General features: G+C 42.5%; 2 protein-coding genes and 4 long non-coding RNA genes across 9 annotated transcripts; 3 read left to right on the top strand and 3 right to left on the bottom strand.

Moving 5' to 3' along the window:
• Window positions 1-34,228: 34,228 nt before the first annotated feature.
• Window positions 34,229-37,538, bottom strand: LOC131024379 (ABC transporter G family member 28-like). 4 transcript variants are annotated; one of them, XM_057953881.1, is made up of 8 exons: window positions 37,087-37,538; window positions 36,602-36,731; window positions 36,280-36,511; window positions 36,136-36,199; window positions 35,920-36,066; window positions 35,800-35,834; window positions 35,611-35,648; window positions 34,229-34,510 (listed from the first exon to the last, which is right to left on the bottom strand). In XM_057953881.1, exons 2-8 carry the CDS (start codon window positions 36,626-36,628, stop codon window positions 34,481-34,483), a joined length of 573 nt encoding a protein of 190 aa, XP_057809864.1. In that variant the 5' UTR covers window positions 36,629-36,731; window positions 37,087-37,538; the 3' UTR covers window positions 34,229-34,480. The 4 variants fall into 4 exon arrangements, 2 of the variants coding, with proteins under 2 accessions (XP_057809864.1, XP_057809863.1); XR_009101796.1 differs by having other exon boundaries at window positions 35,611-35,834; XM_057953880.1 differs by lacking the exon at window positions 34,229-34,510 and having other exon boundaries at window positions 35,179-35,648.
• Window positions 37,539-38,724: 1,186 nt separating this feature from the next.
• Window positions 38,725-41,589, top strand: LOC131024376 (uncharacterized). Its single transcript, XR_009101793.1, has 4 exons — window positions 38,725-38,957; window positions 39,043-39,098; window positions 40,680-40,744; window positions 41,330-41,589. It is a non-coding gene; the product is annotated as an uncharacterized LOC131024376 (long non-coding RNA).
• Window positions 39,100-40,671, bottom strand: LOC131024378 (uncharacterized). Its single transcript, XR_009101795.1, has 2 exons — window positions 39,533-40,671; window positions 39,100-39,429 (listed from the first exon to the last, which is right to left on the bottom strand). It is a non-coding gene; the product is annotated as an uncharacterized LOC131024378 (long non-coding RNA).
• A 2,370-nt stretch (window positions 41,590-43,959) lies between the features above and the next one.
• On the top strand, window positions 43,960-44,445 carry LOC131025911 (uncharacterized). The gene has a single exon (XM_057955690.1). The coding sequence runs from the start codon at window positions 43,960-43,962 to the stop codon at window positions 44,443-44,445; it is 486 nt and encodes a 161-aa protein (XP_057811673.1).
• A 3,653-nt stretch (window positions 44,446-48,098) lies between these two features.
• LOC131024377 (uncharacterized) lies at window positions 48,099-50,845 on the top strand. The gene is made up of 4 exons (XR_009101794.1): window positions 48,099-48,322; window positions 48,408-48,463; window positions 50,043-50,107; window positions 50,693-50,845. It is a non-coding gene; the product is annotated as an uncharacterized LOC131024377 (long non-coding RNA).
• On the bottom strand, window positions 48,517-50,107 carry LOC131024375 (uncharacterized). Its single transcript, XR_009101792.1, has 2 exons — window positions 48,897-50,107; window positions 48,517-48,793 (listed from the first exon to the last, which is right to left on the bottom strand). It is a non-coding gene; the product is annotated as an uncharacterized LOC131024375 (long non-coding RNA).
• Window positions 50,846-71,938: the final 21,093 nt, after the last annotated feature.

Raw genomic sequence — 71,938 nt, 5'->3', positions numbered from 1 at the left:
AAGGGACCGCAACATAACATTATCCAAAGGGGTACTCGAAGAGTTTGAAACATTGTTAAATAATACATATTGTTTGGAAAATGACACGATATCTTAGCAAATTCTGTGTTCCCAGCGGAAAAACTACAACTCGAGTATATGTATGAAGACATATGCTCCGCTCTGAGGTTCTCGTCCTAGATTGACAAAAGCTCCGCTTGTACACCACATCCCTGATCACAGCTCAACCTGCACATTTAGAAATACATGCAGGACTAAGTACGGGAGTACTTAGTGGACACTTGCCGAAATTTACATACATGCATAATATTTTATTGTCAAGCCTTTCAACAGTAGCAAGATACGAGGGTTTTCCTTTAAAGACTCGTATTTACCAAATATAATATCATTTCTTTTATAAATAACTTGCGCCGACATTTTAATATCATTAATCACCATATCAGTAACTCGTGCCGAGAGGGAGGCCTCCCTCTACGGTCACTATGATCGGCCAACCCGCTAGATGACTCACGATCACAAGGGTGTACACTAGCCCTGGCAGGATAGCTATCAACTGCTCAGGACCCTAATTCGATTAACATCAGATAGGTAATTAATAACAAAACATAAAGCATTTAGGCATTGACAATATCATTCGAAATCATAAGCATAAAGTTGTAACAATTCTATAATATGGTTTTAGTTTTCGTAAGAAAGCCCACCTGGTAGTGCACGACTAAGCCTTAAACTCTCGCGTTCAACCTTGATTCGGAAAGAAATAACGTAAGGTCTTAGTCCAAGGAAATTCTCAAATAATTGAGGATGCGTAATGCAATTATGCATGGCTCATATTCCTTTTAATTAAACAATTAACCCATCTAGGTTCCGTCCCATGAAGTCAAGTAATTAACTACATTGATTTGTTCTCATTAGGGTGTTCTAAACTGTCAGTAAAACCTAATAATCCCCCTTCGAGTAAGCAGGGAAAGAAAAATAATAAAGATTTGACACCCTATGTTCCCTTCTCTCTCTCACGGTCTGCTCTGCTTTTTCGCTTTCTGCTCTGGAGGTCAGCTCTGGCCTCCAAGTCAGCTCTGGCTGAGTTAGCTCTGTAGCGAAATGATTCCTCTGGCGAGGAAAGATTCCTCTGGTGAAGTGATTCCTCTAGCGAGGTGGTTCCTCTGGCGAGGTGATTCCTCTGGCGAGGTGATTCCTCCGGCGAGGTGATTCCTCTGGTGAAATGATTCCTCTGGCGGTGATTCCTTTGGCGAAGTGATTCCTCTGGCGAGGTGATTCCTCTGGCGAGGTGATTCCTCTGGCGAGGTGATTCCTCTGGCGTGGCGATTCCTCTGGCGGGGCGATTCCTCTGGCGAGGCGATTCCTCTGGCGAGGCGATTCCTCTAGTCATTCCTCTGCTCTGGGAAGAGCGACGGGGACTCCAGTTTCCAAAACCAGAATTCTCCGTCCTTATCTTGCCTCGATTCTCACTCGTATACAGACCTAAATCTCTACCTATGTGAGCATGCTGTGATTATTCATGTTCGTCTACGTTTAAAGCTAAGGTTCTCGCCGTTCATCAAGGTTTCAAGTCGAAGGTTCTACAAGGACGTGACTTAACATGCTTTTTGTTCATTCGTTTATAGCCCATAAAACATGATTCTGCGAGTGCGATGCATGCTGATTGGAGTAGCAACAAAGGTCGAAGGTTACCTTGATATATCGCGTGCTTTGGTCGGGTAAAGAACGATGGTTTTTCTCTCGCTTTTTCGAGCGTCGAGGTGCAAACTGAAAATGAATTGGCTGCTGTTCTTAGGCCGAAAATAGCTGGAAAGAAACATGGCGAAGGGAGGAAAGTTAAGCCGAGTTGTTACCTTGTTTAAGTCGGCAGCAAGAATCTCGCCCTACTTCCCTTCGTGCAAGGCGTCGAGAGGGATGAAACTTCTTACTGTTGCTGCTGAAAAATTCTAAGTGTTGAAAGGAGAAAGGGGTGGCCCAAGGATTGAAGGGTGAATTTATAGTTGGAGTTCGGCTGATGTGTACTTGAGTGCCGAAGGGAGGCATTGGTTGTGTACTACATGGCGGGGGATAGGGTCCAGCAGGTGAGGTGGCGTGAGGCCTTTCAGCTGCCTCGCCAATGGAGAGAGCTGCCGCTGCAGTCTTGACGTGAGGCCGTTCGGCTGCCCAGCCTATGGGCGGAGAGCTGTTGCTGCAGTTTGCGTGGGAGGCCTTTCGGCTGCCGCGCCAATGGGAGAAGCTGTCGCTGCAGCTCGAATCTTCCACCTTGTCTTTTCTCCCCTATTTCCTTCTTTTCCTTACTTGTGGCGTTGGCAGGTGGTGGATAGGGTGGCGTGGATGGTGATGTGACCTAAGTAAAATCCTTCAGTGTTGTTTTCTCTGTATTTGAAATACTGGTTTCGCGTTTCCTAAAGTCGATACATGCTAAATTAAATCCGTAGATTTAATTCGTTCGTCATCCTAATACTTAAATTAAATCCGTAGATTTAATTAGCTTCAAAGTCAGAAATAATTCACGACTTAAGTAACATCATGAAATAACTCCATCTTGATAAATAACACAACTTTGCTAAGATAAATAAATGCATACCGCTAGTGTAGTGACTCTGTCTCCAAAATAAGAAATTCAGAAACATAGTTGAAATCATAAAGTGCTTCATACTGGCAGATAGATAAATAAACACGCAGTACTGGAATTAAAAACTGATAAAAGGGCGGATTGTTACATACTACCCCTCTTAACAAAAATTTCGTACTGAAATTTGCATATCTATGTGAAAAGTTCTGGGTATTTTTCTTTCATTTGGTCCTCAAGTTCCCACGTCGCTTCTTCCGGTCCATGATGTCTCCATAATATTTTTACTGACGTGATTGATTTATTCCTCAACTCATGCACCTTTCGGTCCAAAATGGCTTCAGGTCTTTCCTCGTACGTCAAGTCTGGGTTAAGAATCATTTCCTCTTGGTGGATCACGTGTTTGGGGTCAAACACGTACCGTCTCAACTGTGATACGTGGAACACATTGTGGACGTTTCCAAAGCTAGGTGGCAGTGCCAACCTATATGCTACGGGACCTATTCTTTCGAGGATCTCATAAGGTCCTACAAAACGGGGTCTCAACTTACCCTTAACACCGAATCTAACGATCCCTTTCGAGGGTGATACTTTAAGGAAAACCTTGTCTCCAATCTGAAATTGTAGTTCGGTTCGTCGGGTATCAGCATAAGACTTCTGTCTGTCCTGGGCCTCTTTAATTCTTGCTCTAATCTGGCGGATGATCTCGATCATCTCGCTTACTGCATCTGGTCAAAGGATTTTTCTTTCACCTACTTCATCCCAGTAAAGTGGTGATCTACACTTCCTTCCATAAAGCGCCTCGTAAGGTGCCATATCAATGGTCGCCTGGTAACTGTTGTTGTAGGCGAATTCGATCAGTGGCAACACTGATTCCCAACTTCCTCCTCGGTCTAGCACCACTGTCCTCAACATATCTTCAAGGGTCTGAATTGTCCTTTCTAATTGTCCATCGGTTTGTGGGTGGAATGCGGTGCTAAAGTTTAATCTTGTTCCCAACTCTTTCTGCAAGTTGATCCAAAATCTAGAAGTAAATTTTGAATCTCTATCCGAAGTAATGGATATTGGTATTCCGTGTAACCGTACAATCTCACGGATGTACAGTTGGGCTAGCTTCTCCGATCCATGGGTAATTGGAATCGGTATAAAATGAGCGCACTTCGTGAGGCGGTCTACTATTACCCAAATAGCTGTGTTGCCCCTATTCGTCTTGGGTAAACCCGTCACGAAATCCATCGCTATGTGCTCCCACTTCCATTCTGGGATTTCTAAAGGCTGCAATTTCCCATATGGTCGTTGATGTAAAGCTTTCACTTGCTGCCATGCAAGGCAGCGCTCTACAAACGAGGCTATATCTCGTTTCATCCCGTCCCACCAAAACTTTTGTTTTAGATCTTGGTACATTTTGGTACTCCCGGGATGAGCGGTATAGGGCGTGTCATGAGCTTCACTCATGATCTCGTTCTGAGTTCCTCGTTGTGGGGAACACACAATCTTCCTTCAAAAAGAACGGCGTTATCCGTTGCCTCTTGGTAGCCTCCGGGCGTGCCTGTTCGGATCTTGAGACGAACTTTTTCCAAGCCCTCGTCCGCTCTCTGGGCACTGATGATCCATTCCCTGAGGTCTGGGGCGGCTACCAGAGTTGCAATAATTGCTCTTGTTGTTGCCGGTGGCTGAACCATTTCTATCTTCAATCTATCAAAATCCCTTACAAGTGCGTCCTCTTGAGTGAGAAGAAGTCCTAACTCGGATTGAGTTTTACGACTTAAAGCATCAGCTACTACATTAGCTTTCCCCGGGTGGTAATTGATACAACAATCGCAATCCTTCATGAGCTTGAGCCATCTCCTCTGTCTCATGTTCAAGTCTTTCTACTCGAAAAAGTACTTAAGGCTTTTGTGATCGGTGAAGATTTCACATCTAACTCCGTATAGATGGTGTCTCCAAATTTTCAGAGCATGCACAATTGCTGCTAGTTCCAGATCATGAGTGGGGTAGTTCAACTCATGTGGCCTTAGTTGTCGCGAGGCGTAGGCGATGACCTTCCCTTCCTGCATCAACACACAACCTAATCCATTTTTGGACGCGTCTGTGTAGATCACGTATTCTTTATCGGCTACTGGAACTGCTAGCACTGGTGCAGTTGTCAATTTCCTCTTCAGCTCTTGGAAGCTGGCTTCACACTCGTCGGTCCATTTGTACGTGATTCCTTTGCGAAGTAGTTGCGTCATTGGCCTTGCTATCTTAGAGAATCCTTCGATGAATCTCCGATAGTATCCCGCCAAACCTAAGAAACTCCGAATTTCATTAGGGGTGGTTGGTGATTTCCACTCGCGCACTGCTTGCACCTTGGCGGGGTCTACCTTGATTCCATCTACTGACACGATGTGTCCTAGGAACATTACCTCCTTCAGCCAAAATTCGCACTTGCTGAATTTGGCGAACAACTTCTCCGTCTTTAATGTCTCCAGGACAATTCTCAAATGCTTTTCATGCTTTAGGTCATACTTAGAATAGATGAGGATATCATCTATAAATACTAAGACGAATTTGTCTAAGTATGGATGGAAAACTCGATTCATGAGGTCCATGAATACTGCCGGCGCATTGGTTAGACCAAATGGCATGACTACGAATTCATAGTGACCATATCTTGTGCGGAAAGCGGTCTTGGGTACATCCTCGGTCTGATCTTCAGCTGGTGGTACACAGACCTTAAATCTATTTGTGAGAACACACTGGCTCCCTTGAGTTGGTCAAACAAATCATCTATCCTCGGGAGAGGGTATTTATTTTTAAGCGTCAGTTTGTTCAACTCTCTATAATCAATGCACATCCTCAGGTTTCCATCTTTCTTTTTGACAAAGAGTATAGGTGCTTCCCAAGGCGAGACACTGGGCCTGATGAAGCCCAAGTCTAAGAGTTCTTGTAGTTGCACCTTCAATTCTTGGAGTTCCTTTGGGGCCATCCTGTATGGTGCCTTGGATACAGGGGCAGATCCAGGTTCTAGGTCAATGGTGAAATCTAGTTGCCTATCTGGAGGTAGTCCTGGCAATGTTTCTGGAAAAACTTCTGGAAAGTCTCGTACTATTGCCACATCTTCCACCCTCTTGTCATCACTAGCTTCCCCGTTTAGGTAGACGAGATAAGTTGTGCTTCCTTCCTTCATCAACTCTTTTCTGGCTTGCAGTGCGGATATCACTGGTACTCTTTTCTTCATACCGATGCCGTGAAATTCTGTCGGTTCTTTTCCAGGTGGTCGAAGAGAAATCTTTCGTTCATTACAAAGGATGGTGGCGTAATTCTCGGCTAACCAGTCCATTCCTAAGATCATATCTACGTCCTACATGAGTAGAATATTAAGATTGTTCGCTACCATCTTAAGTTCTCCCAAATTCTACGTTCGAGCAAACATGAGTGGTGGTAGATCTCCCTCCTGAGGGTGTAGTGATTCTTAAGGCACACTTAGCTCGTTCTGATTCGATTTCTAAGGTATCTACGCAAGGGGCAGAAATAAAAGAATGCGAAGCACCAGTATCGAACAGAATCATAATGGAAAAACCTTTAAGCTTGCCCATACCTGCCAGGTTTCCCTGGTTTTTCTCGGGCTGGTTTTGGGTGATAGCAAAGGCTCTTGCCTGCTACGGCAGTTGTTGCGGCTGTTTCTGTTGCTGTTGGCGCTGTTGGTGCTGGTGTTGGTGTTACTGCTGGTGTGGCTGTTGTTGGCGGGGCTGATGTTGCCCTTGAACTGCTCGCAGGGGCTGGGCATAAGTGGCCCTAATTGCCGCGCCCTGCTATTGTTGGGGCACTGAGAGGAGTAGTGGCCCTTCTGGCCACACGTGTAGCAACTGTCAGTTCCGGCCCTACAGACACCACGATGTGGTTTGTTGCACTTTGGACAAAGGGAAACTTCATTCTGTCTTTGGTTGCCCCCGGCCGGGGTAGGACCCTGTTGCTTCCCTTGTCCTTGTGGCTGAAACTGTCCAAACGGCGCACTTCCTTGCCATGGCCTCTTGTTAGTCTGGTTTTCACTCCCTCCCTGGTTGTTCCAGTTGCGCTTCCCTTTAAAGTTCTGAGGGCGTACAGGTGGGTTGACTGGCGCTGAGGTCTGTGGCGAAGCCGACCTTTCCACTGGCATCGCAGCTTCGACGTCCAGTGCCCTGTTCAAGGACTCAGTGTATGAGAGTCCACCACGACTTGCTAGAGTCATCCTAATTTCGTGCCTCAGACCGGCATAAAATTTCTCCGCTATTTTCTCATCAGTATCCACCTGCTGTGGAGCATAACGTGATAGATCGCAGAACTCCCTGTCATATTCTGTCACCGTCCTCTTTCCTTGTTTTAGGTTATAGAACTCAGCCTCCTTCTTCTTCCTGTAGCTCTTGGGAATATACTTGTCGTATAACCCAGTCTTAAAGTCTTCCCAAGTATAGGCTGCCCATTGCTCGGGAGTCAGTGTCTTTCGGCGGGCTTTCCACCAAAAGTCAGCCGATCCGGCTAGTTGGAAGGATACGCACGAGAGTCGCTCCTCTTCCGTGCAGTGTAGAAAAGTAAAAATGCACTCCAAAGCGCGTACCCAAGCCTCAGCTTTGGCTGGGTCGCCCATTCCATTAAACGTGGGCGGATTTTGTCGGAGAAAGAGTTCCTCGATCCTCCTTGCAAGGGGTGGAGGGGGTGGGGTAGGTTCCCTGTCATTTCGTGGTTCCTCAGGTATTTTGTTTCGATTTCTATTGTTGTTAACATTTCTTCTAGCGGTGCGACCTCGTTTAGGCGGCATTCTGCGAATTACGAAACACCCCTTTTTAACACATTCCATACGAAAGTCACACTATTCAGATACTACATCCTTAACTGACTTGTGAAGAATAAAACCCGTAGAGAAACATAAAACATACGCGAGATTGTCGCAGAAAGCCCATGTTAGGGTCATAAATGCATATCATGGAAAATTTGCCTCATCGAGGACTTTTTCATCATTAATCAAACGTTTCCGTACTATCGTTAGCTAATGTCATCAAAATAAAAAGGGTCATAGTGTTACAAAAATATCGGAACGAATCATCATTTCTGGAATACGTCCATAAGCTAAAACTATCAGATCTGCGAACCCTGAGTCGCGGTACGGCTGCTCCTAGGTGACGCCAAGGGGTCCTCCTCCGGATCCTCCTCGGGATCCTCCTCATCCTCCTTGCTGGGCGAGAGGGTCTCTCCCTGACCTTCACCCGTCTCCCGCATGATCTGGGCTGTACGGAAGATGTCGTCCGTAATCTCACGGATCGGGTCGTCCCTGGTACGGATCCTAGTCGTGGCACGAGGCTCGGTCGGGGCTGGAGGTGGCAATAGCTCGGGGCGAGAAATCCTCCTCATCGCACCTTCATCTAGTGACTCCCTCATGTTGGCTATGACCCTGTCGATGTCTGCCAGGGGCCGCCGCAAGCTCTGGGTCTGCCAGGGGTATCGGTGGTGGTGGTGGAGTAGTTTCCCAGAGAGCTGAGTCAGGAGGCGATGGGAAAACCCTGCGAGCCCGTGGACGAGAAGGGCCTGCCTCGTCATCGTGCCTACCACGGCGCCCTAGAACTGAGGTACGTGGTGGAGGGTCTTGTGGCAAGGCCATCGGGGGCTCGGGTGCAGCAGCGGGTGTCTCAGCGGGCAGAGGCGTCCCTACCTGCACGTAGTCTCCTGGGAGGATGTAGGGCCCTAGAGGGGCGCTGCCCCATAAGGTGAAGCAGGCCTGGAGCTCTGCAATGAAACTAGGAAAGTCTCCCACGAGGTCGTGGTAATTCTCCCAGCGAAAGATATAGTGGGCAGAGATCTGCCTAGCCCATCCCTGCCACTCAGAGGGTGACAGCAAGATCAACCTCAGGATGCCGTCATACCCTGACACTCCGTGCGCACTCGCCTTGACCCAGTGTCGGTGAAAACCTGTGAGGAACTGTCCGAGGTTATCCCCACGACATGGGGCATAAGTACGGTAGGACCGCTCGACTTTCTCTGGACTAGCCCACGGGGGCAATGGTCGTCGTCGAGTAAAGAAAATCCTCGCCATCTAACGAAAGAAGTTCTATCGTCAACTCAAAGTAAAACGTGACAAGTAACTTAAAACGATAAGGTTCCAAACGTCTATACTTGGCAATCAAGAATCGGTTCGAAAAACGTAACTTGTAAAATCTAGATATCACAACATCATCTAAATCTAGTTTTCAAGCACAAGTCATAACTTGTATTAAGGACCTCCTTAATACTTAATCACAGATTAAGAAATTGACAATCATCAAAAAGTTCTAGTGTTATTGTCTACCGATCTTAAGGCATGTCATGCGATGATGATGTACTCTTCTATGTTCCATCGTGAGAGTGAGTATGTATCTATCTTAATAGTTCTAAGTTCTTGTGATTCATACAATAATCATACTCATTCATGCTTCATGCATTTCAAGAAATTAACTTAATAAAACTTGAAAGCACTTACCATAACCAACGGAGGTTGAGCGTGACGAGATGTAGTGCCAAGCTTTTGTCAACTAGCTCAAGAGTATATTGACTTACTAAATCTAGACTCAACTTAGAAGGAATGATTAGTAGTCAGAGCAAAAGAAAACCTAGGCTCTGATACCATTCTGTCACGGCCGCGCTTGCTAGGGATAGCAAACTCGGGAAAACCGCGACTAGGGGAGGGAATTTAGGAGCGGGATTAGAAAAGGGGCGTATTTAGCTTCATGATGACTCAACTTTGTATAAGAGAAACCATCGAAATAACTAGCTATTAACGAAGGCCACAAAGGGACCGTAACATAACATTATCCAAATGGGTACTCGAAGAGTTTGAAATATTGTTAAATAATACATATTGTTTGGGAAATGACATGATATCTTAGCAAAATCAGTGTTCGCAGCGGAAAAACTACAACTCGAGTATATGTATGAAGACATATGCTCCGCTCTGAGGTTCTCTTCCTAGATTGACAAAAGCTCCGCTTGTACACCACATCCCCGATCACAGCTCAACCTGCACATTTAGAAATACATGCAGGGCTAAGTACAGGAGTACTTAGTGGACACTTGCCGAAATTTACATACATGCATAATATTTTATTGTCAAGCCTTTCAACAGTTGTAAGATACGAGGGTTTTCTTTTAAAGACTCGTATTTACCAAATATAATATCATTTCTTTTATAAATAACTTGCGCCGGCATTTTAATATCATTAATCACCATATCAGTAACTCGTGTCGAGAGGGAGGCCTCCCTCTACGGTCACTATGATCGGCCAACCCGCTAGATGACTCACGATCACAAGGGTGTACACTAGCCCTGGCAGGATAGCTATCAACTGCTCAGGACCCGAATTCGATTAACATCAGATAGGTAATTAATAACAAAATATAAAGCATTTAGGCATTGACAATATCATTCGAAATCATAAGCATAAAGTTGTAACAATTCTATAATATGGTTTTAGTTTTCGTAAGAAAGCCCACCTGGTAGTGGTGACTCACGACTAAGCCTTAAACTCTTGCGTTCAACCTTGATTCGGAAATAAATAACGTAAGGTCTTAGTCCAAGGAAATTCTCAAATAATTGAGGATGCGTAATGCAATTATGCATGGCTCAAATTCCTTTTTATTAAACAATTAACCCATCTAGGTTTCGTCCCATGAAGTCAAGTAATTAACTACATTGATTCGTTCTCATTAGGGTGTTTTAAACTGTCAGTAAAACATAATAATCCCCCTTCGAGTAAGCAGGGAAAGAAAAATAATAAAGATTTGACACCCTATGTTCCCTTCTCTCTCTCACGGTCTGCTCTGCTTCTTCGCTTTTTGCTCTGGAGGTCAGCTCTGGCCTCCAAGTCAGCTCTGGCTGAGTTAGCTCTGTGGCGAAGTGATTTCTCTGGCGAGGAAAGATTCCTCTGGCGAAGTGATTCCTCTGGCGAGGTGGTTCCTCTGGCGAGGTGATTCCTCTGGCGAGGTGATTCCTCTGGCGAAATGATTCCTCTGGCGGTGATTCCTCTGGCAAAGTGATTTCTCTGGCGAGGTGATTCCTCTGGTGAGGTGATTCCTCTGGCGAAGTGATTCCTCTGGCGAGGTGATTCCTCTGGCGGGGCGATTCCTCTGGCGAGGTGATTCCTCTGGTGAGGCGATTCCTCTGGCCATTCCTCTGGTCATTCCTCTGCTTTGGGAAGAGCGACGGGGACTCCAGTTTCCAAAACCAGAATTCTCCATCCTTATCTTGCCTCTATTGTCACTCGTATACAGACCTTAATCTCTACCTATGTGAGCATGCTGTGATTATTCATGTTCGTCTACGTTTAAAGCTAAGGTTCTCGCCGTTCATCAAGGTTTCAAGTCGAAGGTTCCACAAGGACGTGACTTAACATGCTTTTTGTTCATTCGTTTACAGCCCATAAAACATGATTCTGCGAGTGCGATGCATGCTGATTGGAGTAGCAACAAAGGTCGAAGCTTACCTTGATATATCGCGTGCTTTGGTCGGGTAAAGAACGATGGTTTTTCTCTCGCTTTTTCGAGCATCGAGGTGCAAACTAAAAATGAATTGGCTGCTATTCTTAGGCCGAAAATAGGTGGAAAGAAACATGACGAAGGGAGGAAAGTTAAGCCGAGTTGTTACCTTGTTTAAGTCGGCAGCAAGAATCTCGCCCTACTCCCCTTCGTGCAAGGCGTCGAGTGGGATGAAACTTCTTACTGTTGCTGCTGAAAAATTCTAAGTGTTGAAAGGAGAAAAGGGTGGCTCAAGGATTGAAGGGTGAATTTATAGTTGGAGTTCGGCTGATGTGTACTGGAGTGCCGAAGGGAGGCATTGGTTGTGTACTACATGGCAGGGCATAGGGTGCAGCAGGTGAGGTGGCGTGAGGCCTTTCAGCTGCCTCGCCAATGGAGAGAGCTGCCGCTGCAGTCTTGACGTGAGGCCGTTCGGCTGCCCAGCCTATGGGCGGAGAGCTGTTGCTGCAGTTTGCGTGGGAGGCCTTTCGGCAGCCCAGCCAATGGGAGAAGCTGTCGCTGCAGCTCGAATCTTCCACCTTGTCGTTTCTCCCCTATTTCCTTCATTTTCTTACTTGTGGCGTTGGCAGGTGGCGGATAGGGTGGCGTGGATGGTGATGTGACCTAAGTAAAATCCTTCAGTGTTGTTTTCTCTGTATTAGAAATACTAGTTTCGCGTTTCCTAAAGTCGATACATGCTAAATTAAATCCCTAGATTTAATTCGTTCGTCATCCTAATACTTAAATTAAATCCGTAGATTTAATTAGCTTCAAAGTCGGAAATAATTCACGACTTAAGTAACATCATGAAATAACTCCATCTTGATAAATAACACAACTTTGCTAAGTTGGTTATAACTCTGAATAATAATTAATCATCGACTCAAAGATTCTCGTCGCGGTCTTAACACGCGAAGATAAATAAATGCATACCGCTAGTGTAGTGACTCTGTCTCCAAAATACGAAATTTAGAAACATAGTTGAAATCATAAAGTGCTTCATACTGGCAGATAGATAAATAAACACGCAGTATTGGAATTAAAAACTGATAAAAGGGCGGATTGTTACACCCCTGGACAGACCTGTACTGACACAAATAAAGAGAAAAATAGGGCCAAATGCCCCAAAAGTCGAAGACGCATCACGGAGCATGGATGATCCGGGGGATGCATCCAACTTTCGCGGCTTACGATTAAGTAGTAACCCTCTACGCGGAGCATGGATGATCCGGGGGATGGATCCAATTTTCACGGCTTACGATTCAGAGAACACCCTGCACGGAGCATGGATGATCAGGGGGATGCATCCAACTTTCGTGGCTTACGGTTAAGAGAACACCCTGCATGGAACATGGATGATCCGGGGGATGCATCCAACTTTCGTGGCTTACGGTTAAAAGAACACCTTGCACGGAGCATGGATGATCCGGGGGATGCATCCAACTTTCGTGGCTTACGGTTAAATCAAACCCTCTGCGCGGAGCATGGATGATCCGGGAGATGCATCCAACTTTCGCGGCTTACGATTGAAGTGATTCCTCTGCTCTTCCCTTGATGTTTATTTTTTCCTTGACTTGCTGAGTAGCAATTTGAGTTTGTTTTTCCCTTGACTTGCCAGGCAGCAATTGTAGATTGCAATTGTGAATTATGGGCATATACCCTACTCCCCCCTCTGGTGACATGTGCAATGCTCTGTATGAACATGTTAAGTGAAATATGCGACTTGAAAAGCAATAAATTAAAGTAAACGAGTCAACACCAGGGAATTCCCTAGAACCACGTATTCGATTTTATTGATATCATGGCCCCGAACCTCGTTAAAACCCCTGTGGGGAAAAAGAGTATTCGGTCTACAATGTGCTATTTCATCGAACAACATTACACATAAAACTTTTTCAGAGTGTTGATATTTCATGGTCTGGGGAGAGCTTTGCCCTCTGGATCCGACAGTGTGTACGCTCCACCACCCAGGACCTCGGTGACGATGAATGGGCCTTCCCAATTAGGTTCGAACTTTCCCACCGGCTTTAATACATCGGCCCTCTTGAGGACTAGGTCGCCCTTAGATAGCTTTCGTGCTCTGACCCTCTTGTCGTATCCTGCTTTGATGATACTTTTGTATTTCACTGCTCTGATTTGGGCTTCATCCCTCTGCGCTTCCACAAGGTCGAGCTCTGCTCTGCGGAGTTCTGAATTTTGCTCTGTGTTGTAAGTTGTAATTCGATATGACTCCAATCTGGCCTCCGCTGGTATTACTGCATTGGATCCATATACCAGGGTAAAAGGTGCCTCTCCAGTTGCTATCTTTGGGCTAGTTCGATAGGCCCAGAGTACCTCTAGATTGACTTGTAATAGAACAAGGACACTCTAGCAGTGGTAAGCTAACCCAATGTCGTCTCTCAAGGAAGATCTTTAAGGCTTTTAATCATGTCACAAGAAAGCTATAAACTAAGGATTATTAAACTAAAACATGGAAAGTAAATTAACGTGAATTAAACTTAACTAGGCAAAAAGAAATATTAACTAATGCATGTAAATTAAACTTAACTAAATTTAATCTTAAAATTATCTAGGCGTGAATCTATTAAACCCTAGGCAAGAATTAAATGAACTTAAAGTAAAGAATTAACTAGGCAAATCGAATTTAAATAACTTTAATTAAAATCTTCTAATCTAATCTAACTAGGCAGAAACTAAATTGCATAATTAAAATCGCAGAATTGAAATAGCAGAATTTAAAGGAACGCATGTAAAAGCAAATAAATAAACTTGATTAAAGAAATACCGTAAATCGTCTCGAGAAGTAATCTGTCACGTAATTACAACTTTAAACGGGAACTATTCTAAAACATGAATTAAAAGAACTATATTAAACTAACTAAGAACATAAATCGAAACTAGAACTATGAAAGCAATAAACCTAAGCTTTAGCTAACTTGGCGGAACTAAAGATTAGGGCAAAGGGATTGATTTTTTACAATGAAAAGTATAGCCCTATTTATAGACTTCAAATCCCTATAGATCACTATGGAAGTTGCCATGTAAAGTAAAACTCTAAAGGCAATAGAATCGTGCAAAATAAGGCAACTTCCAGCTGGAACGCGCGCTCTGGAAATAATCTCCAATCTGGCGGAAATCGTGTCTCTCGCCAGAGAAATGGTTATCGCCAGGGGAACGGGTCGCGCCAGTGAAATTGTGATTTCTCTACTCTAGCTGTGATTTCGCTGCTCTCGCCAAAGGAACGGCTTCCGCTCTGGCTCTCGCCAGCGGAATGGCTTCTGCTCTGGCGAACTTGTCTGCTCTGACTCTCGGTTTCTCTGACGTAGCGATTCCTCTGGCGTTTCCTCTGGCTTTGATTCCTCTGGCGCTTTTCCACGGATTTCTCTGCTCCGTAGCGACGTGATTTCTCTGGCAAGACTTCTCTGGATCCGGAGCGCTTGGTTCCGCTGCTCTGGAGATCTGATTTCTCTGGCGAGCACATCTGATTTCTCTGGCGAGCACATCTGAACACCAAAAATGCCGATTCTCTCCAAAATTGCACTCTTCATCTCGAAATCCTAAATCTCCTACAAAGCATAAAATACACCATAAAACGCACCAATTTCCAGAAGATTTAACTTAAAATAAAGCTCATGAAAACCCCTAAAATTAGAAACGTTGTGTTATGTCCATGCGATCACAGAAGTCAGCGATCCTCTGCCCTGTGAATTGGGTTCCATTATCTGATACGATGATTCTGGGAACTCCGTATCGGCAACAAATGTTTCGCCAGATGAACCGCTCCACTGTCATTTCGTCGATCTTCGCCACGGCTTCAGCTTCAACCCACTTGGAGAAGTAATCCACTGCCACAATGAGAAAACATTTGCCCCCTGGTGCAGTTGGCAATTTCCCAACGCTGTCTGTCCCCCATTTATCGAATGGGCATGCAACATACATTACTCCCATAGTTTCTCTCGGAACATTGATTCTTCCGGCATGCCTCTGGCAAGCTTCGCATTTGCAGATGAATTCTTTGGCGTCCTTGTTGATGTTTGGCCAATAAAACCCTGCCCGAATAATTTTACGTACGAGATCCCTGAATCCCGTGTGCCCGCCGCAGCAACCTGCATGAATTTCTTTTAGAGCAAAGTTAACTTCCTCGGGAGATAAGCATTTTAATAGAGGATGGGTAAAAGATCGTTTGTAGAGTTGATCATTAATCAAGCAATAATTTTCATATCGAGCCCTCTGATTGGATTCTTTGCTCAACCGCTCCCCTGTCTTAAGAAAGTGTATAATTGGGGCCAGCCAGTAATCCTGAATTTCCACAGCAAAAACTTGGGAAGTTCCCACTTCTCTGGTATCGCAGAGCAGCGTAATTTCGTCGTTCCACGTCTGTTCCACTGCGCTGGCCATTCGTGCCAGTAAGTCTGCCTTGGGATTCTCCTCTCGGGAAATCTGTTCAATTTTGAACTCCATGAATTTTTGCTTCATTTTGTTGATCTTACATTAATATGCTTTCATCCGGTTATCTTTAATATGATAGCCCCCTGAGAATTGTTGAGCCACCAACTGTGAATCAGTTCTGATGATGACATATTCAGCCCGCAGCTCTGACAAGATGTGCGCTGCTCTGACCACAGCCTCATATTCAGCCTCATTGTTGGACATTTTGCAAGTAAACTTGATGGCAAACTGATATACCTCCGAGCTTGGAGAGACGATATACACCCCGATCCCACATCCTTCCTTCGTGAATGACCAATCTACAAAGGCTATCCAAAACTCTTGCACAGGACGGCGAGTGGTTTCCTGAATGAAGTCCGCAAGGGCTTGTGCCTTGATAGCCATCCTTGGCTTGTATTCCACGTCATACTTCCCCAATTCCACAGCCCACTTTACCATTCTCCCTGACAAATCCGGCTGCCCCAACACCTGTCTGAAGGGTAACGCAGTCCGCATCACCACCCTGTGTGACAAAAAGTATGGTCTCAACTTCCGAGCCGTGACCATGACTGCTAGAGCAGCCTTTTCAATTTCCGAGTAATTCAACTCGGGGCCCTGAATAATCCTGCTGACAAAGTAGATTGGCCTCTGATGATTTCCCTCTTCTCTGATAAGCACCAAGCTGAGTGATTCATCTCCCACTGCTATGTACAGATATAACACTTCCACCGGAATTGGCTTGGTTAGAGTTGGGAGCTCCGCTAAGTAAGCCTTCAGATCGTCGAAGGCGGTTCGACATTCCGTGATCCACTAAAATTTGGTTCCCTTTCTCAGAATCTTGAAGAATGGCAAGCTCCGCTCCGCCGATCGTGAGATAAACCTGCTCAGAGCAGTGATGCGCCCATTTAGAGTTTGTACCTCCTTGATCCCTTTGGGTGGTGTCATATCCATGATGGCCTTGACTTTTTCCGTGTTAACCTCAATTCTTGCCGGGGTAACCTTGTACCCTAAGATCTTCCCAGTAGTGACCCCAAAGGTGCATTTTGCGGGGTTAAGCATGAGCCCGTGATTTCTGATGACCGTGAAAACTTCCTCCAGGTTAGAGACATGATCCTCTGCTCTGACACTGCACACGAGCATGTCATCCACATAAACTGATATGTTCTTTGAAAAAATTTTCCATCATCCTTTGATACGTAGCCCCCGCATTTTTCAAGCCGAACGGCATACTTCTCTAACCAAAAACCTCACAGCAGACGGCGAAAGCCGTTTTAGCAATGTCCCCTCTGTGCATCTTAACTTAGTGATATCCCTGGTAAGCATCCATCATTGATAACAGGGCGAGCCTGAAGAGGAGTCCACAAGCTGATCGATCCTCGGTAAAGGATAATGGTCCTTTGGGCAGGCGGCATTCAGATCTCTATAATCCACGCACATTCGCCAAGTATTCGTTTTCTTTACCACCATTACGGCGTTCGAAATCCACTCTGGATATTGTACTTCCTCGATATGACCCACGTCCAGTAGCCCCTGGACTTGTTCCCTGATTACAGCATCTTTCTCGGCGCCAAAGTGTCTCGTTCTTTGTTTCACTGGTTTGATTTTAGGATCCACGTTGAGGCAATGCTCTGCCAACCCTCTGTCTATACCCTTTAAATCGGCTGTGCTGAAGGCAAACACATCCGCATTCATCTGAAGGCAGCAGATTAGCTCCTCTCTGGTCTGTTCGTTCATGGAAGACCCGATTTTGGTCTGAAAACCCTCTCACCCTGGAAATAATTCAATCATATTGCACACATCACTGGTGGACATTAAGGCGGATTTCTCTGCATTATCCCGATCATTTAAAATTTTTGTTAATTATCGTCGTTCATCTGCCGAAGCAGCGACATCGCCCACCTTCCCTTTCTTGCGGGCGTCTGGTCCCTCCGCTGACCTTTCTCTTTTCTATCCTGAGGAATGAGTGAGCATCCGCACATGACATTTTTTAGACATTTTCTGATCGCCCCATTCTTCTCCCACTCATCCCCCTCCGATGGGGAATTTTATCTTGAGGTGAAACATTGAAATGACTGCTCTGAATGCCGTCAGAGCCGGGCGCCCTAGTATCACATTGTAAGATGGCTTTGGCATATCCACCACCAAGAATCGTATCACCCTGGTCTTGCTGGCGTCCGTCCTGCCAAGACTTATTGGCAACTCTACAAACCCTATTAGCATGACCATTTCTCCCCTAAATCCGAACAAATGAGCGTTTGTGGGTTCGATGTTGGCCTCGATCCCCATGTTCTGAAGGCATTCCGGATATAGAATATTCACTGCGCTGCCCGAGTCCACGAAAACACGATGGACTATGCAACTGGCTATGTCAGCTATGATCACCAGCGCATCGTCGTGGGGATACATAAGCGTTCTCAGATCCTCTGATCTGAAGGTGATAGTTGGCTTCTCTATCGTGTCCGTAATCCCCATTACTTGCTTGGGATAATACCCCGATTTCACTGCGCGCACAACTTGTTTCTTGGCTCTGTTGGACGTTGGTATTCTGTTTTCCCCAACGATCATATGTACTTCCCTTCTGTAAGGGAAGGGAGGTGCCTGACCCTCTACCGCTCCTTTGCGGTTGTCCCAATTTTCCTTTGGCCTGCGATCTCGGTTATTCCCCTGATCCTGCCTCTGATCATTTCTCTGCTCTGGCCTCTGACCCTGGCCTTCATTTCCTCTGGCTATAAACTGGTCTAGGTTACCCTGGCGCACTAAGAGGTCTAATAGATGTTTAAGATGCCATAGTGCTTGGTATAATGCCCGTAAGAATTGTGGTATTCACACAGTTTATTGTTAGGCCCTTGTTGAGGCTGCCCATCTATGTAAGTTCCAGGCGCCCTAAAGAATGGTTGATTTTTAATCAGATGAAAGATTTCCTCATGTGGTTTGTTCAAGGGAGTGTATTCGTCAAAACGATTTACTTCATTTACAGTGTGCTGCTGGCGAGGTGGCACCTCTGCCTGGGGAGGAGGTACCCTGGGGGGCAACCCTTTGAAAGGAGCCTGGTCCTGATTTCTGTTGTTCCACTCAGGTGCATCTTCGGCCTTTTTAGCCTTATTTTTGTCATTTTCAGCCTTACGCGCCATCCTGGCGTCTTCCAGTTGTAAATCCCTGGCAGCCTAGCCATGATATCATCGAAATCCTGGGCCGGTCTGATTTGCAGTTTATCGAAGAAGGGCCCCGGCTTCAGCCCTCTAACATAGGCGCAATTCTTTATTTGTGACTCTGCCTCTGGCACCCCCAAAGCAACGAGATTGAACCGGGCAGTGTACTCTCGTAGTGTTTCATTCTGATCCTGCTTTATGTCCATCAGGGAAAGAGCTAACCTCCCAACCCTTCGTGAACTCGTGAACTTTCTCAGAAAACGTGTCTATAAATCTTCAAAAGAATGAATGGAATTTGAGGCGAGCATCCCAAACCATAACTGGGCGGGTCCAGTTAAGGTGGTAGAGAATATGCGGCACTTGATGCCTTCCGTATACATGTGAAGTGTAACCAGTCCTTCAAACCGGTTAAGGTGTACCTCCGGATCAGTGGTACCATCGTAGTCCAGCGAAATGGGCTTATAGCTTCTCGGCAGAGTGTCCGCCAGGATGTCAGCGGAGAATGGGCTCCGGATGGTAGTAGTATGGACTCTTGATGTTTTGGCCTGCTTGTCATCCTTGTACCTCCCATGTTCCCTCATTTCCTTCGGTGAATCATGGGCATGATGGCACTTGTGCACCCTGTGTTCCTGCTTCCCAGAGGAGTACTCCTGCTCCCGTCCCTCTGACCTTCTGGTCTGATGTGATCTCTCTGACGAATGCGATTTCTCTGATCGGTATGATTTCTCTGACCTGTGAGATCTCTCTGACTTCTGCGCCCTTTCAACCCTCTGAGACTTCTCTCTCAGAGTATCCTCCAGATCCTTGAGCTGGTTTTTCAATTGTGACACTTGGTTTTTAAGTTTCACGTTCTCCCTTGGCCTCTCCTCCTCAAACATGGGAGTGATGTGACTCAACCTAGAACACCTCTAGTTTGACTTGCAATAGAACAAGGACATCCTAGCGATGGTAAGTTGACCCAGTGTCATCTCTCAAGGAAGATCTTTATGGGCTTTCAATTATGTCACAAGAAAACTGTAAACTTAAGATTATTAAACTAAAACATGGAAAGTAAATTAACGTGAAATTAAACTTAACTAGGCGAAAAGGAATTATTAACTAACGCTTGTGAATTAAACTTAACTAAAAACTTAATCTTAAAATTATCTAGGCGAATTAAACTATTAAACCCTAGGCAATAATTAAACCAACTTAAAGTAAAGGAATTAACAAGGCAAATTGAATTTAAATAACTTTAATTAAAACTTCTAATCTAATCTAACTAGGCAGAAACTAAATTGCATAATTTAAAGAAAGCATCATAAAAACGCATAAGTAAATTTGCAGAACTTAAAGAAAGCATAGGTAAAAGCAAACAAATAAACTTGATTAAAGAAATACCGTAAATCGTCTCGAGAAGTAATCTGTCACGTAATTACAACTCTAAACGGGAACTAATCTAAAACATGAATTTAAAGAACTATAAACAAAACTAACTAGAACAGAAATCGAAACTAACACTAGAAAAGCAATAAACCTAAGCTTTAGCTAACTTGGCGGAACTAAAGATTAGGGCAAAAGATTTTATCTAACTACACGCCTGGAGGTAGAAGGATTTTTTTTTACAATGAAAAGTATGGCCCTATTTATAGACTTCAAATCCATCTTGAACACCATGGAAGTTGCCATGCAAAGTAGAATTCTAAAGGCAATAGAATCGTGCAAAATAAGGAAACTTCCAGCTGTGACGCGCGTTGCAAGTCATCTTCATTCTGGCCGAATTCGCGGCTCTCGCCAGAGAAATGGCTTCCGCTCTGGCGTTCGATTCCTCTGGCTTCTTGATTTCTCTGTTCTGGCTAGTTGACTTCGCTGCTCTAGTCTTTTGATTCCTCTGCTCTAGTCTTTTGATTCCTCTGCTCTGGAGATTGACTTCCCTGCTCTGGGCTTTGATTTCTCTGGCGAGTGATTCCTCTGACTAGTGATTCTAGTGATTCCTCTGCTAGCGATTCCTCTGACTTCCCATTTCGCTGCTCTGGCATGCGGGGCTTCGCTACTCTGACGTGCCAGAGTATGCACAAAAACGTAATTCTTAGCCCAAACTCTCCAAAATTTGCACTCTTCATCTCGAAAACCTAAATCTCCTGCAAAGCATAAACTACACCATAAAACGCACCAATTTTCAGAAGATTATCTTAAAATAAAGATCATGCAAGCCCCTAAAATTAGAACAATTAGGCATAAATCAACCCCCCCACACTTAGCCTTTTGCTTGTCCTCAAGCAAAATCCATATGAATCCTAGGAAGAGATTGATTTCAACAATGCTAATTTCCATCCATACATTCACAAAGTCAATTCAAAATTTTACCGGCAACACACATCTCTCGATCATGAAAGTAACTCAAAGTTTAAGAAGCAACAAAAGAGTAATGTAAGCAATTCGATCAGACCCAATTCTCCGCTAGAAGTGAATTCCCTAATGTGATCGCCTTTACAATCAATATCACCATTTTTCACACTTTGTGTGCTTGAGATTTCGACAGTTGAGCCAAAATTCGTGAAATAAAAACCATTTGGATGTAATCCAAAGTCTTTTCACGTGGTTTCCCATGCTCATAGTTAGACTAGAGGAGCAGAGACTCAGAGCTGTCACGTTTCAGAACATGCCAGATGTTTCAGAGCTGGTATTTTCAGGGTTGGCAATTCGTCCAACATTTTTCACATTTCATAGATAAGATACGATCGTAGGCAATCACAATGACAACACTCCTTCTAGCATCTACCGGACAAATCACGTTTTACTTACTTACAATAGTGTTGCAACAAAACTCATAATTCTTTGCACAATCAAGAAACATATATCGACAGTAAAACAAGAATAACCACACAAACCCAAAATTCTCATCGAAAACCTTATTCTTTTCCACAAATTCATACAAATTAGCAAGATTCGAGACCAAAAACTAAGCATAGAAAGACTAATCTCGCCCAATTGAAAGCATAAGCACAATAAAACACCCCCCCCCCCCACACTTAAAGCATGCCATGTCCTCAGGGCACAAAAGAAATAAGAAAAGTTGAGAAAATGTCCCTGATTATCGGCATTGAGAAACTGAAGCATCGTGCGAGGTGGTGAAGAGGGGAATTTACGGTCTGTGGCAGAGTAGAATTTCAACGCTGGTGGTAAAGTTAGAAAAGAATTGCAGCGCTGAAAAGAAAAATCATGAACACCAAGAATCAAAGAACGGAAAACAAAGAACAAGAAAAACAAAAACGGAAAACAAAGAACAAGAAAAACAAAAACAACAAAAACTAAACCAACGGTGGGTTGCCTCCCACCAAGCGCTAGTTTTAAAGTCGCCAGCCCGACTTTGCTAGTGTTATCCGTAATCAGACTCAAGCTTGAACCACTCCATTATTTGGACCATTTCATCTTCATCAGCCACAACATCTACCGATCCCAAAGATAAAATTGATGGAGTCATGCTCGTCCCTTTTAGACATGTGGAGTTCACCTCTTTTGCACCATCGTCACGTCCCTGCATAAAATTATTGGAGAAAAACGTGTCAGAGGCAATGATATAACAATAATGAACAACCAAAGAAATAGAGGGTGTAGAAATTTTGTTTTGCTTGGCATCGCTTAGTGTCTTGGCAAAGGCCAATTCAGGCTCTTCCAACATCTCGGTAGAATCTTCCTCTAAATTTGCCAAGCATTCAAACTCTATCATATCCTCATCCACCAACTCGATTAAATCATCACCATCCGACAAAGACACAGGAACCTCCTCTTTCTCCAACTCTCTTTTTATCTGCTGCGCTGCCTTCTCTTCCTGGCAGGGGCTTGTCAGAGCTGGACTGGTCAGAGCTGGGCTCGGTAAGACTGGACTTTGCAGGGCTGGACTGGGCAGCGCTGGACTAGGCAACGCTGGTCTGGGTAGAGCTGGTCCTTGCAGGGCTGGAGTCTGCAGTGCTGGATTTTCTCCCTTGCACTGGCGTACCATTTCTCTCAACCAACTAACAACTTGAAGGACGTGAGTCTCAAAACATTTCACTGTTGCGTCAACACACTCAACATCCTGTTGTGCCGATTGAATGACTGACATGATCGCGTGTATGAAGGCTTGAATGGTGCTCTCAGGATCAGAATCACGCAAATGTATTTGCGAGTTATGCCCAACCTTAAAAAGTTTGGGCAATTTCGCCAACGTTCATATGACTTCATGGTATTGGATCTGCGTAACTCCATACTTGGGAATTGCTTCCTCCAAACGGCTCATGTACACACAAATATCAAAATATTCTGCCATAGAATTCCTATCTTAAGCTCGAAGCATGATGGCGGATGGCTGGCTCTTCTTCCACTGACTTGTCTCCGGGCTGCTCTGTATACACAGCACTCAACACACGGATTAAACGCACCGGAGGGAGACAGTAACCAAAAACAAGAAAAAGGAAAATAAAGCAGGTAAAAGTAGAAAGAAAAGTGACACAACTAAAACGCCTAAAACCATCCCCGGCAACGGCGCCAAAATTTGACTCAACCTAGAACACCTCTAGTTTGACTTGCAATAGAACAAGGATATCCTGGCGATGGTAAGTTGACCCAGTGTCATCTCTCAAGGAAGATCTTTAATTAAGGGCTTTTAATTATGTCACAAGAAAACTGTAAACTTAAGATTATTAAACTAAAACATGGAAAGTAAATTAATGTGAAATTAAACTTAACTAGGCGAAAAGGAATTATTAACTAATGCTTGTGAATTAAACTTAACTAAAAACTTAATCTTAAAATTATCTAGGCGAATTAAACTATTAAACCCTAGGCAATAATTAAACCAACTTAAAGTAAATGAATTAACTACGCAAATTGAATTTAAATAACTTTAATTAAAACTTCTAATCTAATCAAACTAGGCAGAAACTAAATTGCATAATTTAAAGAAAGCATCATAAAAACGCATAAGTAAATTTGCAGAACTTAAAGAAAGCATAGGTAAAAGCAAACAAATAAACTTAATTAAAGAAATACCGTAAATCATCTCGAGAAGTAATCTGTCACGTACTTACAACTCTAAACGGGAACTAATCTAAAACATGAATTTAAAGAACTATAAACTAAACTAACTAGAATAGAAATCGAAACTAACACTAGAAAAGCAATAAACCTAAGCTTTAGCTAACTTGGTGGAACTAAAGATTAGGGCAAAGGATTTTATCTAACTACACGCCTGGAGGCAGAAGGATTTTTTTTTACAATGAAAAGTATGGCCCTATTTATAGACTTCAAATCCTTCTTGAACACCATGGAAGTTGCCATGCAAAGTAGAATTCTAAAGGCAATAGAATCGTGCAAAATAAGGCAACTTCTAGCTGTGACGCGCGTTGCAAGTCATCTTCATTCTGGCCGAATTCGCAGCTCTCGCCTGAGAAATGGCTTCCGCTCTGGCGTTCGATTCCTCTGGCTTCTTGATTTCTCTGCTCTGGCTAGTTGACTTCGCTGCTCTGGTCTTTTGATTCCTCTGCTCTGGTCTTTTGATTTCTCTGCTCTGGAGATTGACTTCGCTGCTCTGGGCTTTGATTTCTCTGGCGAGTGATTCCTCTGACTTGTGATTCTAGTGATTCCTCTACTAGTGATTCCTCTGCTAGTGATTCCTCTGCTAGCGATTCCTCTGACTTCCCATTTCGCTGCTCTGGCACGCGGGGCTTCGCTTTTCTGACGTGTCAGAGTATGCACAAAAACGTAATTCTTAGCCCAAACTCTCCAAAATTTGCACTCTTCTTCTCGAAAACCTAAATCTCCTGCAAAGCATAAAATACACCATAAAACGCACCAATTTCCAAAAGATTATTTTAAAATAAAGATCATGCAAGCCCCTAAAATTTGAACAATTAGGCATAAATCATGATGGAGCGACTATCAGACTCGTCAACCCCCTCCTTCCTGACGATGCTATTCAGCATGACGCGGCTCCCCTATGGCCTTCTTTCTAGTTTCTTCTCAGCAGGGAACCTCTGGGTTTCCTTAGGCAGCGCGGCTTGTTTGTTAGCAAGTTGATCATTCACCTCCAGAGCAGCGGGAGGCGGAACTTCAGTGCCCTGTTGGTTGAGCATTCCCAACAGAGGAGTCGTGGCGGGGACAGTTGATAGCAGCGGAGTCCCTAGCGCTTGGCGTACATCAGCATAGTTAAGTAGAGCCATCATTTGCTCTGCCAGCACAAAGTTCAGCGGGCCACCACCAGATGTGGGGACCAAGTTTGGTAGTTCAGATCCAGGGGCCCCCAAAGCAGATCTCTGGGGAGTGATGTTCTGCCCTGTCAGCGGGGTAGCGGAAGTGTTGTGAAAACCCGGTGGAATAGTGAAAATAGTTCTGGCTGGCAGACCGTTGATCAGTGAAGTGGGTATCTCAGTAGTGCGGGCAGCAGAGCTGAGCCCAGTGTTGTCGAACTCCTTCTCGAGAGTGCCGCGAGCGTCAGAGGAATCCATAGTACCTACATGTGAAAAATGTGAGAAAAAACTTCAAATAAAAACAAATCGGACCATCCTTTGTCAGAGGAATCCGTAACATAAGACGTCCCGAACACTGGCGCGAAGGCCATTATGAAATCCCATTAGAAATACCCCCGTGGACTAGGAAATAAACCCAAGACACGGATTTAAACACAGGCAGAAGAATTGGCAGAAATTTCTCCATAGATTCGGATTCGAACTTAGAAGAGAGAACATATTGCCCGATAAGTCAACCACGAAAACCCAAAAACACGAAAGACAGAGCACCAATCAAAAGATAGTTAGCGAAATGCGTTAGATTCATTAGAAAAACAGAAATTATGCGAGAAAACATAATAATTGCACATAATTATCATGGCAACACGTAATATAACCATAAATTAACACCCAGTTCTCGGTCTCAATCGCCTTCCCAGCATGCGCATGTAAGGAACATCGTAAAAACCATGGATCTCATGAGTTTATAGACAGATCAGCACGAAAAACATAATTATCGGTCCAGATTCGCTTGGGTATTCGGAACAATGGCTCAATTGGGGCCTGCACACGCAAATCCGGTCGCAATTACAAGTTTGCATGCGCAGGTGGTCGAAACTCACGCCTTAACTCATAATTCCCACAGACGACGCCAACTGGTGAATCGTGAATGAACGGGTGAAGGTTTAATCGGTGAATTATTATTAAATCGTGAATTTATACCTAGTGTTTGATCGGGAAAAGTGAGAGAGAATAGTTAAATTGCTGAAAACACAAGTGCAGTTGCTGTTGTATTCAAAAGTAGTGAGAGCGTGTGTTACAAAGCACGAATGCATGGGTATTTATAGATTACATGCTAGGGGTAAAATAGTAATTTCGCTTCTAAAAACATGCTCCCCGCGTGGTCGGGGGCATAGTGGTAAATTTTCTCACAGACGGGCGATTCCTCTGCTCTGGCGCATGGGCAATTTGCCTTTCTGTTCTTATAGTGGCTTCTCTGGCGAGAGCCATTCCTCTGACGAGAACCATTTCTCTGGCGAGAGCCATTTCTCTGGTAACGCCCGTTCCTTTGCTCTACATATATTACTCCTCATCAGTCTCCTATCATCTCTATTCTTGCAAACAATCTTCTCACCGGTCCGAACTATGTTGAATGGAAACTCCATCTAATGTATATTCTTGACGCTGAGGAGCACAGTTTTGTGCTTACTACTCCACGTCCCGCGGCCCTTACTGATGAGTCAACTGATGCGGAACGAGAGGCGCATAGAAGGTGGCACAAGTCAAATAATATGACCAAGTGCTATATTATGACGACTATGTCACAAACTTTGCAACTCCAGCATCAGGTCATGAATGACGCGGCTGACATCATGTTAAACCTTACTGAGGTTTATGGGGAGTCCGAGAGATCTGCTCGCTTTAACATAATGAGAGAAATCTTAGCATGTAAGATGAGCGAGGGCAGTTCTGTACATGAGCATGTCATGCACATGATAAATCTTATTGATAGGCTCGAGTTACTCGGAGGAGGTATCGAAGGGGATGTCAAAGTCGATATCATCCTGAATACTCTCCCCAAGACTTTTGAGAACTTCCGTCTCAATGCCATTATGAGCATTTAAATTAACAAGTATTTAATTTCATAAGTAGGTTTAATTTAAGTTCTTTAAAATATTGCCTAGGGTTTAATAGTTCAATTCACTTGGTTCAGTTTTATAATTCGGTTTTTAATTAAGTTTTTAATTCTAAGTCTTAGTTTAATAATCAATCTCTTTACTGCTTTCTTTACTGTTTTTCCTACGACATAATTAGAAGCCCTTTAAGACTTTCCTTGTGAGATCGACTTGGGTTAGCTTATCACTGCTAGGATGTCCTCGTACTCTTGCGAGTAAACTTAGAGGTGTTTAGGTTGAATCAAATTTTGGCGCCGTTGCCGGGGAAAGTTTTAGGCGTTTTAGTTGTGTCGTTTTTACTTGCTTTATTTAATTTCCAGTATTTCTCGTTTTTGTTTACTTTTCTTCCACCCGGTGCATTTAATCCGTGTGTTAAGTGTTGTGCATGCAGGGACGACGTAGTCTGAAAAGAAAACTTACTTCCCCGTTGGATAACACTCGCACACGTACCAGAGCAGACGTGTTAGACTCTGACTCTGACTCTGAGACGCACTCTGAAGCCTACTCTGAACCCTACTCTGACCGTACAGAGCAGACTGTTGACACGGAAGACCACGGGGTAGAAAAGAAGGAGGAAGCCGCCGGCTCTGAAGCTGACCAACTAGAGCAGAATACAAATGAGGAGAAAGAAGTCATGGCGCAAAACATGGAATACATGGGAGACTACACCAGGCCGGTGATCGGAGATACCAACACATCGGCAATCGTGCTCCCCGCTGCAGTGAGAAACTACAATCTAAAACCCAATGACTCGAATTTGTTGCCGGTGTTCCACGGGATGCCAAGCGAGGATGCTTTGCAATTCATCCGGGAATTTTGCACACAAGTGCAAACGATTCCACTGCTTACTCTCACAGAGGACCAACTCAAGCTCAAGTGCTTCCCCTATGCACTTAAAGACCGAGCGAGAACGTGGATGCTATCTCTGCCGCCCAACTCTATCACTACATGGGGAGATGCTTGTGAGAAGTTTATGCTGAAATACTATCCAAGTCACAAGACACAAGAGCTGAGAACAAAAATAATGGAGTTCACCCAAGGAGCATACGAGCCTTTACATGAAGCTTGCGAGAGATATGAGGAACTCCTCCGTCAATGTCCCCAACATCAATTCACTAATGTGATGTTGATGCAGTTCTTCTACGATGGGTTAGTGCAAACTGCCCAATTTATGGTGGATAGCACGGCAGGAGGTAACATAGCTCGAAAGACGGCGACCGATCTGAAAGAGATTTTCAAGACCTTGGCCGATAGCTCCCAACAAAAGTCAGTCCGAGGACGGAGAGTTGAAGCCAGCGCGGTGACAAATCAATTCGAGCTGCAGCAGCAGTTGGCCTCGATCATGCGAGAAGTACAACAGTTGAAGATGGACAAGATGGAAAATTCAGCACCAGTGCAGAATTCAACTCCGCAGATGACAACGCCGCCGATGCCAGCTCAGCTAAATCCAGTGTTGCCGATTTCAGCCACGCCAAATTCAACCTTGCCATACGTTAAGCCTTGTGGTTTTTATGGAGATTTCAGCCATGGAGCCAATGAGTGTCATCGAATGGGAGAATTTACCCCAGAAGGACAAGCTGAGGTCTATGCGGCACAAGGATTTCAAAGATACAATCAAGGGCCAAGCAGACCTTATGGACAGAACATGAATCAAGGCCAACAAAATGTCATTGGAGGATGGAGAAATCAACCGAATGCTGGATGGGGAAATCAAAACTTTAGGGGAAATCAATATCGTCGACCACCCCAAACGGGTTACCAACAGCAACCACAATACTTTCCTCCGCAGCAAGGCTCTTCTCAACTGTATAGACCGCAATACCAACATCAACAATCGGCCTTGCAGCAGAGTGCACAGCCCATGCCACCACAGAAAACATTTCTCGAGGATACCTTGCAAGCCTTCATGGAGATCAGCAAGCAGAATATGGAGATGACTAAGCAGAATATAGAGTCCCAAGCATCTACCATAAAAAGGCTTGAAACAACTGTCGGGCAACTTTCTGGTACGTTGAATCAAATTCAACAACAATAGCAGCCCGGGAAGTTTCATAGCCAACCTACTCAGCCGCATCAAGCTCTAGCTGTAACTGTTCTCTGCAGTGGTAAGATGTTGGATAACAAAGTGGATGTTCCAACACAAACCAGAGCAGAGGAACCATCTCGCCAGAGCAGAATAGATCCCTCTGGCTTTACCAGAACAGAGCTGCCGAGCCCTGCTCTGACCAGCCAGACTGATGGAGAGAAGGCAGACCAGCAGAAGGAAGGAGAGAAGGAGAAGGAGGTCAAGCTCCACAAAGCTACTACACCTTATCGACCACCGATCCCTTTCCCCGGCAGATTGAGTAACGAGAAGCAAGACCAACAGTTCGCCGACTTCTACAACATGCTCGCCAAGGTGAATGTGAATCTCCCTCTCCTTGATGTGATCAGAAAAGTCCCGGCATATGTGAAGTTTTTCAAGGAATTGGTCTCCAACAAGCGAAAGTTTGGAGACAATGAGAAGATTCTAGTCTCAGAAGTAGCGACCTCAATCATGCAGCAATCTCTACCACCAAAGCAGTGCGATCCAGGTAGCTTTGTAATTAATATTGCTTTGGGAAATGGTAAGGAAGCCACGGGTATGTTAGATCTGGGAGCGGGAATTAATTTGATGCCTTACTTGCATGTGTCTACAACTTGCTGATAGGTCCGTTAGGTACCCCCGTGGGATAGTAGAGGATATTCTGGTTAGAGTCGGGGATTTGATTGTTCCCGTTGATTTCGTAGTGCTTGAGATTGGGGATGTGCATGAGAATGGTAGAGACCACACTCTGCTATTAGGAAGACCCTTTATGGCGACCACTAACACTTTGATTGATGTCAAAAATGGAACTATTAAAATGACAGTGTTAGGGGAATCAGTGTCTTTCTCAGTGCATGAAAATCGGGCTATGCCTTCTGCCAACTTTGTAACTGAATGCTCATATATAGATGCTATTAATGGCTTGGTTGAGAAGGTATTTTTACAGGAGCAGGAATGCGTGGAAGTTTACGCTGGATCAGCTGACATGGAGGAATTAGCTAGGGAAGCTGAAGAGTTCGGCGCTGCCCAGCCGTCTCTGCAGATGACAGAGCCGCCGAAGCCAGCTCTACCCTTCAGCAATGCCCAGCCAGCTCTGCCGAGCCCAGCGCTGGAACTGAAGGAACTCCCCGCCAATCTCAAGTATATTTTTTTGGAAGAAGGCGAGGAGAAGCCAGTCATCATCTCGGCTACTCTGACTCTAGAGCAAGAAGCGGCGCTGCTCGAGGTGTTGAAGAGAAACAAAGCAGCGCTGGGATGGAGCCTAGGTGACATACGTGGCATTAGTCCAGCCACATGCATGCACAGGATCAACCTAGAGGACGGAGCTGCACCCAAGCGAGATGCCCAGCGACGCTTGAACCCTATGCTGATGGAGGTTGTGCGCAAGGAAATCCTTAAGCTTCTTGCCGAAGGGATTATCTACTTTGTCGCCGATAGTGAGTGGATGAGCTCAGTGCATGTCGTGCCAAAGAAAGGAGGAATGACGGTTGTGCGCAATGACAAGATGGAGTTGGTGCCGACACGTCCTACCACGGGATGGCGGATGTGCGTCGACTATAGGAAACTCAATGCCGTCACCAAAAAGGATCACTTTCCCCTCTCTTTTGTTGATCAAATGTTAGATCGGTTGGCAGGGCATGATTTTTATTGTTTTCTAGATGGTTTGTCAGGATACTACCAAATCGTAATCGCGCCAGAAGATCAAGTCAAAACTGCCTTCACCACGCCTTTTGGGACATTTGCATGGAAGAGGATGCCGTTCGGGTTGTGCAATGCACCCGGGACGTTTCAACGATGCATGATGTCCATATTCTCTGACATGATTGGTAAATTCGTGGAGGTTTTTATGGATGATTTTTCGGTTTTTGGGCAGTCCTTCTCTGATTGTTTGCACAAGATTGATGTAGTTTTACAAAGGTGCATTGAAAGTGGCCTAACCTTGAGTTGGGAAAAGAGTCATTTTATGGTTACAAGTGGTATTGTCTTGGGTCATGTGGTGTCTAAGCATGGACTGGAGGTTGATAGAGCTAAGGTGGAGGTAATCCGAAAGTTGCCGCCCCCTATTGATGTCAAGGGAATTAGGAGTTTCTTAGGTCACGCCGGTTTTTACCGGCGTTTCATTAAAGATTTCTCTAAAATTAGCCAACCTCTATGCAAACTGCTCGCTCAGGACATTCCTTTTAATTTTGATGACTCTTGCATGAATGCCTTTGAAACTTTAAAACTAAAATTGAGTTCTGCCCCTGTTGTAATTGCGCCTGATTGGTCATTGCCCTTTGAAATCATGTGTGATGCGTCTAACTCCGCTGTAGGAGCAGTGCTAGGTCAGCGTGTGGATAGGATGTTGCGTGTGATTTACTATGCTAGTTTAACTCTGAACAGTGCACAAGTAAATTACACCACTACTGAAAAAGAGATGCTTGCTGTGGTCTTTGCCTTAGATAAATTTCGAGCATACATAATTGGGTCTAAGGTTATTGTCCATAGTGACCATGCTGCACTGCGATATTTGATAACCAAACCTCAAGCTAAAGCCCGTCTGATCCGATGGGTCTTACTGTTACAAGAGTTTGATGTTGAGATCAGGGATAGGAAAGGGAGTGAGAATCACGTAGCTGACCACCTTTCCCGTTTGAATAATAATCTGATAGACTCGAGTCTTAATTGCATCCCTGAAATTTTTCCTTTTGAGCATACGTATGCATTAACCTTTGACAAGTGCAGTACTGAAGAGTCCAGCTCTACCAAACTCAGCCCTTTCTGTGTCCACTCTGCCCAGCCATTTCTGCTCAGCCAGAGCAGCCCCGCCAGCTCTGCTGATCTCTGCTCTGGCAAAGTTAGCTTTGCCGACTTCAGAGTAGTCGAAGTCCACTCTGCTCTGGACAGCTCTACCGAGATCACCTCTGCCAGCCTTGCCGAACTCAGCGTTGCTCAGTGCAGCCCTGCGAACGCCGAGCCCTGGTATGCAGATATTGTCAATTACTTAGCTTGTGGTATTCTACGGCCGGAGCTGACGTCGTAGGAGAGAAAGAGATTTTTAGCTCAGTGCAGGCATTATTATTGGGAGATTCCTTACCTCTTCAAGCTTGGAAAGGACGATGTCATCCGACGGTGTGTGCCAGCAGAAGATCAACAACAAGTGTTGAAAATGTGCCATGAGGATCATTGTGGTGGACACTTTGGGGGGCAGAAAACAGCACATAAAATTCTTCAATCAGGTTTGTTTTGGCCTTCCATTTTCAAAGATGCACACACTTTCACTCTTGCATGTGATCGGTGCCAGAGAGTAGGGAATATTGGCCGCAGGAATGAGATGCCTCTCCAAAGCATTTTAAGTGTCGAAATTTTTGATGTGTGGGGCATTGATTTCATGGGGCCATTTCCTACTTCGCATGGGTTTTAATATATTTTACTTGCTGTAGATTATGTGTCCAAATAGGTTGAGGCTATCCCCACGCGGACATGTGATGCTAATGTGGTGCTTAAGTTTGTGCAAGAGAACATTCTTTCTAGATTCGGATTTCCTAGAGCTATTATTAGCGATGGAGGCAAGCACTTCTGCAACAAGTTGTTTGCAAAGCTCATGAAGAAGAATGGGATCACGCACAAGGTTGCAACACCATACCACCCACAGACCTCTGGACAAGCCGAGATGAGTAATCGGCAGATTAAGGGAATTTTGGAGAAAACGGTCCAGCCCTCGCGCAAGGATTGGTCCGCAAAGCTGAATGATGCTCTCTGGGCGTACAGAACTGCCTTCAAAGGCGTGCTTGGAATGAGTCCATACCGTCTTGTCTATGGCAAGGCCTGCCATCTGCCGGTAGAGATTGAGCACAAGGCTTATTGGGCAATCAAGGCTGCCAGTTATGACTTGGACTCTGCCGTGAAGCAGCGCACCCTGCAAATGGAGGAGTTAGATGAGCTATGCAACGAAGCGTACGAGAATGCAAGGATTTACAAGGACAAAGTGAAGCGACTCCATGACCGCCGTATCTGCCATAAGAAGCTTTGCCCCGGGATGAAGGTATTATTGTTCAATTCTCGACTGAAGTTGTTCCCAGGGAAGCTGCAATCTCGATGGAGTGGTCCGTTTTTACTTAAGGAGGTGTTTGAGCATGGTGCTGTCGAGCTATTCAATGAAAACACGAAGGAGAGTTTCCGAGTGAATGGCCATCGTGTGAAACCATACTACGAGTACCAGAGCTCGACTATGGAGGTGGAGTCTCAAGCTCTGCACAACCCCAGCTGAAGTTCAGCTCTGAAGTCGGGCTGGCGACTCTAACTCTAGCGCTTGGTGGGAGGCAACCCACCGTTGGTTTGTTTTAGTTTTTGTTTTTCGTGTGTTTTCTTTATTTTCCGTTGTTTGTTTTGTGTCTTTCCTAAGTTTTGGTTGCTTTGCGGATACTTTGACGCTTTGTGAGCATGTCTTGTTTTCAGCGCTGCAATTCACATTCAGCCGCCAGTGCTGCTGCCACCACCCGCTGCACTTCTCCCCGCTGCCTTTCTCCACGCTGCTCTGCCAGCGTGGCCACTTTTCACTCTGCCCCAGTCCATGAATTCCCCTCTTCACCACCTCACACAATGCTTCAATTTCTCAATGCCGATAATCAGGGATGTTTTCTTAACTCTTCTTGTTTCTTTTGTGCCCTGAGGACATGGCATGCTTTAAGTGTGGGGGGTGTTTTGTTGTTTATGCTTTCAATTGGGCGAAATTGATTTTTCTATGCTTAGTTTTTGATCTCGAATCTGTAAGGAACATCGTAAAAACCATGGATCTCATGAGTTTATAGACAGATCAGCACGAAAAACATAATTATCGGTCCAGATTCGCTTGGGTATTCGGAACAATCAGTACTACAAAAACGCTCATAGATAACGGATAAAATCCGTTATCTATGACCCCAAAAAACCGATAAGTATAGTGGTGATATCTATGATACAGTCATACATAACGGTTTTTTTACCGTTATGTATAATAGTATAGATAACGGTACGATGCCTCATACGTAACAGTACATAACCGTTATCTATAATAGTTATACATAACAATTTTTCACCGTTATGTATTAAGATTTTACCGTTATGTATTAGAATTTTTTTTTTGTTTTTTACCATCATAGTTAACAGTTTTTTCTACTTTTTATAACGATTTAAGCCGTTATCTTTGTAAGAAATACATAACGGTAAGAACCGTTATGTTTTCATATTTTTACCGTTATGTATTAGAGATATATTTATTTTTTTTCATCATAGTTAACAGTTTTTTGTACTTTTTATAACGGTTTTAACCGTTATCTTTATTATTTAATATTTAATATTTTTTTCAATTTTATGTTATTTATCTCAAGAAATAAATAAATAACTTATAAACAATAAAATGATAAAATCATCAATAACATATATTATATATAATACAAAACATTCATACATTATCATCCTTCATACATAATGCTTTGAGCCTAACTCAAAAAAAAAAAAAAAAAAAAAAAAACTTCACAGAAGCACCTTCATGCTCCAACTTTGATGAGTTTCAGCAGCTCAACAACCTCTCTCAAGCTTCTAAGGGTAGAACATGTGACTCAACAAAGTGCAAGTTAGGATCAGTGCAACCAGAGAAAGATGGATTAATATTAACTTAATAAGTAACCTGCAAGTTCTTCCTGTGAAAATATATAGATAACGTGGATTAGTATTAACTTAATAAGTAACATGGATATAGATAACTAACAGCATTACGATTTTCTTTTCCTTTTCATCCGTTCCTCGACAATTTTACCTAATAGCTGGAAGGATGCATGTCTCCCAACACATAAGCATCAACAAATTCACTAGTAATAACATTATAACATTCAGAATCAACTAAATAGAAGCAACACAAACTCAAGTTTATATCTATGACATTCAAGTTCATGGTGAAGATTATATGCAGTAGCAAATTCACTAGTAATAACACTATGACATTCAGAATCAACTAAAATTGAAGCAAAACAAACTCTCAAGTTTCAGGCAAATAATCTTCACCATCAAGCATTCAAGCTTACCCATCAGGAGTCGCGAAATGCGCAGATTGGAAATGCAAAACAACACAAGTACTGCTGTTGCTGCTGCGGCCGTGGTCGCGGCCCCTGCCCTCGCTCCCAAGAACCATGTAAAACAACAAACATTGAAAAGGAATTGCCTTCAGTCATATCCAGTTCACCAAACATAAAAGGTAAGATTGTAAATATAGCACATAACTAGAGACTGGTGATCACCTCCACTATATATTGCAGATAACTTTTGGGCTCAATTTTAGGAATTCCCAGTAAAGATTGAAAACAGATTCAAATTATCAGTCAACACTCACCAATCTCATACATGGCATTCTTTTTTTATTATATTATTACTAATAACTGCAAGTAGAAAACAAAAAATAATCTGCCTCTTTACATGTAATACAATAATCTTACAACACTTTGATTTCAATTAGCAATAGATAGATACCACAGATAAGCCGTGAGCGAGAATCGAGCAAATCTAAGTACTCACCAGATCACAAAACTGTTACCATGTGTTTGCTAAGAACAAACTTAAGGAACATGAAAGAAGAAATAAATTGCACCAAAGTCCCAACTACCCGAGCATCAAGTAAAACCTCACAATGCAGTAGAGTTTTTAGATTCAAGGTTCTATTTGAGTCAGAAACAGCATAAGTGCTCTATTATATAACACAAAGATGTAAGATCAATAAGTATACAATACAACCAAAGGAAGTTGATACCTTAAGTGAGAAACGTCTTGCAATCACTCTCCTTAATGCTGATAAAACATCACACCAGAAATACGTTAACTCAAGGAATGCAGTGGCAGTATCTGCATTTTTACTTAAAAAGAAATTGATAAAGACAGTATCTGCAGACATTCTTAAATGATAAAGACACAGAAACACATGTAGCAAGACTCGACTTACGCATTTGAGCTGTGGAACCAGACCTACAGAAATGTCTGCAACACATTGAAGAAGAAGAAGTTTTGAGTAGGAGAATTAATGAATGTTATGAATCATGCCTGGAAAAAAGGTAATACCAACCCCTCGGTGCAGGGGAGTCTTTGGGTGGTGGTGGGACAGTAAAATCCTCCGGAACAGAACAACTCGTAGCCAGTGTTAAAATCAGACCAGATATCGGCGCCGCCGCAGCTGTGGTTGGCTTGCCCTGGAGGTAGTTGATAACGGTACCTTCCAAATTTCTCAGAATGTCAGCATCAATCATACATATACATATATATACAAGAATTGAAGGCTTACGGATCACAGACACCGGTGGCTTGATTGAGTTGAGCTCGAGGGCAGTAAGCTCCCAAGGGGCACGCTTCAAGAAACAGACAAATATTTTTGAAAAGAGCATATGGATTATGAAAGTAAGTATTTAAGTGGAAAGATAGAGCTCACGAATCATGCAAGTAAGGCCATGGGGACAGAAGAAGCCAGGGCAACAAGGCTGACAGTCAAGAACTCTCTCCGGTATCTCTCTGTCATTTTTTATGTCAACATTGTCTTCTTTCTTGACATTGCACGCCCATCCGGGCTCGCAACCGGCTGGCCACGCCGTCAAGTTGCAGTTCTTGTTTGGTCTCAGATAGTAACTGCTCCTCAGCCCTCCTCCCCCGCCGCCCAACAGACTCTACCCGTAGAACTAAAATATTAGAGGAATTAAAATCAAGTCAAGAAATTTCATCAGAATTAAAATCCCAGGATAAGATTTTCCATGTACCCTTCTTGAGCCTAGGGGAAACATCATCTCCTCTAAATACTAGAGGAACATCAACCTTCAACCAAGCACTAGATGAAGCCCTTATGAATGTAACATTAAGCATTGCATCTGTGCTCGGATGAAGATGGAGCTGACATTTATCAAGAAAGATTATATCAGTGCATAACCCAAGAATTTTCAACCAGTGCTTGTATGAAAACTCAATAGCATTATAGAAATGATAAATTATTTTTTAAATTTATGTAATCCAGCTCGCATTCCTTCCTATCTATCTAAACCCCTTCGCTCATTTCACTATTAAAATGCAGAATCATTTCCATTTCATGTCTACTGATGGAAAAACAAAAGCAAAGGTTCAATAGCCATTTACAGCTAGCTCAGCCACATCTCACCACATAAAACCCCAATATTTCACAAAATCAGACCAATATTTCACAAAATCAGCCAGAGAAAGACTGCCCTAAATGGTTCACGAGCTTCTTAACCTGATTGCTCTGCACAGAAATGATGCGCTTGTTGCCGTCGTGCTGGCCATCCTCAGCCTTGAAGACTATGCTCGGAACGCGGCCGGCCTTCCACTCCTTGGCGGAGATGCTCTTATCGGAGGCGTTGCTGGGGTAAAGCAAGGCAAACCAGCAACTGGAAACAGGGGCGAAGAACGACGCTAGGGAAACTGGAAAATTCTCAGTGCAGCGTCGATGTTCGTTGCTTGCTGACCGACGGAGATCGGGTCGGCGGCGGCGGCGGGGACACCTAGGGTTTTAAGATTGGAGGCCAAAAGGAACGTGGTTTGTGGCTGCCTCCACGGTTGAGACAACGAGGAATAGAGATCGACGCCGGGTGAGTCGGCGCCGGGGGGCACTGAATCGGGGTAGAAGATGGGTTTGGGAACTGAATCGGGGATTCGAGGGAGAAGATGGAAGTGGGAAATGGAGATTTCTTCTAGTGATAATTAGGGTTTTAATTTTTTTATAATATTATTAAATTTTAAAATAAATACTATAAAAAATAATACATAACAGTATTGAGGCACTCATATATAACGGTTAGAACAACCGTTATAAAAAGACGCTCATAGATAACGGTCGGCTTAACAGTTTTATAATACCGTTATATATACAAGTAATAGATAACGCACAAACATAACGGATTAAGTGAAACCGTTATCTAAGCTTATGGGCAACAGTACATAGATAACGGTTTTTTGTCAAAACCGTTATCTTTTCAAAAAATGCGCTCATACATAACGGTTTTTTAAAAAAACCGTTATGTATGAAGTGTTATGTATGTGTAATTTTGTAGTAGTGAATGGCTCAATTGGGGCCTGCACACGCAAATCCAGTCGCAATTACAAGTTTGCATGCGCAGGTGGTCGAAACTCGCGCCTTAACTCATAATTCCCACAGACGACGCCAGCTGGTGAATCGTGAATGAACGGGTGAAGGTTTAATCGGTGAATTATTATTAAATCGTGAATTATACCTAGTGTTTGATCGGGAAAAGTGAGAGAGAATAGTTAAATTGCTGAAAACACAAGTGCAGTTGCTGTTGTATTCAAAAGTAGTGAGAGCGTGTGTTACAAAGCACGAATGCATGTGTCATATCCCGGCTTTTAATCAGTGATTAAAGGCTTAATTATTAATAATTAGGGTTCGGCATCCATTAATAATATAACTGATTTGATTTATTTGATGTGATTTAGTTAATTTATATGTGTGTTTGATGCGCTTGTTTTTTTATATTTTTTTTATTTTTATATATTATTTGAATCCGTTTGAGTTTTAAAGGATTTTTATAAATATGGTGCACAAGTTTAATTAGTGGTTCGAGCATATTTATATGAGCCACATGGATTTTTTTAAAGCGGGCATAAAGTCATGAAATTCCTTTTAAATGGGATATTAATTTTTATCAAATGCTTTACTTCAAAGATTTTATTTTTGATCTTTTAATTTTAATGAAGTCATGGGTTTATTTAAATTTGATAGTACATCTTGTTCACTAATTTTTTTTATGTGCTTAATTGACATCCACTTAAACATCCCACATTTTTTTTCAATTTGATTATTCTTATCATCTTCTCCCACTTGCTATTAAACTATTTTTTTTTTTTTCCAAAAAGGTCTACCCATTCTTATCTTCAAATTGGCTTCCTCATTAAGCTATTAAATAGAAGCTTACTCATTAAGACATTCTATCTTCTCTCTCTAATCTCTAAATTATCATTCTCTCTTAATTCCTACCCAAATTCTCGACTGCTTCCAATTATCAAATTAGTTCCAAATCTTGGTTGTAAAGACTCGGCTATATCCCGCTTTCCAAATCAGTTTCCAAGATTTCCCAAAACAAGAAAGAGGTAATAAACGTCCATTAATTCTTCCAATTCTGTCATAATTTTTCAGATCCAAAATTTCATTGTTAAACTCTGAATAAATTCGCAGATCCAATTTTGGTGAATTCAGAAACAAGATTTTCCTCATTTCCTACTCATATCAAGGTTACTCCAATTTCTCCCCACTTCATCTTGTTAATTTCGATTCAAGCATCAAAGAACAGAAGAATACACACGCACACTTGTTAATATATTTTCTAAGCTATTACATTTACAAGGTTTGATTTTTGCTGAAGAAATAGAAAAAAAAAATGAGAAAGAACAGTTTTAAAACAAAAACCCTAACTTGTTCTATATTTTGAATCTGGACTGAAATTGGGGGTTCTTGTGTCTTTGTTGTGTGTGTGACCGGGAACGGAGAGATGGGGGTGAGAGCGGCCGGCGGTCGCTCACGGCCGGAGGCGGCGCGGCGGCAGCCGCCGCCTTTTTCCTCTTGCTGTAAAAGAGAGAGAAGGGAAAGGGGGAGAGATTAGATTATAAAAAAAAAAAAAGGAAGAAGAAAAAGAGAATAAATGAAGGGAGAAGAAGCTAGGGCTTACCTGCGAGTCCGGCGACGAAAGACGACGGAGGAGGCGGCCAGGCGGCGGCCGTGCGCTCCCTATAGCGGAGAGGGCAGATGCCCTGTTCCAGACGAGGGGCACTTTTCCGAGCAGAAGCCGAAGGAGGAAGACCAGGCGGCACCGTGCTTGGCCACGGCGGAGGCGGCAGCGACACGCGAAGGCGGCGGCGTGCGGCTGACTTCCGGCGAGGCAGAGTGATAGAGGTGAAGGGAGAACAGAGAAATGAGAGGGAGAGAAGAGGAGACCGAGGGGGTGAGAGGGAGAGCGGAGACGACGGGAAGCGGCGCGCCGGAGGCGGCGCCGCCCTCAAACAACACAGAGAGCGAGAGAGGCGTGAGACGGAGAAAAGAGAGAGAGAGCCGAGAGGGAGAGTGAGAGAGGCGCTGATGCTTGTGTGTGTGTGTGAATATTGTGTTTATGTGTGATAGAATGGGGTTAGGTTTAGTTTTGGGCTCAAACCCTATTTTCTGGTTTGGGCCGTTTTTATTTAAATTGATGGGCCCATTTTGCTATAAATTATGTTGGGTATTGATTTAATTGGTTGGGCCCATTTTAATTAATTTTAGACTGTTATTGATTAATAAAGCCTACGAATTTTGGCCTAATTTCTTTTAAAAATGCTTGAATTTTCACTAAATTATTTTAGTGAATTTAAATCTCTTGATTTAAAATTTTAATATTGAAAGTTGGGACTATTTATTTTAAATGAAGTCCGTTTTTTTTTAAAAGTTATTGATGGACTTAAAAGAAATATTTTGGGATTAAGCCCTCATTTATTATAATACTTCAAGGCTTTATGAGTATGGATTTTTAAAAGGATTAAAATGGTTTATTTAAATTATTTGTAAAGGAATATTGGTGCATGATTTTTTTTTATCTCTTAGGTGAGCGTGTGATTTTAAATGATATTAAGTTTAAGGATATTAATTTCTTTTATCTTGTTTGTTATGTGGTTTACGTGAGGTCATGATTAGTCAAGTTTATGTTGGTTTTTAATTGTCTTTAATGGAATGAATTATGGATGCTAGAACCCTAAAACACTAAAAAAAAATGCCTTAGACACGTAGAATTAGACTTTGTCTTGTGACAATTTCTTCACGAACTTATCGACTCTTCATCAATGAAGGTCCGGGCGACAGAAAGTGAAGCCGAAGAAGAAGCGACTCCACGTCAGCTTTAAGAACATTTAAGGTGGGCATTATTTTTACTATACGTATATAGAGATCCCCTGCGTGTCGTAGGCCTCTTATACAAATATATGTGCATGATATGTTTTAACTGTTTATTCAGCTTTTATGAAATGCTTATATGTTCAATGCCCTTACGAAAATGAAAATGTTTATGAAAATGAAATGTTTATGAAATGATTGACTGCCAAAAATGTTTATGTTTTTATATGTATCCTATCTGTGTTGGTTCGCCAACTTTAAAGGAAATCCAATTGGGATCCTATGCTAGACAAAGGTCGCTAGCTAGGGTTAACGTGTACACTCATGGAGACCGCGAGTCGCTTGCGACCGGTCTTGGCGTCCGTGGTAAGGAGGCCTCCTTCCCGGCGCGTGACAGAAAGGACAGATATGGATCATATAGACTGAAAATGGGATGCATCCACCTTTATGAAAATGAAAGAAATATTTTAGTAAGCGCAGGTCATTCAAGAAAACCCCTGTGTGTTGCTGTTGGCAGTTCAATTTATATATGTATGCATGTTTGTTTTTCGGCTTATGCCACTGAGTATTTTTATACTCAGCCCTGCATATATTTCTAAATGTGCAGGTTGAGCAGGCGATGGAATGGTTTGGTGTTGAGCGGGAATTCTTTTGATGGATATGTAATGAAACCTTGAGTATGCATCTCCATATGCATAACTCACACGTTTTTCCGCTGCAAACACTCTGATTTATTTATCGTTTCTATTTGAACTTATTACTACTTCATTTTGATTAACTTTCATTTGGGGTCTAATCATTATGGCAGGCTCGTTTGTAAATTACCCAAGAGGTTATATATATGTATATATATATATATATATATATATATCACTAGTTTGTTGTTATTAATGTTGGTTACTTAACAAATCTCCTTTAATTTCCGTTTCTTATTGTTCACCCCAAGTCATAACCTCGGTTAACCCGTCATTGGGATAGTGGGCTGTGACAGAGTGGTATCAGAGCAGTTCGTTTGCTCTGGCCCTAGAAACCTTATTTTAAAAAGCCAAGTCTAGTTTGATTCACTAGACATACTTGGGATCACGCACCGCTCAACACTCCATTGCATCGTGCTCAATCAAGGAAAAAGGTAACTGCAGTTTCAACGTTTTAAAGATGTTATTGTTCTAAACTGTTTCATGAATATGTTTATGTAAAGAGCATGCTATGATGAAATGTTGAATGTTTTGCCTTTCATGGCATATCCTTGCAGTTATGATGGTATGATAGAAAGAATGATAGAGAATTGACACATGCTTTCCCCAGAAAACATAGATTGCTATAAGTTGCATGATCACGATTCTAAAAGAACATAGACTACTAGATTGGTAGGATATCTCTACAATCTAGATTTTTTATAGTGATGATTTAGAAGAATGAAAGAGGAATGAAAAGATATGTATGCAGTAAAGGAAAAGCACAGAATGACGATACGAGATGAATTCAAGGCAAACGCTGCATCAAGGGTTTGAGCATAGTCTCTACGTTCAAATGTTCACACGCGACGGAACATTGAATTGACTTTTGCTACACGATAGATTTAAGAATAGTCTGTTTTGTATGTTTTTGTGTGTGTGTGTATGTCTTTAGTGGGGTTTGGGGTTTGAGATCGATAAGATAGAAAACCTTAAGATAAGTTTAGTTGTCATAATGAAGCTTATGTTTTGTTATTCATAGTATGTTCATGGCTCTTCAAGTTCGGGACGATGTTTCCCGTGTGACTGGGAGGTGATGATGTTGGACCTGGCCAGTCCACATGATCCAAATCTCAGTAGACGTCTTTTGGGTTGAAAACCCATGTGTTTCAACTTTCGGTTGAAAAGCCAGATGGGTTCTTACTCGAGGTCATTTTGTTCGACCTAGTAGTTAATCATTTCATACCCCCTGGTCATTCTTTTGATTCTCTTGAACAATTTCTACAACACCTTACTTTGATGTTGTGTTGAGTTTGAGCCTTGCAACTCGTGAATTGTCATAATAGATCCCCTTGATTGATAAGACTAAGAAGTAATGGTATACTGACCTAGTATATCACCTAAACTATAGCTTCGTATAGTTGTGTCTTATTGTGTTTAAATTAGTTGAGATTAGTCTGTCCTATGAGTACTATCGACCCCTCATTATGATAGAAATTCAGAGTTCAAGCTAAGACCGTAACATAGTGTTTGAGTACAAGGACTTAAGTTATTTGGTCTATGATAGTTTTGAGATAGATTTATAGGAAAGTGTTATGCATGTAATAGGTAACAAGAAATGGGTTGATGACCATTTTGGTCTTTGGAAAATAGAATGCCCCGTAGATGAGCCCTAGGAATGAGGTAGGAGCAAAATGAACTGCCACAAAAGGACGAGGGAACTTATTCTCAAGTAAATCTCGTGTATATAAATTGGAAATTGGGAATCCAATTGATAGTAAGCTTGGGATTAAGGCGATGGACAAGACCCTTGATGTTTTCTTTCCCCCATCGTACCGCCAAGAACGACTTCTTGTGTCGCATTCCTGTTGACTGGATCTGGAGATTTTGGTGGAAGGCAAAACGAAAAGAGATAACTCAACAAGGGTTGGCATAATTGCCTTAGAAATTACCTTAAGGCAGATATATACGATATATATATATTTCTGATAGCTGCTATAGGACGAAAACGAAAATGATTAACCTGAAGCAAAACAAGATATCAAGACTGAGTACGACCGTAGCACCCGCGACATGTTCGTTAAGCCCTACAATAGGTGGATACTGATGAAAATATGTCAGAAAATTTTTGCCCCGGCTTTAGGCATGAGATCAAGATGGCATTTGCTAGTCATGGTAATCTCACCCACTCTGAGGCACTTAGCAGAGCCCTGGAGGTTGAAGCAGCCATGCCTGAAGACCGCCCAACCCAGACTCAAGCGCCGGGAAACAGCGATCGTGGGAAGAGAAAATGGGAAGGCAACAACAACCATAACAGGGGTTACTACAACAACCAAGATAACAAGAGGCCATGGCAAGGGAACATGGTGCCACAAGGGCAATGGCAAGGACGACCAGTCAACCCAGGACCAACTGGAAACAATCAGAGCCAGCTCAGGGTACCTTCGTGTCCCAAATGCTCCAAGTCACATCACGGCATATGCTTGGCTGGCAGCAATATCTGCTTTAAGTGTGGCCAGAAGGGCCATTTGCCAGAGAATGCCAAGGAAAACCTCAAGGAAGAATGAGAAGGCCGAATCAGCCGAGCCAAGCACAACCACTCAGGGCTATCCAAGGCCAACAGCTACTCTACCCACCACCACAGCAGCAGTTTCGACCTGCAATACGTCCACCACAAATTTCACAGGCAAGAGCCTATGCCATGCATAAGAATAAGCAAGGAAACAACCAAGGGAATTTAGCAGGTATGGGCACGTTACTCGATACACCTGTTATACTCCTGTTCGACATGGGTGCCTCGCATTCTTTCATTGCAAGTGCATGTGTAAAAACCTTAAAGCTCCAACCTGAAAAGACTAATCAGGACTTGAGAATTTCTTCACCAATAGGAGGGACGACAGTATTAACACATGATTGCTTGAACCTAGAGCTAACCATAGGATCGTTTAAGGTCATAGTGAACAACTTGCACGTCATATCGATGGAGGACGTTGATATAATCCTGGGAATGGACTGGCGAGCAGAGAACTATGCCACGATATTGTGCTAAGAGCGGAGCATCGCTTTCAACTTTCCAGGAAGGGACACCTTAAGTTTCCACGGAATATGCAGGAGGAACAGAGTGCCAATTATTTCAGCTTTACAGGCGAGGAAGATGATGAACAAGAAAGACTGCCAAGCCTTCCTCGTATACCTGAACGGGGGAGTTGAGACCGAAAGGACAATGGAAGATGTAGAGATCATGCGGGATTTTTAAGATGTTTTCCCAGAAAATTTGCTAGGATTATCACCCGACAGGCAAGTAGAATTCACCATCGATCTAGAGTTAGGATCAGCGCCAGTATCAAAGACACCATACACAATGGCTCCAAAGGAATTGGAGGAGTTGAAGATCCAATTACAAGAGTTGTTGGACCTAGGCTTCATCAGGCCTAGTGTGTCCCCATGGGGAGCCCCAGTGCTGTTTGTCAAGAAGAAAGATGGCACCTTGAGATTGTGCATTGATTACCGAGAGCTGAACAAGCTAACGCTTAAGAACAAGTATCCATTACCAAGAATCGATAATTTATTCGACCAACTCAAGGGCGCGAGTGTTTTCTCCAAAATCGATTTGAAGTCTGGGTATCATCAGCTAAAGGTTAGACATGAAGATATACCCAAAACGGCTTTTCGAACAAGATATGGTCACTACGAGTTCGTAGTTGTGCCGTTCGGACTAACAAACGCACCAGCTGTGTTCATGGACCTCATGAACAGAGTATTTCATCCTTATTTGGATAAGTTCGTCTTGGTGTTTATTGATGATATTCTCATTTACTCCAAGAATGAAGAAGAACATAGGGAACATCTGAGAACTGCGTTGCAAACGCTAAGGGATGAACGCCTTTATGCCAAATTCAGCAAATGTGAGTTTTGGCTCAAAGAAGTTACATTTCTAGGACATATTGTGTCTTCAGAAGGTATTAAGGTGGACCCCGCCAAAGTGGAAGCAGTACAAGGGTGGAGGTCGCCAACTACCCCAAACGAGATCAGAAGTTTCTTGGGATTGGCCGGCTACTATCGAAGATTCATTGAGGGATTTTCCAAGATAGCAAGGCCGATGACGCAATTGCTCCGAAAGGGAATTAAATACACATGGACTAACCAGTGTGAAGAGAGTTTTCAGCTGCTCAAGGAAAAGCTAACTACGGCGCCAGTGCTAGCGATTCCGGAACCAGACAAGGAGTATGTGGTCTACACGGATGCATCAAAGAATGGATTAGGATGCGTTTTGATGCAGGAAGGCAAGGTGATTGCATATGCATCGCGGCAACTTAGGCCACACGAATTAAATTATCCGACCCATGATCTGGAGCTAGCAGCGGTAGTGCACGCACTGAAAATTTGGAGACATCATCTATATGGTGTCAGGTGTGAGATTTACACCGATCACAAAAGTCTAAAATACTTTTTCGAGCAAAAGGATCTCAACATGAGACAGCGAAGATGGCTCGAATTAGTAAAAGACTATGACTGTGGTATAAATTATCACCCAGGGAAGGCCAATGTAGTAGCCGACGCATTGAGCCGCAAGGTCCCATCGAAACTGGGATACATCCTTACAAAGGAAGAAGAGCTCATACGAGATTTTGATAGGATGAAATTAGAGGTGATAGAACCACCTGCTACAATAGCGGGGGTGGTCGCGATTATACCAAATTTGCGGAAAATGGTGGTAGAAGCTCAAAGGAAGGATGATAAATTGGAGAAATTACGAGCTAAGATAAGAGAAGGAAATCTTAAGAACTACCACGAAGGAGCCGATAATGCTATTTTCTTTGAGAAGAGAATATGCATCCCTCATGACGATGAACTCGAGAACAAGATCATGAGCGAAGCCCATGACACTCCTTATACCGTCCACCCAGGAAGCAATAAGATGTATCAGGACCTCAAAGAGAATTTCTAGTAGGAAGGAATGAAACGAGACGTGGCCTTGTTCGTTGAGAAGTGTCTCGTTTGCGAGCAAGTTAAGGCTTTACACCAACGACCTTACGGCAAGCTACAGTCTTTGGAGATTCCAGAATGGACGCAGGATGACATTGCGATGGATTTTGTCACAGGACTGCCAAAGACAAGATGTGATAACACAGCAATATGGGTCATTGTTGACAGACTCACGAAGAGTGCACACTTTCTGCCTATCCCTATCACGTATGGATCAGATAAGTTAGCCCAACTCTACATCAAGGAGATCGTGCGTTTACATGGGGTACCGAAGACAATCACGTCCGACAGAGACTCTAAGTTTACCTCCAGATTCTGGATAAGCTTGCAGAAGGAATTGGGGACAAGGTTGAATTTCAGCACATCTTTCCACCCGCAGACCGACGGTCAGTCCGAAAGGACAATTCAAACACTAGAAGATATGTTAAGGACTGTCGTGCTAGATAGAGGAGAAGATTGGGAGCGTGTGTTGCCACTAATCGAATTTGCTTACAACAACAGCTATCAAGCAACTATCGCCATGGCACCTTATGAGGCGTTATACGGGAAGAAATGTAGATCGCCGCTTTACTGGGATGAAGTAGGCGAAAGAAGAATCTTGGGGCCAGATACAATTAGCGAGATGATCGAGATCGTCCGCCAGATTCGACAGCGTATTAAAGAGGCCCAGGATAGACAAAAGTCTTATGCCGACAAACGTCGAACCGACTTGCAGTTTGAGTGTGGGGATAAAGTCTTTCTGAAGGTTTCTCCCACTAAAGGGATTACAAGATTTGGCGTGAAGGGTAAGCTTAGACCCCGTTTTATAGGACCCTATGAGATCCTAGAAAGGGTGGGCCCGGTAGATTACAGGCTGGCGTTGCCACCAAGCCTTGGGAATGTGCATAATGTGTTTCATGTGTTGCAGTTGAGAAAATATGTTTATGATCCAAAACACGTGATCCAAAGGGACGACGTTATCCTCAGCCCAGATATGAGCTATGAAGAGAGACCCGAATCTATTCTAGATCGGAAAGTTCAAGTACTAAGGAATAAGTCGATATCCTTAGTAAAAGTCATTTGGAAGCACCATGATCAAGAAGAGGCGACATGGGAACTCGAGTCTAGCATGAAGGAGAAGTACCCAGAATTATTCTCTGAGGTACAAATTTCGGGACGAAATTTCTTTTAAGGGGGATAGTATGTCATATCCCGGCTTTTAATCAGTGATTAAAGACTTAATTATTAATAATTAGGGTTCGGCATCCATTAATAATATAACTGATTTGATTTATTTGATGTGATTTAGTTAATTTATATGTGTGTTTGATGCGCTTGTTTTTTTATATTTTTTTTATTTTTATATATTATTTGAATCCGTTTGAGTTTTAAAGGATTTTTATAAATATGGTGCACAAGTTTAATTAGTGGTTCGAGCATATTTATATGAGCCACATGGATTTTTTTAAAGCGGGCATAAAGTCATGAAATTCCTTTTAAATGGGATATTAATTTTTATCAAATGCTTTACTTCAAAGATTTTATTTTTGATCTTTTAATTTTAATGAAGTCATGGGTTTATTTAAATTTGATAGTACATCTTGTTCACTAATTTTTTTTATGTGCTTAATTGACATCCACTTAAACATCCCACATTTTTTTTCAATTTGATTATTCTTATCATCTTCTCCCACTTGCTATTAAACTATTTTTTTTTTTCCAAAAAGTTCTACCCATTCTTATCTTCAAATTGGCTTCCTCATTAAGCTATTAAATAGAAGCTTACTCATTAAGACATTCTATCTTCTCTCTCTAATCTCTAAATTATCATTCTCTCTTAATTCCTACCCAAATTCTCGACTGCTTCCAATTATCAAATTAGTTCCAAATCTTGGTTGTAAAGACTCGGCTATATCCCGCTTTCCAAATCAGTTTCCAAGATTTCCCAAAACAAGAAAGAGGTAATAAACGTCCATTAATTCTTCCAATTCTGTCATAATTTTTCAGATCCAAAATTTCATTGTTAAACTCTGAATAAATTCGCAGATCCAATTTTGGTGAATTCAGAAACAAGATTTTCCTCATTTCCTACTCATATCAAGGTTACTCCAATTTCTCCCCACTTCATCTTGTTAATTTCGATTCAAGCATCAAAGAACAGAAGAATACACACGCACACTTGTTAATATATTTTCTAAGCTATTACATTTACAAGGTTTGATTTTTGCTGAAGAAATAGAAAAAAAAATGAGAAAGAACAGTTTTAAAACAAAAACCCTAACTTGTTCTATATTTTGAATCTGGACTGAAATTGGGGGTTCTTGTGTCTTTGTTGTGTGTGTGACCGGGAACGGAGAGATGGGGGTGAGAGCGGCCGGCGGTCGCTCACGGCCGGAGGCGGCGCGGCGGCAGCCGCCGCCTTTTTCCTCTTGCTGTAAACGAGAGAGAAGGGAAAGGGGGAGAGATTAGATTATAAAAAAAAAAAAAGGAAGAAGAAAAAGAGAAGAAATGAAGGGAGAAGAAGCTAGGGCTTACCTGCGAGTCCGGCGACGAAAGACGACGGAGGAGGCGGCCAGGCGGCGGCCGTGCGCTCCCTATAGCGGAGAGGGCAGATGCCCTGTTCCAGACGAGGGGCACTTTTCCGAGCAGAAGCCGAAGGAGGAAGACCAGGCGGCGCCGTGCTTGGCCACGGCGGAGGCGGCAGCGACACGCGAAGGCGGCGGCGTGCGGCTGACTTCCGGCGAGGCAGAGTGATAGAGGTGAAGGGAGAACAGAGAAACGAGAGGGAGAGAAGAGGAGACCGAGGGGGTGAGAGGGAGAGCGGAGACGACGGGAAGCGGCGCGCCGGAGGCGGCGCCGCCCTCAAACAACACAGAGAGCGAGAGAGGCGTGAGACGGAGAAAAGAGAGAGAGAGCCGAGAGGGAGAGTGAGAGAGGCGCTGATGCTTGTGTGTGTGTGTGAATATTGTGTTTATGTGTGATAGAATGGGGTTAGGTTTAGTTTTGGGCTCAAACCCTATTTTCTGGTTTGGGCCGTTTTTATTTAAATTGATGGGCCCATTTTGCTATAAATTATGTTGGGTATTGATTTAATTGGTTGGGCCCATTTTAATTAATTTTAGACTGTTATTGATTAATAAAGCCTACGAATTTTGGCCTAATTTCTTTTAAAAATGCTTGAATTTTCACTAAATTATTTTAGTGAATTTAAATCTCTTGATTTAAAATTTTAATATTGAAAGTTGGGACTATTTATTTTAAATGAAGTCCGTTTTTTTTTTAAAGTTATTGATGGACTTAAAAGAAATATTTTGGGATTAAGCCCTCATTTATTATAATACTTCAAGGCTTTATGAGTATGGATTTTTAAAAGGATTAAAATGGTTTATTTAAGTTATTTGTAAAGGAATATTGGTGCATGATTTTTTTTTATCTCTTAGGTGAGCGTGTGATTTTAAATGATATTAAGTTTAAGGATATTAATTTCTTTTATCTTGTTTGTTATGTGGTTTACGTGAGGTCATGATTAGTCAAGTTTATGTTGGTTTTTAATTGTCTTTAATGGAATGAATTATGGATGCTAGAACCCTAAAACACTAAAAAAAATGCCTTAGACACGTAGAATTAGACTTTGTCTTGTGACAATTTCTTCACGAACTTATCGACTCTTCATCAATGAAGGTCCGGGCGACAGAAAGTGAAGCCGAAGAAGAAGCGACTCCACGCCAGCTTTAAGAACATTTAAGGTGGGCATTATTTTTACTATACGTATATAGAGATCCCCTGCGTGTCGTAGGCCTCTTATACAAATATATGTGCATGATATGTTTTAACTGTTTATTCAGCTTTTATGAAATGCTTATATGTTCAATGCCCTTACGAAAATGAAAATGTTTATGAAAATGAAATGTTTATGAAATGATTGACTGCCAAAAATGTTTATGTTTTTATATGTATCCTATCTGTGTTGGTTCGCCAACTTTAAAGGAAATCCAATTGGGATCCTATGCTAGACAAAGGTCGCTAGCTAGGGTTAACGTGTACACTCAGGGAGACCGCGAGTCGCTTGCGACCGGTCTTGGCGTCCGTGGTAAGGAGGCCTCCTTCCCGGCGCGTGACAGAAAGGACAGATATGGATCATATAGACTGAAAATGGGATGCATCCACCTTTATGAAAATGAAAGAAATATTTTAGTAAGCGCAGGTCATTCAAGAAAACCCCTGTGTGTTGCTGTTGGCAGTTCAATTTATATATGTATGCATGTTTGTTTTTCGGCTTATGCCACTGAGTATTTTTATACTCAGCCCTGCATGTATTTCTAAATGTGCAGGTTGAGCAGGCGATGGAATGGTTTGGTGTTGAGCGGGAATTCTTTTGATGGATATGTAATGAAACCTTGAGTATGCATCTCCATATGCATAACTCACACGTTTTTCCGCTGCAAACACTCTGATTTATTTATCGTTTCTATTTGAACTTATTACTACTTCATTTTGATTAACTTTCATTTGGGGTCTAATCATTATGGCAGGCTCGTTTGTAAATTACCCAAGAGGTTATATATATGTATATATATATATATATATATATATATCACTAGTTTGTTGTTATTAATGTTGGTTACTTAACAAATCTCCTTTAATTTCCGTTTCTTATTGTTCACCCCAAGTCATAACCTCGGTTAACCCGTCATTGGGATAGTGGGCTGTGACAGCATGGGTATTTATAGATTACATGCTAGGGGTAAAATAGTAATTTCGGTTCTAAAAACATGCTCCCCACGTGGTCGGGGTCATATTGGTAAATTTTCTCACAGACGGGCGATTCATCTGCTCTGGCGCATGGGCAAATTGCCTTTCTGTTCTTCTAGTGACTTCTCTGGCGAGAGCCATTCCTCTGACGAGAACCATTTCTCTGGCGAGAGCCATTTCTCTGGCGAGTATCATTTCTCTGGTAACGCCCGTTCCTTTGCTCTACATATATTACTCCTCATCAGTCTCCTATCATCTCTATTCTTGCAAACAATCTTCTCACCGGTCCGAACTATGTTGAATGGAAACTCCATCTAATGTATATTCTTGACGCTGAGGAGCACAGTTTTGTGCTTACTACTCCACGTCCCGCGGCCCTTACTGATGAGTCAACTGATGCGGAACGAGAGGCGCATAGAAGGTGGCACAAGTCAAATAATATGACCAAGTGCTATATTATGACGACTATGTCACAAACTTTGCAACTCCAGCATCAGGTCATGAATGACGCGGCTGACATCATGTTAAACCTTACTGAGGTTTATGGGGAGTCCGAGAGATCTGCTCACTTTAACATAATGAGAGAAATCTTAGCATGTAAGATGAGCGAGGGCAGTTCTGTACATGAGCATGTCATGCACATGATAAATCTTATTGATAGGCTCTAGTTACTCGGAGGAGGTATCGAAGGGGATGTCAAAGTCGATATCATCCTGAATACTCTCCCCAAGACTTTTGAGAACTTCCGTCTCAATGCCATTATGAGCAAGTCCAACTATACTCTTAACAAGTTGTTAAATGCTCCAGTTATGGCAGAGGGAGTCTTAGGCAAGGGGAAAGAGGTTCTTGTCGCTGCCAAGGGATCTGCTTCTTCGTCGAAAGGCGGGAAAAAGAAGTGGAAAGGTTCAAAGGGCAAGGGAGGCAAGCAAGCTAGTATGAGTGGCAAAGCGGGTGGCCCTACCGGCGGCGTGAAGAAGCCAACGGGAAAGGAAAAGTGCTTCAAGTGCGACAAGACTGGGCACTGGAAGAAAGATTGTCCGGTGCTCAAGGCAAAGGGACAAGGTACATCACAAGCTCTAGTAACTGAGACATGTTTAGCTTCGTTTTCTACTCATTCTTGGGTATTGGATACGGGTGATTTATGCCTAATTGTTCTAATTTAAGGGGTTTGAATGTGCTTACTTTAAGTTAAATCTCCTGGAAATTGGTGCGTTTTATGGTTTGTTTTATGCTTTGCAGGAGATTTAGGCTATATAGATGGAAAAGTACAATTTTGGAGATTTTTGGCTAAAAATGGCGTTTTTACTCCAGAAGTCGCCAGAGCAGAAAAATCGTTGGTCAGAGCAGCGAAATGCACCAAGCCAGAGAAGCGGAACCAAGTCAGAGAAGCGAAGCGCCGAGCCAGAGAAATTGCGAGTCAGAGAAATGGCGAGCGCGGAAACGCCAGAGGAGTCAAGGCGCCAGAGATAAAAGCGCTAGAAGCGCGGAAGCGTCAGAGGAATCAAGATGCCAGAGCGGAGGCCACTCCGCTGGCGAAGTCAGAGAAATCATCCGTTCTCCTGGCAATAACCATTCCGCTGGCGAGAGCCCCGAATTCGGCCAGGGTGGAGATTATTCCGTAGCGCAAGTCACAGCTGGAAAGTTGCCTTCTTTTGCACGATTCTATTGCCTTTAGAGTTCTACTTTGCATGGCAACTTTCATGGTGATCAAGAAGGATTTGAAGTCTATAAATAGGGCCATACTTTTTCTTGTACATAATCAATCCCTTGCCCTAGTTTTAGACGCCATCTTTGTGATCTGTTGGCATCCGAAACTTAGGATTTACTTGCTTTCATAGTTTTTCATAGTTTTGAGTTTTCATTGTTCTAGTTAGGTTTCAAATTAGTTTTATTTAGTTTTTATTCTTGGATTGTGATTGAGTGACACAATTACACGTTCAAGACATTTACGGTATTTCGTATTTAAATTCAATTTCTTTCGTTTAATCATATTCATGTTTTTCAGTTATGTTTATGCCTTCGTTTTAATTATGCAATTTAAATTATGCACTTTAGTTTCACGCCTAGATTAGAAGCCTTTAAATTAACAAGTATTTAATTTCATAAGTAGGTTTAATTTAAGTTCTTTAAAATCTTGCCTAGGGTTTAATAGTTCAATTCACTTGGTTCAGTTTTATAATTCGGTTTTTAATTAAGTTTTTAATTCTAAGTCTTAGTTTAATAATCAATCTCTTTACTGCTTTCTTTACTGTTTTTCCTACGACATAATTAGAAGCCCTTTAAGACTTTCCTTGTGAGATCGACTTGGGTTAGCTTATCACTGCTAGGATGTCCTCGTACTCTTGCGAGTCAACTTAGAGGTGTTTAGGTTGAATCAACGGGGCAACTGACCATGTTTGTTACACCTTGCAGGGCTTCAAGCCGACAAGGGAGCTGAGAAATGATGAGATCACCATCTCCATGGGCAATGCGTCGAAGGTCGCAACTGTTGCAATTGGAGATTTATGTTTATGTTTTGGTGATGACATTTTAGTTTTGAGAGATATTTTATATGTGCCGGAGTTTCGATGGAACATAATTTCTGTTTTAAAGTAATTTTTGTATGGATATTCAGTTACTTTTGATAGAGGTGTCTCTATCATGAAAAATAACATGACTATCTATTCCGGAATTTTGAACAGCTCTCTCTATACTATTACATGTCCAATTAATAATTCTGTCCATGTTGCATCTACATCACAAATTTGTCCAAATCCAAATAAAAGGAAATACTTTTCTCATGAACAATATACACATGCTTGGCACCTAAAGTTAGGCCATATCAATCTAAACAGGATCCAAAGGCTCGTCTCGAATGGAATTTTGAAAGACTTTCAAGCTGTTCCATTTAGAACCTGCGAATCCTGTATAGAAGGAAAGATGACGGCAAGGCCTTTTAAGGCAAAGGGGAATAGGGCCTCACATGTGTTAGAATTGATTCACTCTGACTTGTGTGGACCAATGTCCACAAAAGCTCGTGGAGGGTTTGAGTATTTCGTCACTTTCATTGACGATAATTCAAGATATGGGTATATTTACTTACTTCAACACAAGCCTGAACGCTTTGAGAAATTCAAAGAATTCAAGGCGGAAGTGGAGAAGAGATTAGGTAAATCTATCAAGTCATTGCGGTCTGATCGCGATGGCGAATACCTCAAAAACGAGTTTAAGCAATACTTGTCAGATTATGGGATTACATCCCAATTGACTGCACCGGGTAGTCCCCAACAGAATGGTGTAGCAGAGAGAAGAAATAGAACTATTTTGGAAATGGTACGATCAATGATGAGCTATGCATCGTTGCCTATTTCATTTTGGGGATATGCATTGGAAACAACGGTTTACTTGCTGAATCTAGTACCGTCCAAGTCTGTGCCTAAGACTCCTACTGAATTATGGTCGGGGCGAAAGCCCAGCTTGCATGATATAAAGATATGGGGTTGTCCTGCATACGTGCTTGACAAAGAGGCAAAGAAATTGGAACCTAGATGCAAAGTAATGTTATTTGTAGGATATCCAAGGGAAACGAAAGGTGGTTATTTCTATAATCCTAAAGATCAGAAAGTGGTTGTTAGCACCAACGCACGATTCTTGGAATAGGATTATATATATAAACACAAGTCAAAGTCCGAGATTGTCCTTCAAGAAATCGAAGGCAATGGACAAGCGATTCCATCACCCCAGCCAAGTGTGCAAGTGAATGCAGCACAGGACACTGCACACACCATTGTCACAGTTGTACCACCACCGCTTCGTCATAGTGGGTGGGTTATCGTCCAACCTGATCAATTTATGTGAAGGAATATTAAACTGAATTAATACTCGATTTGCCTCGAAGATCGTTTCTTGGAATATTATTAATTTATCATACAACGATTAATCCCTAACATGCTCCTATGAATTTAACAACTGCACGTTGGAGTTAGAAAATACCTGAAGAATTCCTAAGAATTCGTCAATCCGTCGCTGAACAGGTCAGCCAACTTCAACGCTCTGTTTGACCCCTCAAACGACCTCCAATCGTATTTTGTGCCGAAATACGACTTCTTCGTCTTCGAAAGAGCTTTCCGTGGCTACTTGTTTCACCTCAATCGGACTTCTGTAGAGGAAGTTATGGCTGTTCTTCGGAGACTGCCAGAACTTGATTTCCTGCGAAAATCTGACTCCAGCTCAGATCTTCTGAACTGTATCCCGCTCAGCTTTCACCGTTGGATGGACAACGAACTGTGAAAGTCCCACAAGAGAAAAAGCTCCTCACGTTTCCTGCGCCCCACAGCTCTCCAAAATCCTAATATTTTATCAGTGTGTTTTCCTGAGAGCTGACAGCTTATTTATAATAAAATAAATACGTGTAGGCACAAAATTAGTGTAGGAGGCGTTTTTCTCTTCTTCTAGGGCTAGGAGACTTTGGGCCAGTCCAGGGACCAGATACAAGGATTAAAGATGGGCCTCAAATAAATTCATTTATCTATGGTCAGCCCAGACCATAATTAATTTATAAATATCAGTTCATTCCACTAGAGAACCGATATTGACTTACCCCTTTATTGCCGGTGATGAGTCGGGGCTTGTATTTAGACTTATTAAATCCTCGTATTTAAAATCTCCGACATCCATTAATTAATTATAGCTCTGACAGCCTTAATTAATTAATCTCTTTTGTAATCCTTAAGCAGTACCACTCAAACCTTATTATTGCGCCTGAACTTAATCAACCTGCAGGGTTTAGCGCAATAAATATTATTGAGCTCCTTAAGGGGATGTCATTAACCTTTACCGGATACGATTACTAATACAGATAATCAGATATCATATATTAACCGCTATCACCCAAGATACAGAGTAGTCAAGTTACTATATAACTCTCGCTCATAGTAAGTCAAAGTGATAAACGAATCAACATATATATATGAAATCTTATTAGTATTAAGATCTTATAAGTTACCGAGATCTTTAATTCTTCACTTAAGTCAGATAGAAGAATATATCTCACTGTGGTTCTATCAATACGTAATGACGTACCAGTATAGATAAGTAGTCAAGACAAACTACTTCCATCTATACCGCAGCCTAAACCAATAACTTGTCCTAGAGTTATTTCGGCTGTGATTATATTATATCTCTTAAGGTTATTCCAATTATATGGACTTCTGTTGTAACACCCCGTATTTTGAGAAGCTATTTTATGCCCTAGCTCGTATTTAATTTGAGTTATTAAATAATAGCTAGAGGAATAATGCACATGGGCGAATAAATAAGATAAGATTTTTGGGAGTTAATAGGCGGCAAGATTATTTTTCTCGGGCCTTATAAATCCTATTATAGAGAAGCCTATCTTCGCCCTATATTTTAATTGAGATATCTATGTGATATTAATATTTTACGTGGTAGAATATTCACATATGATTTTTGATGCATTGTTATTATGATATTAGATATATCATAATTGAGATAAGTTTTTCCCACACGGAAATAAATATATTTCCGTGGGATATATTCCTACACACTAAATTAGTGATGTAAAGTAGTCAAGCATATGTGTATGTATTTTTCTATATCTCAATCTCTCTCAATCTCTCTCACTCTCGACTCTCTCTCAATCTCTCTCAATCTCTCTCTATCTCTCTCACTCTCAACTCTCTCTCAATCTCTCTCTATCTCTCTCACTCTCGACTCTCTCTCAATCTCCCTCAATCTCTCTCACTCTCGACTCTCTCTCAATCTCTCTCTTTCTCCCTCAATCTCTCTCACTCTCGGTCTCTCTCTCCCCTCACGCACCCCCTTCTCTCTCTCTCCCTCATTACTTCATTCTCCCCCATAAATGTTGCACACATGCAACATTAAACCTTAACCTAAAAGGCTAACCTAGTTAGCAAACACAATCCCAAACTTTAAGCTCTCACACCTCTCTCTCATATCTCTCTCTTTCTCGGCTCTCACTCCTCTCTCCTCCCTCCTCCTCTCTTCTCCTTCTCTATTCACTTCATAGGATGACATACTCCACCATTACTCCATCTTTGACTACAAGATAGTGTATTAAAAGAAGATCACACAAGCACATGCAAGTTTTCTCCCCCCCCCCCCCCTTTTACTCGATCTCTCTCTCTCGGCCCTCACTCTTCTCTCTTCTCTTCTTCTCTCTTCTCACTCCCTATTCCCCTCACTTCATGACATCCTCACCATCACTTCTTCATTTACTAACAAGATATGCATTAATAGCAAGATCACACCATCACTTCTCATAAAGGCAAGCAAGCTCTCTCTCCTTTTCTACTCCCTTCGGCAGCCCCCTCCCCTCTCACTCCACCTCACTTTTTCTTTCTTGTTTCACCATTTTTGGAAAGGATTAAGGAAGCCAAAAGTGTTCTAGCTACACACTAAAGCCATCAAGGGTGTATCAATCTTAAGCACAAGCTCCAAGAGGATTTCACATCATCCCCTACTCCACCTCCATTAATCTTGTGGGTAGCAACCTCAATTCTCCTCTCATGTTATATATATATTTTTCCTTGATATATAAGCATGTATATTGAAGTATTTAGAAGCATGATAGTTCCCTCTCCACTCTAGTGATTTTCGAAATGTTGATAAAAGAGAGCATGATGAATTCTTTCAACTTTCCACTACCTTCATGTGCTCATACACCTCTCCATGTTAGATACATGAGAGGAAGAGATATGTTTCTTGAGAACCCTTGAGAGGGCTATATGTTATGATTAGTGAAGCATGATAAGTTCTTAGTAAGAAAATGCATGAAAATGATGGTGAAAGCATGAATCTATGATGATATGTGTATATGTTATAAATTCGACCATTTCGGGAATTTTCTTACGTTCTGGACTGATGAGTTGACGAGGTTTCCCTCGTCCAAAAATCTTCAAACGTTTATGGTGTGTACATATATGAGTCTTGTAAGCACTGGTAAAATTTCAAGTCATTTGGACTTGGTTTACTACCTTTATAAAATACAAAACTTTTACTGCGCATTTCCACCGGAAATTTTGAAGGGCAGTCTGTGGAGTCACACTTTTCAGTAACTTTCAAAAATATTCAGCCTCCCATATTTTTATGGTAGAAAGATACAAGTGTTCTACAGACTCATGTAACATTTCAAAGCATTTGGACAACGTTTACTAATTTTTAAAAATCCTAGCTTCCAGTCGTGCCAAACTGCCGAATCTGGTAGACTGTGGGAAAACACCCATATCTCTTAAACCACTTGGAGTTTTTCAGTATACTTTTTTTTAAACGAAACTAGACTCAAAGAGGTTTTCATCGGTATAAGTCTCGAATCCAGGAGATTCCTGAGTTAAAGCAGTTTATTCGTTAAAGTCGAGACAGAACAGAATGGTAAACTGGAAGGTCCGAAAATTTTACTTTGATTTTGTGTTAAGAAATTTTTAAAGGGTTTTGGTGGAATTACACACCATGATATGGCATGAAAATGCTACTAGAAAGTTTTATAAATATTTTTCAAGGCTTATATGAATATTTGGGATTTTCCCCACAAGGAAAAAGATTTCAAGTTCATATAATGACTTTTAAGTCATTTGATTATTAAGATAAGTATATGCATATTATGTGAAATAAGTGATTATTTGAAGCATGTATGATTAAGTGATTTTTGAATGCTATTTGCCTAGGATTGAGAGTCCTTTAATCGGATAAGATATCTGATTATATTGGGAAGTCCAGTTGGGTAAATAGTGGAGAAGTTATAAGATGAGATTAAGCACATGATGAAAGTTTAAGCTTAAGTATGAGATATGAGTTAGATGAGATTCTAACTAGAGTTTATTTTGTCACATGGCAATCTAAACACGTGCGCCACTAAAGGTTCGAGTGACGGCCGGCGTTAGTACGACCCCGAGCGTTACGTCATCGACTCCTGAGACAGGTGGGCTTTATTCTAACTCTATTATGGCTAGCTACCATGATAATGAGTTCAAATGCAAATTCTTATGAAAATAAAGCATGATGAAGCATTATTGATGAGTACTATGAAAATGAAGCATGTTGAAGCATTATTGATGCATATTATGAAAATTGTCATCTTGCCATATATATATTATTGATGAGAATGAGATATGGTATGTTGCCTCTATGAAAGACATGATTATGATCATGATGCAAGATATCGGCCTTTGACTGATCTAGATGACAGTAAAGGTTTTGTGCGCAGAGGTGATCGTGAGCCGTCTCTAGTCGGCCGGTCACGGTGATTTGAAGGAGGCCTCCTTCTCTTCACCTAGTATATATATGTATATGAGTTCTCATAGTTGGCACATACCGTGAATATAATGTCTGCAGACTAATTATTATGATGATGCAAATGAGTTTATGACAGAAAAACGTGAACAGGTATTTTTAATCTCAGTTAAATCCTGTTGATGCATTGAAAAGGGCAAGATCGACATATAGCTCTAAGAGCAAGATTTAAATTTATTTCCGGCATGTGTCCACTGAGTGCTTTTTGGTACTCAGCCCTGCATATATTTCTAAATGTGCAGGTCTGGCTTGGCGCGAGGATGGGTGAAAGTTGTTGAAATTGTCAGTTGGCTGTGTCTTTCCTATGTCTCACATTTATCTCATAAGCTTTGACTCTATAAGTTATTATACTCCCTGCTATATGTCTTCACACATATAGTAATGCATCGCTGCACAACTCTGATGAACCTCTTATTTATATTGCTGGTCTGTAATATCCCCTAAGGGAAAATACTTTCAAAACCCCTGCTAAGTCTTTAATTATGTTTTACCAAGCAAGCAATTTAATTTAGTCTTAAAGTCTTTCTTGAAAAAGAGTATAGTTGCAAATGCTTCCGCTAAAGCAAGATGTAAATTCTATTTCTTTCATAATTATTTTTATTAGTCGTACGATACTTGGTATACGCTATCACTGGCTATATCGGGCTGCGACAGAGTGGTATCAGAGCAGCTCGTCTGCTCTGAGCATAATCCCTTATAGAGTCTCTTCTCAATTGAGTTATTAGTCTAAGCTAGAGTCTTAGACTAAAAGAGTTATGTCACTGACAAGAGCCAACACCCCATCTCCGCCAGCTTGACGAGGTATGCAAGTTAAAGTTAAAGTTACTTATATGCATGAGATATGCATTTGATTGAGTTTAAAGTTACTTATGTGCATGAGATATGCATTTAAGTAAGTTAAAGTTGCTTATGAGCAAGAGTTATTTACATGCAATTGATGAAGCAGTTGAGAAAGCAATATTTATAAGTTGATGAGAAATGATATTTATAAGTTGAGAAAGAGGCACGATTAGTGCATGATGCAATGTTATTGAGTAATAGCGAGTAAGTCATTCTTGACTTAGTTTGAATAACACGAGTTGTTATTTTGTTTATAGCATGGCAGAGAGTTTCGATATAGTACAGGCTTTCTACGACTGTACTTTAGAGCACCATGAGACTATTGGGGAGTTCTTGGCCCGTTTCCACCACAGGTGGATAGACGCCGTGGAGTACGGAGTCACAGCGCAGCAGGCCATGCAGATCCTACCTTATAGGATGCCACCCCACTGGCAGGCCTGGTGTCATTTTATCGCCCCAGACTTCTATAGCCCGTTGGCACCGGGTGGTTTTGAGGTGCGGTTTCCAGAGTACCTAGTCGTACTGATGAGCCGGTTCGTGATGTATGCGAACCCTCCATATTTCTATCTCACGGAGAGTGACACCCGAGAGGGGGAGGCAGAGAGTCAGCCTCAGGGTCTTCCTGAGACTGAGGATCCTTTGATGGCTTTGGGACTAGATCTCCTTAGCTCCCAGCCGATTGCTGACCCTATTTCTTCACTTCCTCAGGGCACTCTGCCCGAGGATGAGACTCCTCCTATTGCTATCTTGGACCCTGACTACCCCATGTTTTCTCCCGGGATGTACTCCCCGACCTTCGGATATTTATCCTATGTCACCCCGATGACCATTGACACTACTGAGGCCATCGACACTCTTGAGCAGTTGATGAGCCCCATTCGTGAGACCCTCCCTGTTCCTCCCCTCCCTACTGTTGGAGAGGGTGAGATTGCCATGACTGATGTTGACCCTTTCGCACCAGGGCCTTCACGACCCCAGGGGATGGCTAGAGACCCGGAGGACGACGCAGGATCAGTCCCGGTTGTTGGGACTCTCGTCTCACAGCCCCTAGATCTTCCTAGCATGGGCCTGGCATTCGAGACGGATATTCCTCGAGGGGATCCGCTTCGAGAGAGAGCCTCTTACGACCCGTTTCACCGTGCTGACTCTGACAGTGAGGACGGCGTGCCATATGTGCCTCGATTGGGCGACGCTCGAGAGGATGACGGTGATGATGCTACGGAGGATGGGAGTGACGAGGGTAGCCGGGATGACGGTAGAGGTCATGGGTGGATATGGTACTGATATGATAGTATTATGTAGAGATGCATGTGTATATAGTAGCTTTGTTTAGATAGCCCATAGTTTTGGCTGGCAATGGATAGTTCCATCCCAGGCCAGGGCTTGTACTTATTTTGTTAGGCCCCTATAGTACACGGGTAACGGATAGTATCTGTACCCAGTTGTAGGGCTGCTTGTACATAGACGCAGTGTTGATGCAGTAGCTAGGTCTTTAACAGAGTAGTACTTTGTACTGACCTATAGCAGTTATAGATCATAGTATACACTTTTGTACAAAAGAAGTCCTCGTTGAGGCAATTTTCACGAGATATATATGATGGGCCGGAGCGGCCAGTTTTGACGAAATGAGTAATAAGATTACTTGTTTTGATGCATTGTTATGTAGTAATTGTCAATTTGAAAGCATTTATTGAAAGCAAAGTACTTTGACGCATTAAGTATACTCTATGTGAAAATATATTTTTATATATGTATATATATGTGTATACATGAGATGCATGTGCATATATGAGATGCATGATATGTTGTGAATTTCTCAGCTATAAGACTAGAGTACAATGAGCCTTGTCACATAGAGGAACTTATCTTTTGACCCAAAACTTGTAGATTGTCATAATGCCTCCACGAAGAGTGTACAGAAATGTACCCGTGAATGAGGAAGAATCCAGAGAACCTACGCCGCCGCCTCCACCTCATGATAGGAGAGTGGAAGAACTTTTCTTAAGACAGAACCCACCGACTTTCGCAGGCACGGGAGACCCTGCCGAAACGGAAGAATGGATTCGTGCTATGGAACGAATGTTTCGATTTCTGAGATGCAATGACGCAGAACGTCTTATGTGCATGTCTTACCAGTTGAAAGGAACCGCCGACTATTGGTGGGAAGCAAAGCAGAAAACTATGGCCCCGGAGCAGTTAGATGAACTCACTTGGGAGCTTTTTAAGACTGCTCTATGTGAGAAGTTCATACCCAGAAGCTATAGGAAAAAGAAGGAGATGGAGTTTACCACCTTAAAGCAAGGAAATAGAACTGTAGTGGAGTACGATCGACTATTCTGCGATCTGGCTCACTATGCACCGTATAGAGTGGATACGGATGAGAAGATGTCCGAGTTGTTTTGCGCCGGACTGAGGCAAGAGATAAGAGTGGTATTAGCAAGTCAAACGGCACTTTCCTATGTCGAGGCCTTGAACAGAGCTCTAGATATGGAGCTAGCAATGCAGCCGGAGAAAGAAACACACGCACCAATGCCTCCATCAGGCCATTACACGCAAGCATCAAACACTCCCTACTCTAATCAAGGACAGAAAGGAAAACGCAAATGGGATAATCATAGAAATGACGGCAAGAAGCCATGGCAAGGCCAGAATGTTCAGCCTCCCTTCGTGAAGGGCGATAAGTCTTTTTATGGTGGACCAGCGACGTCACACCCCGGACACCAAGGGATACCCCCTTGTCCTAAGTGCAACAAGTTACACACAGGAGTGTGCAGAGTTGGAAACCCGAATTGTTTCACTTGTGGAAAACCAGGGCATTACTCGAGCCAGTGCCCCAACCGACAGCAAGGGATGAGTGGAGGAAGACCCAATCAGTTTCCAACCCCACAGCTCAGGGCAATGGAAGGAATTCTTCCTCTACCTCAACCACTACAGCAACAACCTTTTCGCCGTCCAAATCAGCCTCATAAGCAGCTACCTGCACCGCAAGCAGGAAGACCACAGCAATATCAAAGGATGTATGCTATCAATCAGAAGAATCAGGATAAGAACCAAGGAAACCTAACAGGTATTGGGGAACTGAAAGGTGTACCCATTGTTATTCTCTTTGATACAGGAGCATCACATTCTTTCATCTCACATACCTGTGTGGATACATTAGAGTTGAATGTAGAACCAGCCCAGTTACACTTAAGGGTAGCCACTCCCTTAGGGAAGTTCACCACCGTTACACATGTGTGTCCTTACTTGGAATTCGAATTAGGACCTCTTAAGCTTAAGGCTAAGACGTTGAGACTAATGCGAATGTGGACCACAGACATCATTTTGGGAATGGACTGGTTAGCAGAACACCATGCGGTGATACAGTGCGAGCAGAGACGGATATCATTCCAGCCACCAGGCGTGGAACCTACATGTTTTTATGCCATCAATAGAAAATGGAAGAAGACACCTATCATCTCTGCAGTGCAAGCGAACAAGATACTAAAGGAAAAGGGCGCGACAGCATATTTAGTATACTTGAACCAAGAAGAGGAAGCACAAGTGAAGATTGAAGATGTACCTGTAGTGCGGGAGTATCAAGACGTTTTCCCTGACGTTCTACCAGGTCTACCCCCGAACCGACAATTGGAATTCACGATCGATTTGGAGCCTGGAGCGGCACCAATATCCAAAGCACCATATAGGATGGCACCAACAGAATTGCAAGAACTGAAGTTGCAACTACAAGAGTTGTTGGACATGGGATTCGTTCGACCCAGTGCTTCGCCTTGGGGAGCGCCGGTCCTCTTTGTCAAAAAGAAAGATGGAAGTTTAAGATTGTGCATCGATTACCGGGAATTGAACAAGATGACCCTAAAGAACAAGTATCCTTTGCCACGTATAGACGATTTGTTTGACCAACTTCGAGGAGCACGCGCTTTCTCAAAGATAGATTTAAGGACGGGGTATCACCAATTGAGGATACGACCTGAGGATATTCCAAAGACAGCATTCCGCACGAGATACGGACACTATGAGTTCATAGTGATGCCTTTTGGATTAACAAATGCCCCCGCCGTATTCATGGATCTCATGAATCAAGTGTTTCACGAATATTTAGATCAATTCGTGTTGGTATTCATAGACGACATCTTGATTTACTCAAAGAATGAGATGGAACATGAAGAGCACCTTAGAACAGTGCTAGAGAAGCTAAGAGCTGAAAAGCTTTATGCTAAGTATAGCAAATGTGAGTTTTGGCTACGAGAAGTCAATTTCTTAGGCCACGTCATTTCAGCTGCAGGAATCAAAGTGGATCCTGCCAAAGTTCAAGCAGTGCAAGAATGGAGATCACCAACGACACCTCACGAAATTCGTAGCTTTCTAGGATTAGCAGGCTACTACCGTCGTTTTATACAAGATTTCTCCAAAATAGCCAAGCCTATAACTCATCTGCTCAAGAAAGAAGTCAAATTCTTGTGGACGAACGAGTGTGAGCAAAGCTTTCAAGAATTGAAGAAGAGATTGACTACTACCCCAGTACTAGCCGTTCCAGAAGCAAACAAAGAATATACTATCTATACAGACGCATCAAAGAAAGGACTAGGATGTGTACTGATGCAAGAGGGAAAGGTAATAGCTTACGCCTCGCGACAGCTTAGGCCACATGAAGCAAATTACCCGACACATGACCTAGAGCTAGCAGCAGTAGTGCACGCATTAAAAATTTGGAGACACCACCTTTATGGAGTAAGGTGTGAAATTTACACCGACCATAAGAGTCTCAAATATTTCTTTGAGCAAAAGGATCTGAATATGAGATAAAGAAGATGGCTAGAATTAGTCAAGGACTATGATTGTGGAATCAATTATCATCCAGGCAAGGCCAACGTCGTGGCAGATGCCTTGAGTAGAATGGAATGAGGAAAGTTAGGATGTATCCTAACCAAGGAGAATGACTTGGTTAGAGAATTTGAAAGGTTAAGGTTGGAAGTGGTATTTCCACCGCAAACCACAGATTTGATCATGGCGACACTCAGTGTTACCCCCGATCTAAGATCAAGAATTGTTAGTATGCAAAGAGAGGATGAGAAATTAGAAAAATTGCGGGTGAAAATCCGTACCGAGAAACTTGAGTCCTACCAAGAAGCAGCAGATAATGCATTGATGTTTGAGGGAAGAATCTGTGTACCCAATAATGAGAAATTAAGAAATGAAATCATGAGTGAGGCTCATGACCCGCCTTACGCAGCACATCCAGGAGGTACGAAGATGTACCAAGACTTAAAAGCAAGATTTTGGTGGGAAGGCATGAAGCGAGACATAGCTTCATTTGTAGAACGATGTTTAGCTTGTCAGCAAGTGAAGGCGTTGCACCAACGACCTTATGGCAAGTTACAACCGTTAGAAATTCCAGAATGGAAATGGGATCACATAGCTATGGACTTTGTCACTGCTTTGCCAAAGTCGAATAGAGGGAATACCGCCGTTTGGGTAATCATAGATAGATTGACAAAAAGTGCTCATTTCATACCAATTCCTGTCACGCATGGGTCTGAAAAGTTAGCTCAAATATACATTCGTGAGATAGTACGTTTGCACGGAGTTCCAATGACGATTACCTCCGATAGAGATACAAAATTCACCTCACGATTTTGGATGAGCTTACACAGAGAATTGGGTACTAAGTTGAATTTTAGCACAGCTTTTCATCCACAGACGGATGGGCAGTCCGAAAGAACTATACAAGTTTTGGAAGATATGATTCGGACTGTAGTGTTAGATAGAGGAGCTCAATGGGAACAAGTGTTACCCCTGATTGAATTTGCCTAAAATAATAGTTTCCAAACGACTATTAACATGGCACCATATAAAGCCCTCTATGGAAGAAAATGTAGATCTCCGCTTTACTGGGATGAAGTTGGAGAAAGAAAAGTGTTAGGTCCTGACGCAGTGGAAGAGATGATCACCACTGTGAGACAAATTCGGCAACGAATTAAAGAAGCACAAGATCGTCAAAAATCTTATGCAGACACTAGACGCACAGAGATTCAATTCGAAGTGGGAAGTAAAGTCTTTTTGAAAGTTTCCCCTTCTCGTGGGATTCACCGCTTCGGTATAAAAGGAAAGCTCAAGCCTAGATTTATAGGCCCATATGATATATTAGAAAGAGTAGGCCCTGTTGCCTATAGACTCGCGTTACCTCCAAATTTCGCGAATGTTCACAATGTCTTTCATGTGTCGCAATTGAGAAAATACGTGTTTGACCCCAAGCATGTCATTCATCGAGAGGATTTATCTCTCGAACCAGACCTGAAATACGAAGAAAGACCCGAAGTTGTCTTGGATAGAAAAATCCAACAATTGAGAAATAAGTCAATTGCCCTGGTCAAAATACAATGGAGACATCACGGGCAAGAAGAAGCAACTTGGGATTTCCAGGCTGACCGGGATGAGAAGAGATCTACCTCTGGTTATGTGTTTACCTTGGGAGGTGGAGTCGTATCATGGCGGAGTGCAAAGCAGAAGTGCATTGCAGACTCCACCATGGAAGCCGAGTATGTAGCTGCTTTCAAAGCTGCTAAAGAGGTTGTATGATTCCAGAATTACCTCTTGGATCTAAGAGTGGTACCTAATTTGCCTAAGAGTATCATAATTTATTGTGATAACTCGGGTGCAGTGGCAAATTCTAAGGAACCTAGGACCCACAAGGCGACCAAACACATAGAGAGAAAGTACCACATCATACGAGAAATCGTAAATAGAGGAGATGTGCTGGTTGAGAAGATCAATACCTTGGAGAACTTAGCTGACCCTTTCACTAAGAGTTTACCGCAGAAGGCCTACGAGAAGCATGCTCGAGGGATGGGATTGCGGTTGATGTCACCCACTTAGGAAAACTTTTAGTATAAGTGGGAGAAGTGATAGTGTTGTAATAGCTAGTATTTAGACACATTGTATCCTAAAAGTTTGCTTTAGTATAAGTGGGAGATTGCTGGATTTGTATACTGAAAGCAAGAAACTTTTATGCTTGTATACAATGATTCCTATGTTCACTATTTAATCTCCTATCTGATTGTGTTCATGATTGAATATGTATGTTCCTTATCTCTATATAAGTAGATTATATGGTGTGTTGTAGATCACAGAAGACCATATAATTGGAATAACCTTAAGAGATATAAAATTACCACAGCCGAGATGACTCTAGGACGAGTCATTGGTTTAGGCTGCAGTATAGATGGATGGAGTTTGTCTTGAGTACTTGTCTGTACTGGTACGTCATAACGTATTGATAGGATCACAGTGAGATGTATTCTTCTCTCTGACATAAGTGAAGAATCAAGATCTCGGTGACTTAATAGAATCTTAATACTAATAAGATTTCAAATATATATGTTAATTCGTATATCACTTTGACTTACTATGGGTGAGAGTTATATAGTAACTTGAGTACTCTGTATCTTGGGCGATAGCGGTCAATATATGATATTTGATTATCTGTATTAGTACCCGTATCCAGTATAGGATAATGACATCCCCTTAAGGAGCTCAATAAGGTTTATTGCGTTAAACCCTGCAGGTTGATTAAGTTCAGACGTAATAATAAAGTTTGAGTGGTACTGCTTAAGGATTACAAAGAGATTAATTAATTTAAGCTGTCAGAGCTCTAATTATTTAATGGATGTCGGATATTTTAAATACGGGGATTTAATAAGTCTAAATACAAGCCCCGACTCATCACTGCCAATAAAGGGGTAAGTCAGTATTGATTCTCTAGTGGAATGAATTAATACTTATGAATTAATTATGATATGGGCTAATCATAGAAATTAATTCATTTGAGACCCATCTTTATTCCTTGTATCTGGTCACTGGACTGGCGCAAAGTCTCCCATGCCCTAGCTGGAGAATTCGCCTATCACAGTTCTGGCGCCCCAAGGACTGTATTTTGTCTTTAAATACAGTTGTCTGCTCTCAGGAAAAATACACATGCTTTTAGGGTTTTTTTTAGAGAGCAGCACGGCAGGAGCAAACTTGAGAAGGCCGATTCTCTCTTGGGAACTTTCACAGCTCATTGTCCATCCAACGGTGAAAGCTGAGCGGGATACAGTTCAGAAGATCAGAGCTGGAGTCATTCAACTCAATCATCGGCAGCCTCTGCATACAATTCTCAAGTAAGTAATTCTAACTCCTATGTGCAACGTTTAAATTCATAGGAGCATGTTAGGAATTAATCATTGTATGGTGTATTAAGATATCCAAGAAACGATCTCGTTGGGGCTTCTTCACTCACATCTTGTACTTTCTAATTAGGCTTAATTTCTTAAGTTGTTTGGGTTTAGGAGTTGGTATTTGTTTTCATTTTGGGACAGATGTTGAATGATTGATTTTTCTTTCCATTTGCAATGGCCAGAGGACATAGGTTTAAAGGTTAAACCACATATGATAACAAAGCGAGCAGCTTAAGAAGAAGAGAATTATGTCTATTGCTGAAAGGGTGATCCACTTGGTAATAACATGAGAAGCTGCAAGAATGATCTGATAGTCATTACAACCAAAGAAAAGGTATATCGTTACTGATTCATAACTAACTAAATTAGAAAACTGACCTTGCTCAATTTTGTTTTGTACTATCATTTTCAGGGGAAAAGGGGCAGGCCAGTTAAACCAAAGGATGCTTCAGTAAGCACTTCCACTGCAAGGGGTAGGACAAGGAGCACACCTCAGGTAAATGAAGCATCAATAATGGCAAGAGAAAGAAATTTTGGAAGAAGAGGTGTTGGAGTACTTGTTGTTGAAGGCACTGGGAATATCTACACCCATGCTCCATTTGCATCATGGATGAAAAAGATCCTTCTTCGGAGGAGAATGAATCGGTTCTATTTCCATTAATTGCTTATTGACAACGCACTCATCGCGCGGCGCAGTCAAAATAATTGTGTGATCTGAACCTCGCCGGTAAGGATCTGAGTCTTGCTGGTCCGTTCAAACAACACGCTATGCGGAAGACTTGAAAACAAAAGATAAATAAATGGAACGATAAAAGATAGATATCCCAAATCCTTTGAATCTAATTTACGAAATGATCTAGGCGAACGAATCCATAAACCCCAACGTACGATTGACACAGCAACTCGGGGACGATGAATGACACCCGACGAGGGTTGGATGAACTCGCCGTTACGTCGATAAATTGAATTCGTCTTGGCACAATCAAGAGGAATTCAAAGATCTCAAGAGAGAATAACTCACAAATTTCATATATCAAAAGTTGGTTAAATCTTTGTTCAACATGCAGCAGCCTTATATATAGGCAAAACTAAACCTAATCTATTGAAGGAAACAAATGTAAAAACAAGGAAACTCAAAAATAAGGAAACAAAAGAAAACTTGTTCAGCAAGTTTTGACAACTCTGGCGAGAACGCCAGCTCTGGAAAATTCCCGCTCTGGAAAACGCCACTCTAGAAACGCCAGCTCTAGAAAACGCTAGCTTTGGAAACATATCTTACTCTGCTCTGGACACCACCTCTGGAAATATGCTCCGTTCTGCTCTGGACTTTCAGAGCTGAAAGTTTGCTCTGCTCTGGCTCTGGCAGTTTGCTCTACTCTAGCTCTGGAAGTTTTCTATACTTTGGCGATATGTTCTGTTCTGCTCTGAACTTTCTACTTTTCTCTGGCATTCTACTCTGCTCTGGTAATCTGTTCTGTGCTGACATTCTGCTCTGGCACTCTACTCTGTTATGAAAACCTGCTATGCTCTGGTATAACGACTTCAGCTCTGGCGAGCTTGGCTCTGCTCTGGCGCGAGCTTGGCTCTGTTCTGGCGCTAGCTTGGCTCTGTTCTGGCGCGAGTTTGGCTCTGTTCGGGCTACATCATTCCCCTCCTCTTGAAGAGGATTTGTCCTCAAATCTAAGTCATCAATGCAAATGCCTGGATCAAAAACCAAATCTTCGTTTGTTGGAAGAAACGACAGTTGGTCCATAGCTTTTCTCTCTTGTCCATCATTTGTCTTGCCGGGATAAAAAACCAGATGCTTCGGCTCTAACTCTGATTTTTCGTGAACCTTGATCATGAAGAAGTTGTTGTTGAAAATACCGCCATGCTTCACTTCTCTTCCGAACATCCCCGATTCCTCAATCATGGCTGGTCGGTTCGGTAGTGCAGCTCCGGGCATAAAATCAATTTGATGTTCAATCCCTCGAATTGGTGGTAAACCATGAGGTGTTTCATCGGGAAAAACATCATCAAATTCCTGCAAAATTGAACGGATAGGAGGGTGTAGAGAAGAAAGATCGTAAGTAATAACCAAATTATCCCGATATCGCAACAAGATTATCGGCCTCTCCTCCTTCACGCACCACTTCAAATCACAAGGCCTAACAAGAAAGGATTTATGTGTCAATCCAATTTCCTTTTTCTCCACCGGCTGCTGCTTAGTTTGCACCTTCTCCGCCTCCTGTTGCAATTGCACTTCCTCACGTGAATTATTCAATTCTAGCAACTTAGGAATAGACTCATCATCGTTGACATCAACCTCTCTATCAACTTCCACCAACTCCTTTGGATTCAGACATGCCTCATCTTTGATAGCAACAACCTCGCTATCGATTTCCACCTCAACCTGCATCTCATTTTTCTCTACCGACTGCTCCGTGTACTTCACCTTATCCGCCGCCTTTTGCAGTTGCACGTGATCCTCATAAACTTGTTTAGGGCTAAGGGGAATAAGTGACACCCTCTTTTGCTTATACTCAAATGAGTACTTGTTGGTGAATCCATCATGAGTAGCACGTCTATCAAACTGCAACGGTCTACCCAACAAAATGTGGGTCGCCTGCATGGGAAGAACATCGCGCAAAACCTCGTCTTCATACTTTCCAATGCGAAAAGGCACTTTCACTGGCTTGGTAACCTCGACGACGCCGGTCTCATTCAGCCATTGCAAACGATACGGCTTAGGGTGTTTCACCTCGGTCAGCCCCAATCTCGTCACCATGGACCTACTTGCCACATTCGTGCAACTCCCACCATCAATGATCACACTGCACACCTTGTCTTGGACAAGACATCTCGTGTGAAAGAGATTCTACCACTGCTCGCTCTCATTGGATCCTAATCCCTGACACTTAAAACACTTCTTATCTCGATTGCAACCCCAAAAAACTGCCGGATTGCCTTGATTTTCTGAACTCACCCCTCTGTTTGAGACCTAAAGGACTGCTTCTTGTCATCACTTGGCGGCGCCTCCTTTTTCCATGGATTCCCTGTTGACGAGGAACCACGAGACACTGTTGAGACTGCCTCCAATGGCCCTGATTCTGGCGCTGATTGTTGTTGTTGTTGATGCCATAAAAGTGTCGACGAGCATTCGCGAAGTCGTCATCCCAATTATCCCACTCTTCTCCAGGATACAATGGATGATGGTGTTTCTTTTGGTTGGATGAATTATTTTGCCACTTCATATCCTCACGATCCCTTGCTCCTCTTCGACCACCACGGCCGCCTCGAGTCGAAGTGGAATGATATTGCTCAAACTGGTCCATTCTCTGGTCCATCTTCTCATACATAGGCTGAAATGCATCCTCTACCATTCTCTGCACCTCTTCCTTCATATACATCAAATCGGCGGCGTCATTAATACTCCAGTTAGATAGGAATTCCTTGTTAGGCATGGTCGACAATTCTCACAGG

Source organism: Salvia miltiorrhiza, chromosome 5 (assembly GCF_028751815.1).
Source record: "Salvia miltiorrhiza cultivar Shanhuang (shh) chromosome 5, IMPLAD_Smil_shh, whole genome shotgun sequence".
Lineage (NCBI taxonomy): Eukaryota > Viridiplantae > Streptophyta > Magnoliopsida > Lamiales > Lamiaceae > Salvia > Salvia miltiorrhiza.
This window is presented reverse-complemented; position numbering and strand designations above follow the sequence as displayed.

Excerpts from the sequence above, each read along its gene's own strand:
- LOC131025911 (XM_057955690.1), top strand. The coding sequence starts at position 43,960 with ATGAGAAGGCCGAATCAGCCGAGCCAAGCACAACCACTCAGGGCTATC.
- LOC131024379 (XM_057953880.1), bottom strand. The coding sequence starts at position 36,628 with ATGATGTTTCCCCTAGGCTCAAGAAGG. Across the intron at positions 36,512-36,601 it reads TTCCCCTAGGCTCAAGAAGG|AGTCTGTTGGGCGGCGGGGG; the intron begins GTACATGGAAAA and ends TTCTACGGGTAG. Across the intron at positions 36,067-36,135 it reads GCCACCGGTGTCTGTGATCC|GTACCGTTATCAACTACCTC; the intron begins GTAAGCCTTCAA and ends GAAATTTGGAAG.